Source organism: Pistacia vera, unplaced genomic scaffold (assembly GCF_008641045.1).
Source record: "Pistacia vera cultivar Batoury unplaced genomic scaffold, PisVer_v2 Contig1077, whole genome shotgun sequence".
Classification (NCBI taxonomy): domain Eukaryota; kingdom Viridiplantae; phylum Streptophyta; class Magnoliopsida; order Sapindales; family Anacardiaceae; genus Pistacia; species Pistacia vera.
Genome location: NW_022195112.1, coordinates 61776 through 133864, shown reverse-complemented (window position 1 = coordinate 133864; position 72089 = coordinate 61776). Strand labels below are relative to the sequence as shown.

The 72089-nt window shown below is 38.3% G+C and overlaps 2 pseudogenes; both read right to left on the bottom strand.

Annotated features, from left to right (window-relative positions):
- Window positions 1-14284: 14284 nt before the first annotated feature.
- On the bottom strand, window positions 14285-30910 carry LOC116133106 (annotated as a pseudogene).
- A 4925-nt stretch (window positions 30911-35835) lies between these two features.
- On the bottom strand, window positions 35836-43772 carry LOC116133099 (annotated as a pseudogene).
- Window positions 43773-72089: the final 28317 nt, after the last annotated feature.

The window sequence follows — 72089 nt, the reverse complement described above, 5'->3', positions numbered from 1 at the left end:
CTGTACTTTACTTGGATCCACTGAAATCCCTTCTTTAGATACAATATGGCCCAGAAATATCACTTGATCCAACCAGAACTCACACTTGAAAAACTTAGCATATAGCTTCTTTTCTTTCATTCGTTGTAGCACCATTCTTAAATGTTCCTCATGCTCTTCTCTCGACTTAGAATAAACTAGGATATCATCTATGAACCCCACTATGAATTGATCCAACCAATCATGAAATACCTGGTTCATCAAGTCCATAAAAGTCGTTGGGGCATTCGTTAACCCAAAAGGCATCACTACAAATTCATAATGCCCATACCTTGTACGAAAAGCGGTCTTAGCTATATCTTGCTCAACCACTCTCACTTGATGGTATCCTGATCTCAAATCAATTTTCGAGAATATTGTCGTTCCCTTTAACTGATCAAACAAATCATTTATATGAGGTAGCGGGTACCTATTCTTCACTATCACCTTATTCAACTCTCTGTAATCGATACACATCCGTAGTGACCCATCTTTCTTCTTCACAAACAAAATTGGAGCTCCCTAGGGAGAATGACTTGGTCGGATAAAACCTTTATCTAAAAGCTCTTAGAGTTGCTTCTTCCATTCCTGAAGCTCGGCTGGGGCCATTTGGTAAGGGGCTTTTGAAATCAGTGCTGTCCCTGGTGCTAATTCAATACTAAACTCTACTTCTCTATCTGGAGGTAAACCCGGTAAATCTTCCGAAAATACATCTAAAAAATCTTGGACTATTGGCACATTCTGAATCACTGGTTGTGGAACATCACTACTCTGCACCACATGAGCAATATACCCAACACACCCCTTTCTTAACATCTTTCTAGCTTTCATACTACTGATCAACATACTCAACTGATGGCCCTCTCTGAAACTAAACTTATCTCCACTATCAAGATTAAATCTTGCTTTCTTCTTCTGACAGTCAATTTCTACTCCATACTTCCCTAGGAAGTCCATACCCAAAATCACATCGAAATTAGGCATATCAAACACTATTAAATCAACTAACAACTCTCTTCCACGAATCACTACGGACTCTCCTGGAAGCATCTCATGGGTTAAAACACTAACTCCATCAGGTAACTCTATCCTAATGGGCTGGTCTACCACAACAGATGTCAAACCTAATCTTTCTATCATCCCATGAGATATAAAAGAATGAGTGGCTCCAGAATCAATTAAAGCATAAAGAGAAATTGCATGAAATAATAACTGACTAGTTACAGCTGATCGACTGGCCTCCACTTCACCCTGTGCCATGGTAAACACCCTGGCATTCGTACCTCTAGAAGCCTGTGCTATAGGTGGAGGAGGAGCTTTACAATCCTTCATTAGGTGCCCTGGCTGCCGACACCTATAGCATACATTCGGACCGAACTCTTTTAGACACTCCCCAAAATGATTCTTCCCATACTTACGGCATGGAGTGACTACCGCAGTCCTAGGCCGCTTACTCTGCCAATAGCCCCTATTTTTCTTTGGCTGGAATCTGTTTTTGTTTCTCATGTCTCTACTTCTCACAACCTCAACTCTTTCTTTCTGTGGAGCAGGGGATGGTTCATTCTGTACTATCATGGATAGCCCTTCTGAACTCAGCTTGTTCACATAAATCTCTGCTCTCAAAGCCCGCTCTAATGCTTCACTATAGGTATGAGGGGGCTCGGCTCCTGCCATAACATCACGGGCTATTTTTGGCTTCAACCCGTGAACAAACTTCTCTCTTCTCAACTTGGGAGTACTCACTATCCCGGGTGCAAACCTCGCAAGGGAGTTGAATCTAACTGAATACTCTTTCACTGTACTCAACCCTTGCTTCAGATTAATAAACTCTTGTATCTTCTCATGAACTCGATCAACCGTTCAGTCTCGACCTCAAACACTCTTCTAAAGTCTCCCCAAGTCATAGTTGTAATATCATGAGTCTCTTCCATTAATTCCCACCAGATTCGGACATCTCCCCGAAATAGAAAACTTGCATACCGGATCTTCTCCTAGCCTATCATAGGATACAAGGCTGTCACACGCTCAACGGACTTAAACCACTCCTTTGCCACTAAAGGGTCCGCTATACCTTTAAATTCTGATGGATGGTGTTGGCTCGAAAGTCCATAAATCGGCTCAATCTGATTCTGTACTGAGGGAGGTACCGGCTTTTCTCTTTCGGCACTCGTGGTCGGTACTTGTACAGGGGTTTCAACTCTTCCCTGACTCTCTACTAAAACCCATTGTATGATACCCTGAATCCTAGCTTCATCCAATGGAGGGGGCATAGGATCTGGTAGATTAGAGGATTCCCCTCTGCCCCTTGAACTCTGACCCCTTGATCGGGTTCCACGTCTCATCTACAAAATAACCATTCTCACATTAACTCAATAACATGCTATTAAGGAAAGAATTTAACTTGCAGTGGTCGGCTAAGGAACGTTGTGGTGGTGAGATTGACACACTGTCCTATCCCAAAATCATGGCTCTGATACCAAAAATGTAATGACTTCTTTCTACTATCATATTCATACAATATATTAATAAAAATACAAGAATACTTATCAAAATAGTTGGGCCCAAAAAAAATTTCTTTACTAATATATACATTCTTTATATAGTACAATATCATTTGTACAAAAAGACTCTCAAAACAGTGGACAGTGTAGCTAACTCTCCTCGCTTGCCTACGTTCATCCGACCACATCCTCACCTATGTCCTGCAAAAACATAGAAAACAACGGGGTGAGCACAAAGATACTCAGTAAGTAAATCCTCTACTCCACTATCCCCGTGTATCACTCCTCAATTCTTTCCTTACTCTTGTCACTTTCTCTTATTCAATCTCTCTTGTTCTTTCTCTGTTTCTAGTTCTCCCTGTTCTTTTCTTTCTTTCTATTTTTTCTTTCTCTCTATTCTCATCACCCATGAAGGATATCATAATAACATGCATGGATGATATGCATATGCACAAATGCAAAGCAATGCATTTTCTCTTTTCTTTTTTCTTTCTATTCTTTTCTTATTCTTTTCTCATGTTTTCTCATTCTTTCTCATTCTTATTCTTATTATTTCTTATTCTTTGTCGATCGGTCTTGGTTGATGCATGGATTCGGAACTCTTGGCCATGTGAGTGTACTCTCTCTCATGTATAGCCCTCATCCGCATGTATTCTTACAGGCTATACAAATTCTTTTTCTCATTCTCATTCTGCTCTCTCATGGCGGAGACCGTTCTCTCACGGTGGTTTACATGCGGGTAGTTCTACACTCATGAGTTCCCCATCGCACAACCTATTCTCTCTTTTAGCTTCTTTTTTATTTTTTATTTTTTATTTTTTTATTCTCTGGTGCTAATTCTTTCTTTCTCTTCATTCTAAGAGAGGTAGGATTTTTTTCTTTATCTTTGTTCTTGGAGTATTTCTTTCTCATTACTCATTTCTTTCTTTCTTTGCTGATTACACATATAAACATATGCTTATGGTTGGCTCATGCCTAAAATCTTTCTTATATGCACTCATGAAATGCAAATATGCTATGCTGTATAAAGTAAGGTTCTCTACTTCTACTTATGCTTCTCTTAGACATTTCATCAAACAATATGTGTGCATACAAAAACCCTACTCTAATTATAGTTCTACTTCCTTCTTAACCATCCAAAATTGGAGTTCAACTCCTTTAAATCATCACACATCCTACAAAGGAAACACACTTCAAATATTCCTCTCAAATTCTTCTAATTCTATCCATACTTTTACCAAATTTCATCAACACAATCCACCCTTCTCATGGTGGAAATCTCTCCATAAATCAACATTCAACTCATTCATAAATCCATCAACTCATGTCAAACATAAAAATTCAAGCATTAATCACTCTATACATCATTCAATCATGTAAAACACAACTTAGGTGGATTTACTTACCTTATACTCAAGTAAAATCCACTTAAGCTCTCTACTCTTGATGGCTTGATGCTTTCTCTTAAACCTTAAACACAAACTTAGTAAGGATCCTACTCTTACACTAATAAAAATTCACATCTAGAGTAAGGATTCTTACCTTTAAGTGCTTAGGATCAACTTGTATCAACTTCTAGTCAAAAGCTCTCCAAAAATCGTTGGAAAATTGAATGAAAGCTTGTGAGAATTGAAGGATGGTGGTGTCCTATGGTAGGTGGGATTTTTTGGTGTTCTCTTTCCTTTCTTCTTGGTGTTTATCTCCCTTTGTGGTTTTAGATAAACCCCTAGAGCGGATGGCTGTTTGTAGGCTTGTTTCTTTTGTTTCCTATTTTTGGGGCATGTCCCAAAACAGGCTAGTCGCCTTTTATTAGGCCTTTGTACATTCTTCTCTTTTTTTAATATGATTACTTACTTATCAAAAAAAAAAAAAANATATTTTGATGAATTGCTTCTGTAATATTGAAAGGGAAACCCATTTCTCCAATTTCATCATTCACTACTTTGTTTAGTGCACTAGCTAAGAAGAAGCATTATTATGAAGTGATTTCGCTTTACAAGCTGTTGAATTCAACTGGGTTATCTCTGGATTTTATATCTTTGAATATTTTGATGAATTGCTTCTGTAATATTGAAAGGGAAACCCATTTCTCCAATTTCATCATTCACTACTTTGTTTAGTGCACTAGCTAAGAAGAAGCATTATTATGAAGTGATTTCGCTTTACAAGCTGTTGAATTCAACTGGGTTGTCTCTGGATTTTATACCTTTGAATATTTTGATGAATTGCTTCTATAATATTGAAAGGGTTTCTAATGGTCATGCACTTTTTGGGGCAATTATGAAGTTGGGTTTTAGCCCAAATATCGTGACATTTACTTGTTTGATTAATGGTCTGTGTGTAGAGAGAGATTATGGAATCAATGGAATTGTTTAAGAAAATGAGTGTTGTTGGTTGTAGGGCTAATGTGATCACTTGCAACACTTTGATTGGTGGATTGTGTAAAACATAGAAAATAAGCGTTGCCATTAAGTTTCATGAAGAGATGGTTAATGGAATAAAGAATTTGGTGTTATTTGTAGGCCAGATGTTGTTACTTATAATACTATAATTGATGGTCTTTGTAAGGCTGGATTGGTTGAGAAGGCTAGACAACTATTGTTGTAACATATGATTTAGAGAGGTGTGGTTCTTGACATTTATACTTACAACATTTTAATAAACGGTTATTGCTTGGCAGATTGAATTGGTGATGCAAGGGAGTTGTTTGATTCCATAACTAGAAAAGGGTATAAGCCTAATGTTGTTTGCTACACTACTTTAATCAATTGGTATTGCAAGAATAAAGAAGTCAATGAAGCTCTTATTCTTTATCGAGAGATAATTTTAGAAGGAATTAGGCCTAATGTGATTACATATAATGGTAGAGTAGATGCCCTAGAGCCAATCAATTATTGTAGAATTGACTTTTTGTAATAATGTTCATTAATCAATAAAAAGGCATTTTATTCTATATCGCGTAAATCATTATTATTGCAATATGTATTGATATATGTCCATATAATGGTAGAACCATGATGATGGTATCAAATGTTTCAAATCTTGATAGTGAGAACTCTATGAGCACATATGGTGGCCATTCTAGAAACGTCTGTAGCCCTAGTATTATTCTGAAGTAAGGACATAGATAATACGGTAAGACTATCATAGTGTTGAACGACCTCGTTAAAAGGCAGTGACTGATCTGACTTGTCATGGTTGTTTGGTGACAACCTGGTGTAACACATGGGTGCTTGCTGTAGGCGAATAAACCGCAACAAGTTCATTGGACTAACCCACCAGAGGATTCCATATGGATGGTAACCCTAGTGTCTATGGAACAAATCCTCTAACGAATGGTGGTATGTGTGATCCTTAGATTTGAGATCACCGGAGCGCCTTGTGCATCGATTGGTGCAGTTTGACACTAGCCTAACGCAGTTCTATTCAGAGCTGTCAATACGGTGGTGATTGGTTGCATCAAGGAGTGTATCAAGTCTTTGGTGGATTGATAGAGGATTCATCACTCCCGGGTACAGGAGAAGTTATCTCACGGCGCAATTTAGTAGATGGCAATGACACTAAAACTTTGGCCACAATGGGATTGAGTTGTTGCTCTGTCCAGTTTATGATACAGGTCGTTGGTCCAGAAACTGAATACATAATATCGAGAGTAACCGGAAGTTGACACTATTTCTATGCCTTCGTCTCGTCAAGATATAGTATGATGAAAAGATCAAATTGTACGGTAACCATATCGTTGACAGGTAGCTACTTTGCTGAATCCGAATCTATCGGGTGGCCATGATGTCTTGCTAGGGGCCAATCTTGGTCTGTGTATTAGTGAGACTATTAATTGGTGTTAATCGTGATACTATACACTGCCGTTATGGTGAGGAGCCTATGGGTCACGCACATAGAAGATAATTTAAGACTCAGAAAGAAAGAAGGGTGTTTTCGTCTTTTTGGGCGAAAGGGTATTTTGGTAATTTCACATTGCAATTAAATTTGCTGAGGTCGTAGCCTTTATTTAATTTGTTAGAAAAATTAAATAAGTGAAATTACGTTTAAATGTGTGTTCGCACATATTTAATTAAATCATCATTATTGTTAAATGTTAATTAAATATTAAATTGATTTTAATTGAGATAATGATGAAATAAATTAAAATATCTAATTGGGAGTGTTTGGCAACATGGGGTGTTTGGGTTGGAGCCGAAGCCTATTCCATATGGGAATAAGGCTACTTAGTTTGCCTATAAAAGAAAAGTGTGTGTGTGTGATTTGAATATAATTCTTCTAATTGAAAGGAAAACACACAGCAGCCTATACACACTCTCCCACGCCACTTTCACTGTTTGATTGAAAAATAAATATCTCTCTTTCCTTCTTCTTGATTTCTTAAGACCAAGGAGGATCTAGCAAATCCCTCCTTGGTTCCTTGCGATTGTCTTCGTGTGGACTTCGTGGGTTCGATCCTGCACTTGGATCGGTAGCAAACACATTCAGAGATAATATTAGAGGAGCCTCCAACGTGGGTATGAATTTGAACTTTAGATTTATTTTCTGCAGATTCTTGTTATATACAAAATCTATAATTCCTGTGCCCTGATTTTGGGTTCTAAGGAATGATCCGTTGTTGCAAAAAATTTTGTTTTTTGCTACGCAACCGGGTCGTTTCCTAACATATACCATTGTTAACTGGCTTTTTTCTTATAGCTAAGGTAAAAGATGCATGGAATTTAGTTGGTGAGATGCAACTTAATGATGTTTTTCCTAATTCTAGGACATATAGCATTTTCATTGATGGGCTTTGCAAGAACGGATGTGTTTTGGAAGCATTGGAAATGTTTAATGCCCTATTAAATAATAAGATTGCAGTTAGCATTAAAGGTTTGAATTCCCTTATTGATGGATTATGTAAAACAGAGAGATTAGGAACTGAATTTTCCATTGATAAGGGAAATCTTTCAGGTTTGCATAGGTATATTGTTCATTTTTCTTTGTTAAAATTGTTCTTATTCAATGTCAAGAACTTGAAGCTTCTCAGGACATTTGCAGATGCTCTATTCATGGTGAATTTTGGATGAAGAAAATGTGGACCTTGTAGCTAGTCTACTCTTTTAGGGTCTAGGCATAGATCTCTTACGAGTGTGTATCAAGTGCTTCTACCCTTAGACTCTGAAGAAAAGTCTATTAATTTACTTCATTTAGTGTGCTATTATAGTACCATTATGACCACTTTATGTAAAAATTACAGTGCATAACTCTCGGTACTCCAAGATGGCTTTTGCTAATTGCTAGATTGTTACCTTTGTTAATTGTTTTCTCATGGAATAGGGTCCTTTGCTAAAATATTTCTCAGTCAGCATTGGAGTTGCATGCATGGAAGATATCTTTATGGATCTGTGAATTTATAAATCGGCATGTCATTTTCAACTGGTACATCGTTGTTGTGTAATGGTTGTCTTCAATATTTGTGTTTATAAACAATTAGCTTGATGTCTCTTTAGTGTACCACCGAAATTGCAGGCTCTGTATGATTGGATGTTTTATATATACTTGAATACTTAACTGTGCAGTTTCCTCCTTTCAACACGCATAAGATTACTTATCTCAGCAGATGAAGAATACAGATGGTTTGTTGCATTTGTATGCTTATTGGGCTCGTTTGGAGCTAAATTTGGCTGCAGCTCTGGGTGTTTGGGAGAGCCTGGTTAAGATCTGGTTTGGCCCATTCATCCTTTTCTCTTTCTTATCCTGTATAGTTCAATATGATATATTTATGATTCATCTTTGTATTTTTTTCGTATCACTTGCTTTTTATCTATGTAGCAGGTCAATGTTGGAAGCCTGGCAAGGTTATATAGCTAAATGAAGCTATTGGGACATTTAAGTGAAGCTAGGTCCATCCTGGGGATGCTACAGTAAAAGATTTAGTGGGATAACTTCAGAGGTATAATTCTTTTACGTTACTTGCTTTCTATTATACTAGATTGATTTATGGACAAAATTTGAATTTGAATGTTTCTAAACTGGTTTTTTCCAAATTTTTTTTTTTTGAAAATTGTTGCTTTTAGTAGTATACGATGCAACTTTATTTAATCAATTGATAATTTTCATCTGCAATGCGAACATTTCTTTCTTTATTCGCTTTTTGCAACTGATGGAAGTTGAAACCAAACAAATGACTTAAGTCAAGGTTGTTAAATGTTGTTTATCAAGTAGGGCAATTTATGGAGATCTTTTGAACTCTTAATATAGAATAATGCTTTGTAGCTGAGAATATTTTTAGAGAGTAGCCTTGCAATAGGTTAACCTCTTACTCGGGCACCAGAATCACAATGGTTTAATATGTCATTTTGAATATTTTTTCCAAATCATACGTAAATGATATATGTTAGTATATGTAGGGGTCATGCTAGTCGAAAATCCATGACGTTTATTTTTTTAACTTTAAACTTTGGAGTTATTGATACTCTGATGAAATTATGGCATATATGAAGCAATCACATTTAAATCATAGGTAGTGGAGTATTTTTTGAAACCCAATAGGCTGATATAAGGGTAGACTAGGACACCCTAGCTTTCCTTATTTACGAAAATTGTACCCATTGTTATTCAGAAATAAAAGTTTATTTTCTTTTAAGTGTGAAACTTGTCAACTTGCAAAATACACCAAGTCTATTTATCTAGCTCATAAATATAAGAGTTCTAGGCTTTTTTAATAATTCATAATGATATTTGGGGGTCATCTAGAGTCACAAATATTGTAGGGTCTAAGTGGTTCATTACGTTTATTGATGATCACACTAGAGTATGTTGGGTATACTTGATGAAAAACAAGTTTGAAGCAAGTCAGTTGTTCAAAAAGACTGCCTAGACAGTTGTTTGTTAATCTAGTTTCCAAGCTGGGAATGATAAATATCTATTCACCGCCTTGAGGGGGAGTGTAGGACTTCTAGATTAGAATATGATCAATTTAAAAGTTATCTAAGTCTTATCTAGTTTAAGAGATTGAAATAAAAAGATTATTAGGATTTGCTTTCTCCTGATTTCATGTTTAAATCTCTCTATACAAGATTTGGGCCAGTTTGGTTTGTAATTCAAAAATAATTTTGAAAAACTAAGTTACAATTAAAAATTTTAAAGTTTTATCTCTAAATTTTAAATGTTTGAAAATATATTTTGTATTTTAAATCTGTTTATGAGATTTGGGCCAGTTTGGTTTGTGATTCAAAAATAATTTTAAAAAACTAAGATACAATTAAAAATTTTAAAAAGCTTTATCTCAATATTTTAAATATTTGAAAAATATATCTAGTATTAAAAATTGTTTTTAAAGTTAAAAAGTATATAAAAACTAAGAAATGATATTTTTCTTGTTTTCTAATTTTACACTAATTTTTAGGATTATATGCAAAAACATTTCAACTTATTTTAATAAAAACTATTTTCATAAAATTCCTTATATTCCTTGTTTTCGAAAATAAAACACTATTTAAAATTTATAACAAATAGGCTCTTATTTAGATTATAAACTTTTATATGTATTTATGTTATATTTATGATTGTGCTTGTGGCTATTCAGCTCATGAGATTGTGTTAAATTTTAAGTATGGTTGTTGAACGCTTAACTATCAATTTAAGCTATTAAGTCAAATTGTTACATAACATTATTAAAGATGTTACTTAATTATGATACATCTGCTTGGTATTTATTTAATGTATGCAATCCTTGCCTTTTTAACTCAATGTGTAAAAATGCTTGTCTTTGTTCCCTTTCTTAGATTACACCTTGCTTGGAAGAGCTACAACTATTTAGGTTACAACAGGAAGCCAAATCTGTTCCTGAGCTAATAGATCAGAAAGAGAAGTCGCAGAAGAGAAGTGTTAGTGGAAAGAGTAAAATAGATTCAAACATGACTGACGAACAGTCTCCAGCTAAGCGGCAGAAAAATACTACCCAAAACCAAACAAAGTGCATGGGAAAGAAAAGGGACGAGTACAGAACTTAGCTGAAGAAAATAAAGTAGAAGAAGCAAAACCCAAGTTTGAAGAGCATCCAAATGACTAGCACATCAAAGACTCCACCATTGGAAGAGCCAAAGTATACACTGACGAGTGTACTGCATTTTTATCAAACCTTAACTTCAGGGCAAGTAAAGATTCTCTCACACTTCAGAGAGAGATTTCGTTTTATTCTTTTTTAACGCTGGACAAGAAAATACAGAGAGATAATTCTGATGGTTTTAAATTTTTTTCAGGCAACTTCTGAAGATCTGAAAAAATTCTTTAGCGATGTTGGTGGGGTTGAATCTGTTTGAATTCTGTAGGACAAGTTCACCAAAAAGTCAAGGGTATGACTCTCTTTCTCTCACTCATTATTTGTCAATGTTCTTTGTGCTTTATGCTTGTAATCACTGCTTCATACTAGGATACTCATAGAAATACATCAAGTACATATATTTATATTAGCAAAAGTAAATGGGCCCAAAATTTTATTTTAATACATTTAATCATTCTGTATACAAAGTAAGGCATAATAAGTAAAAGTTATCAAAAATAGTGGACAGTGTAGCTATTACTTCTCGCTTGCCGACGCCCATCCAACCGCATCCTCACCTAGATCCTACAATCACAAAGAAAAACAACGGGGTGAGCATAAAATAATGCTCAGTAAGTAGATCCTTTACTCATCTAACCCCATGACTCTTTCTCTTAATTCTTTCCTTACACTCTTCTCATATAATTTATTTTCTCTTTCTATTTCTCTTTCACATAGCTATTTTCTATCAACTTTCTATTGTATGTCACGGCCTCATCTTACCGGAGGCACGGCTGAGTGGAGATCACAAAGCACCCACCCACTCTTCGTGACTTCTACTCTTTTTCTCTTCCTCTATTCTTTCTTATATTTTCTCATTCTTTCTCACTGGAATGTCACGGCCTCATCTTATCAGAGGCACAGTCGGGTGGAGTTCACAAGCACCAACCCACTCTTCGTGACTTCGGTGGAGTTCACTAAGCACCAACCCATTCTTCATAACTTCCGGGTGGAGTTCACAAGCACCAACCCATCTTAGATTTTTCTCATTCTCTTTACTTTTAGAGTAGCCCATTCACAAAGTTCTCTAGTCTTTCTCAAACTACTTCTCAATGCACAATTAATGCATAAGATGGTTCATGCTTAAAGTTTCTTACATAATGCACTTATGAAATGCACAAATGCAATATTGCATCAAAACAGTTATTCTGCGCAGTCACACTCGAGGCATAACTTAAGTTATACACCTGTATTGCTACATTTGGGTCTCGTTTTAAAGCTTAGAGATAGGGCTACAACTTTTATTTTTGGTCTAAACCAGTTCAATCCGTAAGATCCCAAAAATTACTCAGAAAGTCACGGCTGTGACAGGGCAGTTTGGTAACGTTTTCACTTAGGCATTTCATCAAACATTAATTGTGCTAACAAAAAACCCTAATTCATTATCATTCTATTTAGTTCTCAAACCATCCAAAATAGAGAAAAACTCTCTTGTAGCATCACATACCTACTGGCACACATCCACAAAAATTTCTCCAATTCTTCCAATTCAACCCATCAAATCATCACTATACTTCTCATATTCAAATATATCCAATAACAAGCATAATTCATCATCAATCTCACCTCAATTTCTCAATAATCACAACATATGCATATTTAAAAGAAATCTCTACTCACTTGAATTCTTAAATTTTAGCTTGAGTTGGATTTTGAGTGGAATTTACTTACCTTGTGCTTGAATAGTCTCTCCTACGCTCTCTATTTTTGTTGGATTCCAATCTTCCTTAACCCTAAGCATAACTTCATAAAACCCAACCTTTACACAAATAAATCATAATAAGAGCTTGAATCCTACCTTTTAATCCTAGAATCAAAACCTATGAAAAACCACTTAAAAGCCCTCAAAATCCGGGAGGATTGAATGACAATTTGAGAGAATTGGGGGAGGAGTGTGGCGGTGGAGAAGAAGAATGAAGGGTTTCAAACCCTTAACACTTTAATTTATACCCACACTTTCCCATTTTGCCCTTGCTCTTTCTTAGAAATCCATCTATGTCCCTTAGCAATTTACAATAATGCCCTCTTTTTTTGCATTCTCTTGATTCTAGCTCTTTTCACTCCCCACAATTTCAACTAATTTTGAGTGAAAAGACCATTTACCCCTAATGAAAGTTTAAGGTTTTCTTTACATTTTCTAACTTTAACAAAAATTCAACTAAGGCCAACCAAAATTAACAATATATCAACCCAAATAAAAGCAAAACAATAAACATTCAGAATACACCATAACTTAGCTACGTACCTCAATTGGGCGTTACATACATGCTTCAAATGAAAAAGGGTAAGCTATCCACTGGACCTTCCATGTGCACATAATCTTATTCAAATCCTTATTTAACATTGCCTGACCTTTAAACTTCAACAATGTATGCATAATGTGACTGTACCACATAAATTAGCCCTAAGAAACTACCTTTATTGAACTGGGAGATCAACATGGATGATCCTTTAGGGAGATTGAAACTGCTAAATGCAGTATATTTTCTTTGATCAAATTTCTCAAGGGTGCTCACTGAAACTTCAATTGATTTCTTCCTTTCATGCTGTCAATAAAACATTAGTTCTTACGCTTTTGGTTTTAAGATGAATTTCCTTTCCAGAGACGATTATGTAGCCTCAATAAACCCGCAAAGGGTTGAATTCCATAATTATGGTAAAATTGCATAATTTTCTAAGATAAAGAGTCTAACTGTCTAAGAGCATATTTTTTTCATTTGATAGCAAGTGATATGCTTAGGAGACTCAACCATAGTCCGCACAAAGATTTACCCATATTCCAGCTACCTTTAATTGTAGAGCATCTATCTGGGACTGTTGCTTACTAATTTATAATATCCTTAGATCGATTTTTGAAGGGCGTAGCATATATGGATTTTGCCGATAATGCACACCTTGCTGCGACTGTAGGAAAGAACAAGCAAATGTTTCTTAGAGAAGAGTAAGCATTGCAAGATCAAATCCGAAGCAAAGAGAGAGGATTGCTGGTCATGGGGCCTCTAAGAACATGGTAGGCTAAGTGGAATTATGTTTTATCTTTGTTATTACTTGTGTTTTGTTTGTGTGTAGTGCAGTCTATAAACGTTTGCATGTTTGTGTTTCCCACTTCTACCTTTTATTTTTACTCCTTTGGGTTAAATGGCAACGCAAAGTAGTAATCAAACTTTCAAAGGGTCTAAAGCGCCACACTGTGCTGCAATAAAACATAGTAATAGCATTCAGTTGAAGGGGAGGAACACATTTGCAATGCCAAGGAACGTCAGACCACTTGTGTCCCCCCGACAAATCCAATAGCGCGAGTGGAAGATGAGAAGCCGAAGTCAAAAAATGAGTCAGAGAAATGATCCTTAAGAGTAAGGTTTTGTCCTGGGGTTATATTGTTACTAGAATAACACGGTAATTGACAAACTCTCTTTCTTATAAAAAACTAAGGTATTACACATGCACCCAGCAAAGCTCTCCATGCATAGCATTTGGTTCATATTCCATCTCTGTATTAACTTAGCTGCTTGATCCTTCCTAACCCTCCAAGAAGATCAATTACACAGCCATAATGCTCCTTTTCTGGTTCAATCCCATAAAGCTTTTTCATACTTGGAGTAATACACCCATCTTCTACAAGCCTTACATGGCTACAAGCAAATAGAACACCAGAATTTAATATAATTTGGTTCTAAACCTAGGCTTTCATCAACTCAAACAATTTTAGTGCCTTTCGGCTGCACCTGTTCTGTGCCAACCCAGCAATCATGGTGCTCCAAGAAATCACATCCCTCTCTACCATTCTATCAAAAATAGACTTTGCATTTTCCAGCTTCCACACTTGCAATACATATCCAAAAGCGCATTGTTAAGTATCAAATCTTGGTCATACTTCATACATGACTGGACTTGTGTCCCCAATTCTAACATCGCTACCCTAGTCAACGCCCTCAAAACACTCGTTAGCGTGGCCCAACCCTCTTCTTCTCTGAAAAGATTCAAAGCCTCATCACCATCACTATTCTGAGCAAACCCTCCAATGATTGAGTTCCAACAACCAAATCTCTGGTCACCATCTCATTAAAAACATAGTGCATTCTTCAACTCACCCTATTTGGTATAAACATCAATCAAGCGCTCCTAACGAACACATCAGAATCCAAACCAACTTTAATTATTCCACAATGAAGCTGCCTAAGATTGAGTAAACTGTTGTTTTCACCGGAGAACATTAAAGAGATAAAATAGAGCACCTCAAACGTTTCAGCAAAAAGCAAGGTTTTTTATTGAAAAGCCAATATATAACACTTAACCGACTCTCTGCTAATTACATCAACTATAGTAGATGTTTACAGCTTTCAAATTCAAATTTTACCACAATATTACAGTTCAAATTACTCATAATAACTTTACTTAATCCCTTAAGTAACTAACACACCAATTAACACAAAACACTCCCATGCACGTTGAGTTACTGCTGACTGTAACCTTCTGCACTTCCAAAAACACAACCTTGGACTTGAGTAATTGATGCATTTCCAGCAAGGCATCACTACATCAACACTCCCCTTGTACATTTGCTAGAAACACCAAGTTTGAGTCTAGTCCCTCAAACTTGGCTTTAGGCAAGTCATGATATCTGCAATCTGATCCACACCCCGACAGTGCATCAAAGTCACTTCCCCATCATTTTCAGCCTCCCTTACTACATGAAATTTAATCTTAATATGTTTGGTCCTGCCATGGAGAACTGGATTCTTTGCCTTTGCCATTGCTGATTGATTATCACACAATATTGGTGTTGGCCTATCTTGATCCTGCTTCAAATCAGACAGAATTTTTCAAACCAAGCACTTGGTTCACTGCTGGCGGCAAAAATATACTTTGCCTCTGTATGTACTGAGCCATCAGGTCTTGCTTCTCTCGCAACCAACTAATGGCTCTTTCATTGATGTAAAACATATACCTGAGGTACTTTTCATGTCGTCTAAAGAACCTCCCCAGTCACTGTCTGTGTTCCCTGCAAAATCATTTTTTCTGCCCTTTTAAACCAAATGCCAAGGTTTGAAGTTCCTTTCACATACCTTAACACCCTCTTTGCCGCCCTATAATGTGATTTACTTAGACAGCTCATAAATCTAGAAGGTAGCTCGCTGCAAACATCAGGTCTGGACGTGTAGCTGTTAAGTACAGCAAGCATCCTACCAACCTCTAAACATACTCTCATCCACTATTTTCTCACCATCATTCTTGCTCAGCTTCAGGTTAGAGATTAAGGGTGTATCTGTAGGTTTGCAATTCTCCATCCCAAACTTTATGAGAATTTCATTTGCATACTTTTCCTGATACACAAATATTCCGCTTTTGAATTGAAAAATCTACACCAAGGAAATATGACATCTCCCCCAAATCTGATCTCAAATCAGATTGCATGGATTGTTTGAATCTTAATTGGTCCAGATTACTCCCTGTCATCAACAGGTCATCCATATACAATGACACAACAATTAAATCACCCTCACTTCTTTACATAAAGGGTATGTTCGTTTGGACTTCTTACATAGCTAGGCTGTTAAGTTAATTGATTATCGGCCATATTAGGCCCTAGGTGCCTATTTGACCAAACAATGCCTTCTCCAACATGTACACCTTGCTTTCTTCACCCTTCACTTGGTAGCCTTTGGGTTGGTCCACAAAAATCTCCTTTCCAAGCAGCCATTTAGGAAGGCAGATTGACATCAAGTTGGAAAATTTTCCAACCAAATTGGGTTGCCATGGCTATGATCATCCTTTAGTGTCATGTCTTGCTACCGGAGCAAATGTGTCAGTGTAATCCACCCCTTGCTCCTATGCAAATCCTTTTGCCATGTAGCCTTGTGTTTGTGGTTGTACCTTAGGATTGATCTTCAATTTATAAATCCTTTTCCCTGAATTATTCTTCTGTTTCAGGTCTTTTAACTAATCTCCATGTGTTGTTCTTCTCAATCATAGAAATCTCCTCTTGCAGCATCTTCCAAGCATCTAATCTAGCAGCTTCACAATGTTTTAGGTTTTAACACAGCCACATTGCACCTTGCATAAACATCAGTCAAGGTCCTAGTTCCATGAACTGCTGGTTCTTCATTTCTTCAGTTTCAGTTCATCTAGAGCAACTTCAGTTGGTTGTTGTGTGTTCAGTCAGCAATAATCTTCTTAATCTCTTAACTCCAAACCGCATTCTCATCAATCTCACATCCCTAGTTATCACAATTCTTTTGTCTCTGGAATGTACACTCTGAATCCTTTTGATTGGTTGCTATAACTAATGAAATACCAACTTAGCTTTATTATCTAACTTGGTCCTCTTCACTGCTGGACTCACATAGCACACACTTCCAAACACTTCAAATAGCCAACTGTTGTTTAGTTCCTGTCTATGCCTCAGCTAGTGTTTGCCCTTGAATGCTTTGGTTGCAGCCTATTCAGGAGGTAAACTCCTGTATTTACAGCCTCGGCCCAGAATTCTTAGGGAGTTGTTTTTCTACCAACATACATCTAGCCATCTCCATGATGTCTTATTTCTTCTTTCACTTACTCCATTTTGTTGTGAGTGTATGGAGCAATGAATTGATGCCTAATACCAGCTTCTAAACATAGTGAACTGATTCCTTTGAAGTGTACTCAGTTCTGTTGTCACTTCTAAAGGATTTAATCTTTGTTCCACTTCATTTTCTACCAATATTTTGAATTTTCTAAACACTGTAGGCCCTCATCTTTCTCTGTAAAAATACATTCCATGTCATCTGTGTATAATCATCTATAAAGTAGATAAATACCTGCTCTCCACTCAAGGTTCTATTTGCATAGGACCACAAACATCTAGAATCAGTTGAAGCTTCATTGTTGCTCTATAGGTCTGTCCGAAGGAGACGCAGGTCTACTCAATTTTCCAATTTGGCATGCACTGCACAATGTGCTTTTCTCCTCAATTTCTGGCAGGTCCACGAACCATTTTTACATTCTTCAACTCTTTGAGGCCATTATAGTGATAATGGCCGAGCTTTTGTGCCAAGTTTTCGACTCCTAGTCTAGTTAACAGGGCAGAATCATTGGTGGTTTTCCCACTCAACCAGAAGCTTTCCCATACTCTTTCCCTCATCATTCGGCCTCTTTAGGATCTAGTATGTTACATGCTTGGTTTTCAAAGCGTAAGGAATAACCCCTTTCTAACATTTGTCCCACACTCAATAGATTTGGCTAATTCAGAACATACACACATAGAGATTATTTTTGTACCTGACCAAGTTTGGACAGCAACATCCCCCATGCCTTTGACCTCCATGAATTCACAATTCCCATCTTGACTCTGGAGCTATACAATCTGTCCAAGCTACAAAATTTTGCAGGTCTGTAGCCATGTGATTGTGTGCCACTATCAATTGACCTGTTGAAGTAGTGCCCTAGAGCCAATCAATTATTGTAAATTGACTCTTTGTAATAATGTTCATTAATCAATAAAAGGCATTTTATTCTATATCGCGTAAATCATTATTATGCAATATGTATTGAATATGTCCTTAGAATGGTAGAACCGTGACGAGGGTATCAAGTGTTTCAATACTTGATAGTGAGAACCCTATGAGCACATATGGTGGCCATTCTAGAAACGTCTGTAGCCCCAGTATTATTCTGAAGTAAAGGCACAGATAATACGTAAGGCTATCATAGTGTGAACGACCCTTCGAAAGACAGTGATTGATCTCACTTGTCAAGGTTGTTTGGTGACAACCTGGTGCAACACAGGGTGCTTGCTGTAGGGATTACCCCGAGCAAGTTCATTGACTGACCCACCAGAGATTCCATATGGATGGTAACCCCAGTGTCTATGGAACAAATCCTCTAACGAATGGTGGTGCATGTGATCCTTAGACTTGAGATCACCAAGCGCCTTGTGCACCGTTGTTAGTTTGACACTAGCCTAACGCAGTTCTTTTCAGAGCTGTCAATACGGCGGTGATTGGCTGTATCAAGGAGTGTATCAAGACTATGGTGGATTGAAAGGATTCAACTCCTAGGTATGAGAAAGTTATCTCACCACGCAATTCAGTAATGGATGACACTAAAACTGTGGCCACAGTGGATTGTTGTTGTCTATCTCAGTTTATAATACAGGTCATTGTCCAGAAACTGAATATAATATCGAGAGTAACAGAAGGTTGACACTATTTCTAGCTTTGTCTCGTCGAGATAACGTATGATGAAAGGATCGAATTGCTGGTAACCATACGTTGACAGGAGCTACTTTGTTGAATCAATCTATCGGGTGACCATGATGCCTTACTAGGGGCCAATCTTGGTCTGTGTATGGTGAGACAATTAATTGGTGTTAATCGCGATACTATACACTGCCGATATGTGAGGAGCCTATGGGTCACACACATAAAGATAATTTAAGATCCAAGAAGAAAGAAGGGCGTTTTCGTCTTTAAGGCGAAAGGGTATTTGGGTAATTTCACATTGTATTAAATTGTTGAGGTCGTAGCCTTTATTTATTTGTTAGAAAAATTAAAATTGAATTACGTTTAAATGTTGTGTTCACATATTTAAATATATTATCATTATTGTTATTTAATATATATTTAAATTTTATAATTGATTTTAATTGAGATAATGATGAAATAAAATAATCAATTGGGATTGTTTGGCAACATGAGTGTTTGGGGTTGAGCCCAAGCCTATTCTATAGGGAATAGGGCACACTTAATTACTTAAAAGGAAAAATGTGTTAATTAAATAGAATATGACTTTTCTTTGAAAACATGCAGCCCCTCTTTGATAATATACTCCACGGCAGTAACATTTTGTGCCTAAAAATCAATTCAATTGATTTTCTTTTTCTTCTGAATCTTGAAGCCAATAAGGATCTAGCAAATCCCTCTTTGGTTCTTTTGGAGATTGTCTTCGTGTGGACTACGTGGGTTCGATCCTACACTTGGATCGGTAGCAAAACATTTGTCGACAAATTGTGAGGAGCCCCAACGTGCATTTGTTTCTCTTAACTCATGTTTAATATTTCTGCAGTTTTTATTATGATAAAATTGTAAAACTTATACCCTTGATCTTGGTTCCTGTAAACGATCCCTGAGTTATATTATTTTGTTTCCGCTGTGTATACGGACCGTTTACTAACATAACAAAGCTTACTTGCTGGTTTGTGCAGTGTAACATTGGCCACAAAAGTTGTTCTGCCTTTTGACATTGTAATGATCCTCCCCTACTTTTGGTTGCTGTATTGGCTGGTTTACTTTGTCTTACAAACCCTTTCAATATGCCGAATTGCTTACAACTCATGTATTGTATACCAGGCTGAACCAGCATCTTCTCTCTCGATGCCCCTTCTTTTTACAATGGGTTAGGCTGGAAATTCTTTCACTCCACAGGTCTTTCCCACTGGTTATTACTCTTCTCTTTCCCTTTTCTATCTCCTCATACTTCCTTGTTTGTGCTTGTGCAGGTTTACCTTTGAAGCTGCAACCTGCACCCTCACTAGTGTCTTCTTGCCTCAAGAGCCTTCTTTGCTCTTGAGCTTGGAGAGCATGGACAAGCTCAGTCAATGTGATCTGAGTCATGTCTTTAGAGTCCCTAAAGAAGAGATTTTGGACTCAAATCTCTTCGAGAGACTCACCAAAACCTTTTCCACAACCCTACGATCTGTCACTCCACTCCCATCCCTGTATTTTGTTGACAACATTCATTAGTCTATCAACATAATCCTTCCATTGTTTCATTCCTGCATTCTTTGCATCTCAAATTCTCTCCTTAGATTAGAACCTGCATATTCCTTTTGTAGTGCTCCCATGTACTTCTCTCTCATTTATCCCATGCTTCCTTGGGGTTTTCGTATGCCATGATTCTTGTAAAAACAAGATCAATCACAAGCATGTATGTGAGAGAGAGCTCTCGGAGCTTTGGATGATTCTTCCTCATGCAGCCTCTTTTGGTTCAACGTAGGATTCTGTCCAAGAGAAGGTGGCTGCCGATTTTCTTCCACATACTGCCACAATCCGTCCATGAAGAAAGGCTTTCATCTTTACTGCCCAGATGTGGTAATGTTCTCCATTGAATACCGAGTGAGCCATCAGGCAGATTGAGTTGTCATGCCCCTATTTTTCTTGTCTATCGTAAGAAGGAAGAAGAACAACTGCAGGTCAATCATTTTGAGATGGAGGGTATTTTGGAGGTGTGATCGAAGGTTTACAGTGCTAATTTTTTGGTTTTTGTGGAAGCTCTGATACCATTTATTGGTTTTGCCGAAGAACATTAAGAGAGATAAAACAGAGCACCTCAAATGTTTCAGCAAAAACAAGGTTTTTTATTGAAGAAAGTCAATATGTACACTTACAACTCTCTGAAGTCAATATGTAACACTTACACCTCTGCTAATACATCAACTACAGCAGACTTTACGCTTTAAAATTTAAATTTAACCACAACTATTACAGTTCAAATTACTCCAAATAAACTTTCTTAAATACCCTTAAGTAAAACAACCAATTACACAAAAACACTCCAATGCATGTTGAGTTACTACTAAGAGCCTTAGCTCTCTCCGAAAACATAACCTTGCATACTTGAGTAATTGATGCATTCCAGCAAGGCATCACTACATCAACATAAACAACACACAGATCCCAAAATGGAAAAGTAGGTGTACATATTTGGTCTAACACCTTCTCTGAGCATCAAAATAAAGAACTCAAACACCTTGTCATTCATCTTAGCATTACAATAAGCCCATATCATTATGTGAATAATGTTTTAGCAGTCCTCCAAGAGATTAAACTTCACGTACATATTAATCAAATGTTGATTAAAAACGTTTTGGGTTCATACCCTTTTGAGAAGACTGGTTGTGAACTAGTTTACCTTCTCAACAGCGCCACGGGCCAAGACACTTGATGACTCAGAGTAGGTGATGGAATCAGCATGAAGGCTGGATTTGCATGACATCCATAGGTTTGATGGCTTTTAGGAGGTCTCTTTGGTAGCAGAATCTGGTGAAATCATCAATCAAAGCTATGGGTTGAGCGCTTTACTAGAAAGAATCATTCGGTGTGGAAGTATAACATCTAGAAAGTGAAGTTCTTATGCATTTCAGCTTTGAAATGCCTTTCATGGCATTTCCTAGTTAAAGAACTGAATCTTTTCTTTTGTCGATATAATTGAAACTTGGAACAACTGAACTGTCCATTTATGTTCAACAGAAACTCGTGGAGTTTTTTAAAACGACATCTGAAGTTTGAATTTAATTAAAAGGCTATGAGTTTTAAAGTGTTAACTAAATAGCCATATTGATTAAGGGTAATTAAACTTGTTAGTGTTAATTAGGATTAATGAATATTATGAATCTTTTAAAATTATACTATATTCTCAAAAACCCAAAATTCTTGCAAACAAACCCAACACATTCTTCTTCTCCCGCCATTAACCACTCTACCTTGGTTGCGGTTCCTTCTTAGCTTTGTCTACCCTCTCTTCTTCTCTCATTCCTCTATATCTCTTGTTCCTCCGCCATTAACACTTTCTTCTTCCTCCACCATTAACATTTCTCCCACCAAGATCCCCTCTCTCTCTTCTTGGCATTTCATCTAAGTATGTTATCTCTCCTCTTTACATTTTATATTTAGATTTACAAAGATTTAATAATAGAGGGGTTTGGGTTGATTTGATTTAGTTGTTTAGGTTGTTGGGTTGTGTTTGATGTAATGCAAGTTGAAAGGAGTGAAATTTGTTAAATTTATTCTGGGTATGTTTTCTGGTATGATGGATCGATTGTAAGTGGTGATGACTGAAAATGTATTCTGTAGGATGGTCGCTTAAGCGATCGGTGTATCGCTTAAGCAATCTGGTAGGTCTAGTAATGCAGTAGATAGATCGCTTAAGCAACCAGGTAGTGGCATAAGATTGCTTAAGTGATCTTTAAAAGTCTGGAATATAGGAGCAGATTGCTTAGCGATTAGCAATATGGCATAAGATCGCTTAAGCGATATAGCAGAACTATAAGCGACTATGCAGTTCTTTTTTAAAATATTTGAACCCTTAGTACAACATTTAAGAATATTTTTTTCTTGCATTATAGGCAGTTGGCTATTATTACACATGGGACAAGTTGTTTTGGGTTGAATATTTTGGTGAGTGGTGGAGGAAAGAAATAGCTGGAAGTGGATTGAGGAGCAAACAAGTTATACTGATTGCGTGTGAGCACAGAGGTTAGTTTGATGAGTTGATTGATAATAATTAGAAGAGGTAATTTGAGTTACTCGCGTGGTGATATAGTTTGTGAAGTATGTTTTAAGCAGAGTTCTTGAACATTATAAGGTACCTTTCGCTATATTAAAGTCGGATGAAAGTGTGAAGTTATATATGATATATGTGTCAATGGTTCGAGGCCGATTTTAAGGGTTTTTTTTTTGTAGAAAAACCGTTGGAAGTTGGTTCAAAGGAAGGGGATAAACGAGTAGGTGGAGATTTGCCTGGTTTTAATTTGAACTACGAGGCCATTGATTTGTTAGTTGAAAAATCAAGAGTAACGGTGAATTGGGTGGTGAGAAGGACATGGTAGAAGAGGTTGGTGATAGGGCCAAAATGAAAATGTTAGGAGGAGGACCTGTAGATGTTCCCACATATGTAGAGTTCCTTTAAATACAGATTATGAAGAAGACGTAGATTAGAGGTAGTAGTGAATCAGCTCATGTTTTTATGGATGGACGGAGTTGCGCATAGGGTATTTATTTGACAACAAAGAGAAGTGATGAGGAAGCTAAACTTGTTCCGTGAGAGGTAATTTTGAGTTCATCACCAAAAAGTCAAATTCATTGGTTGTGGACGGTTGCATGTCATGACCGAAAGTGCAAGTGACGGGTTTTTGTAGAAGGTTGGCAGAGTCAGAAAAATTTATTCTAGAGCATATACTCGTGAGCAAACTATGGTTTGGACTATTTCAGGTAAGCATCGACAAGCGTCCGCTGATGTTATTGGACAATTTGTGAAAAGTCGGTTTGTTGAAAGGAAAGTCCATCTCCTAAAGACATTCAGAGACTGTGCGCATAGAGTGGGATGTGCTGTTAGTTACTGGAAATGTTGGAAAGGGAGACAACATACACAAGATTTTGTGAGGGGCATGCCGAGCACGGTCGCAATATTAGAAGCGTACCGTTATATGCTTGAGTTGACAAACCAAGCTAGCAAGACGGCTTTGAAGTGGATAGAAATATGATGTTTTAAATATTTTTTTGTTGCTTACGGTTCTGCTATAAGGGGTTTGTAACATGAGAAAGGTTTACTTTTGATGGTTGCTTTCTAACAGGAAAGTATGAGGTACATTATTGGTGGCCACAGCACAAACAGCGAGAATCACACATATCCTGTTGCATGGTGTATGGTTGACTTTGAGAATGACGATTCGTGGACTTGGTTTTTTCGCAATTACATACGATATGTCCTTGACAGTGACGATGGTGCATAATATCCGTAGGCCACAACTCTATAAGAAGGGGATTGCCACTATTTACCGTCAAGCACATCACGATTCTGTATGAGGCACCTTGGTGAGAACATAAAACAAAAGTTTAAATGTTCTGACCTCCTTCAGACATCTACATGGCAACAAAAGCTTATCAGGTTGATAAGTTGAGGATCACTTCTAGCAAATCCGAATCAAGGATATAGTTTGCTAAGTATCTTAAGCATGATGTTGGTTTTGAGCGATGGGATTAGAGCTTCTTTCCTGGAAGAAGGTTTGTGTCATGACCACGAATATAGCGAGTCCATAATTCGAAGTTGTTAATAGAAAGAGAGTTTCCAATAGTTGTACTTTTTTGAGCAATCCAGAGGACATTGTCACGGTGGTTTCATGAGTATCGTACGAGTCAGTTATTTTACTACAGCCCTTGTTCCGTCAGCTGAAAAATTATTGCGAGAACGTATAACTGTCAAATGCACTGTTTGCCTATCCTCTTAACGCTCAAGAGTTCACTATGCCACACTATGGTCCGGATGCCCTAGTTAACCTTGTTAGTAAAACTTGCAGCTGTAAAGTGCTTGACATTCAATTTACCTTGTCCTCATGCACTAGCAGCATTAAACACCAACGAAGCCGGATTTTGGTTCAAGAATTTACATGGAACTTTGCTCCCCTCTCTATAGGCAGATCACTACATGCTAGCTTATTCAGAAACATATCTAGTGCCTCCGAAGAGTAGTGGGTATGGCCGCTAGAGTTGGCTGACATTATCTCCATCCGCCATTCAAGAAGACAATAAAGGGAGAAAAAGAGTTAAGCATATTTCCATCAGCCCGTCTGAAGTTCCCCAGAAGATGAATAAGTGCTCAATTTGCAAGCAACCTGGCCACGAGAAGCAGTTGCCATAAGAATCACATGCAGATCAGAAATTAGGTTCAAAGAAGTTGAAATTCAAGAGTTGCGAAGGCCAACCGTGATGAGTTATTGTTTTCAATTATTGATTTTTTAAATTTTATTGTTACCTTTATTAATCATTTTATATTTCTTGTTACATGGCCTAAATATTGTTGGTGATTTAGCTTGGAATAGTTGTCAATTGAGGAGAAAGTATGGAATTAATACATGTTGGTAATTTTAGTTTGTCAAAATTCAGGAGAAAAGCTGGAAAATATATTTTGCCCATGATCGCTTAAGCACTAAGTATATCGCTTAGAGACAAAGGGTTTTCAAACAAGATCGCTTAAGCAATACATCACGGATCACTTACGATCGTGCACCTGGGCAATATGATTCTGCCTAGTGACGATCGCTTAATCGACCAACGAAAAATTTTAAAATTTACAATAAATACCCACCTACCCACTTCCCATATCAGCACCACCACCTGAATCCTACCGAGAAAGGCATTATGGCGCATAGCGGTCGGATCAGCAGATTAGGCGTCGATATGGCCTTTTCTAGCCAGATCGACCACAGGATATGGCCGGAAAGGCAGATCACACCACACAATCTGTCGTCATGCAAAGTCCACATTGGCCATCTGTGACGCCAATATATGGCCGTCGTTTTCGTCAACGATGCCAAGATTGGCCGTCGTTGACCATCAATGATGCCTAAGATTTGGTCGTCGTTGACCAATCACTGGCCATTTCTTTAAAAGTCGATGACGGCCAGATATGGTCTTTTCGACCAGATCCACAGTGATCTGGCCGAAAAATGTCACATTTTTGAATTACCCACCGGCTATTCGGTCGTTTTTAGCCATTGTGTAGCCTAAAATCTAGGAAGTTGGGTGGGTGGGGGTGTTTTTGTTAATTTTAGGCGGTATTACTGAAATTAATTCGTTAAATCTAAAATTTATTAAAAATACTAATATTTCCTAATAATTAACAAAAGAAATATTTTTGGGAATAGGTTTGTATATTTAAAGATATTCAACCAAACGCACCTTTATGTTCTGACAAAGAAGAAGAACATATTTCACTAGAGTTCCAGGGTTACCTTTGAATATAATAACGGTCATGGTCCACTAAACGTATCGAACCCTATATGTTGAGCATAGACGTAAACATTCTACACCTTTATATGTTTCATACTGACATAAAGCTATATGTTTAATTAAATTAATAATGGTCATAGTCCATTGAACAATCATAAACCCTATATTGTAGCATAGACGTAAACATTCTACACCTTACATGCTTCATACTGACGTAAAAGAACTATATGTTTAATATAATAATAATAACTCATAGTCCACTGAATGAATCGTAAACCCTATATGTTAGCATAGACGTAACATTCTACACCTTATATTTTCATACTGACAAAAAGAACTATATATTCTAAATATATAACGGTCATATTCTACTGAACGAATCGAAACCCTATCTGTTAGCATAGCGTTAATTGCTTAACCAAGGCTCTGAAATACCTAAATATATCCGAATACATAGTCACTTAACGATCCTCTGTATTACATAGTCAATTAAGAGATCCGTCTGTATGCTTAGCGATTCTTGCTTTTTACTCTGGTTAATTAGCAATCCGTCTGTATCGCTTAAGCGATTCTTTGCTTTACTCTTGTTCCTTAAGCAATCGGTAATTGCTTAAGCAATCTAGCCCGGGCAGATGCCCGATCGAAAATCGCTTAAGCTATCCATTTGTATCGCTTAAGCATTTTCGTAAAAACTCTTGATCACTTAACGATTTGAGATTGATTAAGCGATCTTGGCCAAGGCAGAATAATCTACTCAGATCTATGATCGCTTAATTGATCCATTTGTATCGCTTAAGTGATTTTTTTAAAGACTCTTGGTCACTTAAGCGATCTCAGATAGCTTAAGCCAACTTGTCTGAGGCAGAATGAATATCTGCCCAGATCTATGATCGCTTAAGCAATTCTTCCTAAACGAGTCTTTGTCGCTTAGCGATTTGGGATAGCTTAAGCGATCTGGCCAAGGCAATGAACATCTGCCCAGATGGGTAATCGCTTAAGGATCTTATGTATCGCTTAAGCGATGCTTCGTATACTCTTGGTATCATATCTGGAAAAGTCTGTGTCGTTTAAGAGATAATGCGTCGTCATATACGTAATTGTTGGTACCATGGCCATTCTTTAAGTTATAATTCGAATGACTGTGATTGGAAACATTTGTACATCCATCATTTCCCTCCCAATCCGAAAATAATTTGTATCGCAAATTAAGTAAGTATTTATATCAATCTAATTCATCACAATCAAAATATGAGACATCAATGTAACCTGTTTATCGAGACACAAATAAAAAATAGGCATGGGAATGCGGCAAATATCGAAATATGGACAAGCTAATCGTTACCCCCACTGTGGTGAATCAAATAACATACCAGTACATCACATGTTGTAGTGTGATACACAAAATGAAACAAACACTAAAAAACCATTATCCAACTTGGGTGAAGCAAATGATCACACCATACAGAAAAATTCAAACTGCTAATGAGATATCTTATAGGCCAAAAAAATTTCCAATTCTTTACAATGTTTCTGCAAGCACAAGGCTTTGGCTGCCGCAAGAAAGCCACAGCACAAGAATTCCTATACAACTGCCTTTAATTTACTTTTGATGCCAAAGAGTTTAATGTCAATAACACCTTTTGCACAATCCCTTTATTGCAGATGCCTCCTTCCTGCCAACCAACCTTTGAGAAGTTTCCTCTCATTGTTTCCAGGAACCTGCAAATTATCCGCCACACCCTGTAGACACATCAATTTTTGTAATAAATAAAAAACATGTAAAAAATTACAGAGTGGGTAGTGAAAAGTTCACATCAGTCTGTGTCTTTCGGTAAAGCTCCATATAAGCATGACACCGCAGCATCAGCACTATACCCAAGTATCACCAACATAAACTACAAAATTCAAAGTCCACTTTCATACCTTTTATTGGGTTCTGCTCACTCAAAACGGATCCATCGCCATGGAAGCAGTCGACAACACAACCCTCTCGACGTCTCCTCATTGTTTCGTCATTCAACCAATCTATTGGGGTGGTTGGTCATGTCGAACTCAATAAATTTCAGGGCTTTTGCCCCACATTCAGCACTACAATAGGAAGAAGACATTAGCATTAAAATAAACTTACAGAACAATTGTATTATGTAGTTGTTTTATAACAAAATTTACCTTGACTCATTTATTGGGCCGGTAGAGCGCTTAATTGGCCACTTTTCGGTTAGTACTTGATCACCCAAGTGCCCAAACATCCCACTGTCTCGCAATAGCGGCGGGAACAACCTGGATAGTGGCTCTAACTCGACCTCCAACTGCTTGTCTTGACAAGTAGTTAGGTTGCAATCAAGGATCTTTAGCAACCCCTCCTCTAGATGTGCAATGACTACTATCCAGTGCATCTGTTTGATGCGGATGATGCAGTACACTTTTTTAACAAAGGCCCAACTGTGGCCATATTTGGGCCGATCCCCCCACATATATTGCATAATTCTGTCATCAAAATGAAAATCATTAGGGATGCAGTCGAACTATACTAGGGCCAATCTTTTTTGCTTCGGTCCTTTTGCTACACCACTAGCAATGACATTTTTAATTAAAGTGCGATATGCCAAAACAAGCGTTTGGCCAAACGCCACATCGGTGATGGCACAGTCGGGATACAATAGATCACCATCAGTAGTCTATCGTAGCCTCATCAGTGCCAATATCTCATCGATGTGATGCATCAAATAAAAACAACAATATAAGTATGGAAAACATAGGCAAAAATAAGGAAAATTAAGTGAAAATAACTCACCGAGTCCTCAAGCCACGTGCCCATCGTCAATAACTTCTCAAACCATTCTCGGGGATAATCCCCTGTTTTACACTTTATATGGGCATTACTTCCTGATCCATTGTAATAGGCATAGAAGAGTTTTTTCTTTTCCTCTATTGGCCTGTACAAATCAACATTTGAGTCCAATTTCGTTTGCCCACTTCCTCCCCCTTCCTCCGTTTTTACATCCCCGCTTCTTTCGCCTCCCACCTCACCCTCTTCCATTATCATCGCCCCACTTCCTCCACCAACCTCCTCAACCTCCTCCATTTCTGGTTCTTCCTCCATTTGTTTTCTTAATTTTCTTCTTCTTTACCTGTGTCACTTCCATGTAAGGCGATTTCACAAACTTGCTCTTTTGGCTCTGTCTTTTCAAGCTAGTTTGCACTTCAACTGCCTTTAATTCTCCACCAACGTCCTCCTCCATTGTACTAACTTCCTCCTCCACTATACCAACTTTCTTTGCCAGCTTATCCACTTTCTCCTCCGCCCTTTTCATGCACTCTTCCATCTTGTCAAACCTTGCATAAACGGCTGTTGTAAAACTCTCAAACAGGCCGTTTATGAGGTCAACAACCACATTCTCCCAACACCGATGTCTCGGCAAAGCGGTACTTGTTGTACCAGTTTGCTGAGGCATACGAACCTCTTCCTCCCTCTTCTCCTCCTCATCCTCGAGCCTCCCGCCCATTAGAGCTTCATAATCCTCGGCATCAACCACGTTGTCAAGCAATGGCCCTGCAACTGCCGTCATATGCGTGACCCCTCTTAGGTCCTGCATCAGGCGATCTATCCGTTCATCCCTTCCATCCTCCAGTGCTTTGAAAGATGTGACATAGTCCTCTTCTGCTTCATCCCCAGTAGCAGTGAGAAAGGGACGGATGACTCCCTACAATAAGAAACAAAATCAATCAGATTGAAGCAACATTCTAAAGCAACTGCATATTCAAAAGCTTAATCCTTTAATCTTACCCCAGCCGCTTGAATCTCAATCTCTATTTGGTTGTAATCCGAATGGTTACACCTCCCGACATGCCACTGCAACATCCTAGGAAATTGCTGTTGCACATCCAAACTGTTGCTCCTCCCCCCCCTCCACCTTAGCGAAGACAGGGATGGCCTCGTACATCCAAGCCTACATTGTAAAAAAACAGTCCATATCATAATTCAAACACATATATTATAAAAAATATAACAGAAAGCTATTAATATTTACCTGCATTGCCCATGGGAAGCCGAACAAATTATTCGTGCTTGGTTTATCCTTCACAACCCATTGGGCATGCTTTAANAGTTGAAGGGGAGGAACACATTTGCAATGCCAAGGAACGTCAGACCACTTGTGTCCCCTCGACAAATCCAATAGCCGGGGAAGTGGAAGATGAGAAGCCGAAGTCAAAAAATGAGTTCAGAGAAATGATCCTTAAGAAGTAAGGTTTGTTCCTGGGGTTATATGTTAACTAGAATAACACGGTAATTGACAAACTTCTCTTTCTTATAAAAAACTAAGGTATTACCTACATGCACCCAGCAAAGCTCTCCATGTCATAGCATTTGGTTCATATTCCATCTCATGTATTAACTTAGCTGCTTGATCCAGCTTCCTAACCCTTCCAAGAAGATCAATTACACAGCCATAATGCTCCTTTTCTGGTTCAATCCCATAAAGCTTTTTCATACATTGGAAGTAATACAACCCATCTTCTACAAGCCTTACATGGCTACAAGCAAATAGAACACCAAGAATTGTAATATAATTTGGTTCTAAACCTGAGGCTTTCATCAACTCAAACAATTTTAGTGCCTTTCGGCTGCACCTGTTCTGTGCCAACCCAGCAATCATGGTGCTCCAAGAAATCACATCCCTCTCTACCATTCTATCAAAAATAGACTTTGCATTTTCCAAGCTTCCACACTTGCAATACATATCCAAAAGCGCATTGTTAAGTATCAAATCTTGGTCATACTTCAATACATGAACATGGACTTGTGTCCCCAATTCTAACATCGCTACTCTAGTACACGCCCTCAAAACACTCGTTAGCGTGGCCCAACCCTCTTCATTCTCTTGAAAAGATTCAAAGCCTCATCACCATCACTATTCTGAGCAAACCCTCCAATGATTGAGTTCCAAACAACCAAATCTCTGGTCACCATCTCATTAAAAACATAGTGCATTCTTCAACTCACCCTATTTGGTATAAACATCAATCAAAGCGCTCCTAACGAACACATCAGAATCCAAACCAACTTTAATTATTCCACAATGAAGCTGCCTAAGATTGAGTAAACTGTTGGTTTCAGCCGGAGAACATTAAGAGAGATAAAATAGAGCACCTCAAACGTTTCAGCAAAAAGCAAGGTTTTTTATTGAAGAAAGTCAATATATAACACTTAACGACTCTCTGCTAATTACATCAACTATAGTAGATGTTTACAGCTTTCAAATTCAAATTTTACCACAAATATTACAGTTCAAATTACTCATAATAAACTTTACTTAAATCCCTTAAGTAACTAAACAACCAATTACACAAAAACACTCCCATGCACGTTGAGTTACTGCTGACTGTAACCTTCTGCATCTTCCAAAAACACAACCTTGCAGACTTGAGTAATTGATGCATTTCCAGCAAGGCATCACTACATCAACACTCCCCCTTGATACATTTGCTAGAAACACCAAGTTTGAGTCTAAGTCCCTCAAACTTGGCTTTAGGCAAGTCATGATATCTGCAATCTGATCCACACCCCGACAGTGCATCAAAGTCACTTCCCCATCATTTTCAGCCTCCCTTACTACATGAAATTTAATCTTAATATGTTTGGTCCTGCCATGGAGAACTGGATTCTTTGCCTTTGCCATTGCTGATTGATTATCACACAATATTGGTGTTGGCCTATCTTGATCCTGCTTCAAATCAGACAGAATTTTTCTAAACCAAGCAACTTGGTTCACTGCTGCTGCGGCAAAAATATACTTTGCCTCTGTAGTGGACTGAGCCATCAGGTCTTGCTTCTTCGACAACCAACTAATGGCTCTTTCATTGATGTAAAACATATACCTTGAGGTACTTTTCATGTCGTCTAAAGAACCTCCCCAGTCACTGTCTGTGTATCCCTGCAAAATCAGTTTTTCTGCCCTTTTAAACCAAATGCCAAGGTTTGAAGTTCCTTTCACATACCTTAACACCCTCTTTGCCGCCCTATAATGTGATTTACTTAGACAGCTCATAAATCTAGAAAGGTAGCTCGCTGCAAACATCAGGTCTGGACGTGTAGCTGTTAAGTACAGCAAGCATCCTACCAACCTCTAAACATACTCTCATCCACTATTTTCTCACCATCATTCTTGCTCAGCTTCAGGTTAGAGATTAAGGGTGTATCTGTAGGTTTGCAATTCTCCATCCCAAACTTTATGAGAATTTCATTTGCATACTTTTCCTGATACACAAATATTCCGCTTTTGAATTGAAAAATCTACATACCAAGGAAATATGACATCTCCCCCAAATCTGTCATCTCAAATTCAGATTGCATGGATTGTTTGAACTTGCTTAATTGGTCCAGATTACTCCCTGTCATCAACAGGTCATCCATATACAATGACACAACAATTAAATCACCCTCAGCTTCTTTAACATAAAGGGTATGTTCGTTTGGACTTCTTACATAGCCTAGGCTGTTAAGTTAATTGATTATGCGGCCATATTAGGCCCTAGGTGCCTATTTTAGACCATACAATGCCTTCTCCAACATGTACACCTTGCTTTCTTCACCCTTCACTTGGTAGCCTTTGGGTTGGTCCACAAAAATCTCCTTTTCCAAGCAGCCATTTAGGAAGGCAGATTTGACATCAAGTTGGAAAATTTTCCAACCAAATTGGGTTGCCATGGCTATGATCATCCTTATAGTGTCATGTCTTGCTACCGGAGCAAATGTGTCAGTGTAATCCACCCCTTGCTACTATGCAAATCCTTTTGCCATGAGCCTAGCCTTGTGTTTGTGGATTGTACCATTAGGATTGATCTTCAATTTATAAATCCATTTTACCTGAATTATTCTTCTGTTTTCAGGTCTTTTAACTAATCTCCATGTGTTGTTCTTCTCAATCATAGAAATCTCCTCTTGCATAGCATTCTTCCAAGCATCTAATCTAGCAGCTTCAGCATATGTTTTAGGTTTTAACACAGCCACATTGCACCTTGCATAAACATCAGTCAAGGTCCTAGTTCCATGAACTGCTGGTTCTTCATCTTCTTCAGTTTCAAGTTCATCTAGAGCAACTTCAGTTGGTTGTTGTGTGTTACAGTCAGCAATAATCTTCTTAATCTCTTAACTCCAAACCGCATTCTCATCAATTCTCACATCCCTAGTTATCACAATTCTTTTTGTCTCTGGAATGTACACTCTGAATCCTTTTGATTGGTTGCTATAACTAATGAAAATACCAACTTTAGCTTTATTATCTAACTTGGTCCTCTTCACTGCTGGAACCATCACATAGCACACACTTCCAAACACTTTCAAATAGCCAACTGTTGGTTTAGTTCCTGTCTATGCCTCAGCTAGTGTTTGCCCCTTGAATGCTTTGGTTGGCAGCCTATTCAGGAGGTAAACTCCTGTATTTACAGCCTCGGCCCAGAATTTCTTAGGGAGTTGTTTTTCTACCAACATACATCTAGCCATCTCCATGATGGTCTTATTTCTTCTTTCACTTACTCCATTTTGTTGTGGAGTGTATGGAGCAATGAATTGATGCCTAATACCAGCTTCTAAACATAGTGAACTGAATTCCTTTGAAGTGTACTCAGTTCTGTTGTCACTTCTAAAGGATTTAATCTTTGTTCCAGCTTCATTTTCTACCAATAGTTTGAATTTTCTAAACACTGTAGGGACCTCACTTTTCTGCTGTAAAAAATACATTCATGTCATCTGTGTATAATCATCTATAAAGAGTATAAAATACCTGCTTCCACTCAAGGATTCTATTTGCATAGGACCACAAACATCTGAATGAATCAGTTGAAGCTTCATTGTTGCTCTATAGGTCTGATCCGAAGGAGACGCAGGTCTACTCAATTTTCCAATTTGGCATGCACTGCACAATGTGCTTTTCTCCTCAATTTCTGGCAGGTCACGAACCATGTTTACATTCTTCAACTCTTTGAGGCCATTATAGTGATAATGGCCGAGCTGTTTGTGCCAAGTTTTCGACTCCTCCAGTCTAGTTAACAGGGCAGAATCATTGGTGGTTTTCCACTCAACCAGGAAGCTTTTCCCTAGCATCTTTACCCTCATCAATTCGGCCTCTTTAGGATCTAGTATGTTACATGCTTGGTTTTCAAAGCGTAAGGAATAACCCCTTTCTAACATTTGTCCCACACTCAATAGATTTTGGCTAATTCAAGGAACATACAGCACATGAGAGATTATTTTTGTACCTGACCAAGTTTGGACAGCAACATCCCCCATGCCTTTGACCTCCATGAATTCACAATTCCCAATCTTGACTCTGGAGCTATACAATCTGTCCAAGCTAACAAAATTTTGCAGGTCTGTAGCCATGTGATTGGTGTAGCCACTATCAATTGACCTGTTGGAGTAGGTGCCCTAGAGCCAATCAATTATTGTAGAATTGACTCTTTGTAATAATGTTCATTAATCAATAAAAGGCATTTTATTCTATATCGCGTAAATCATTATTATTGCAATATGTATTGATATATGTCCTTAGAATGGTAGAAGACAACCAACTAATGGCTCTTTCATTGATGTAAAAACATACCTTGAGTACTTTTCATGTCGTCTAAAGAACCTCCCCTCACTGTCTGTGTATCCCTGAAATCATTTTTCTGCCCTTTTAAACCAAATGCCAAGGTTTGAAGTTCCTTTCACATACCTTACACCCTCTTTGCCGCCCTATAATGTGATTACTTAGACAGCATAAATATCTAGAAATTCTTTGATCAAATTTCTCAAGGGTGCTCACTGAAACTTCAATTTGATTTCTTCCTTTCATGCTGTCAATAAAACATTTAGTTCTTACGCTTTTGGTTTTAAGATGAATTTCCTTTCCAGAGACGATTATGTAGCCTCAAATAAACCTGCAAAAGGGTTGAATTCCATAATTATGGTAAAATTGCATAATTTTCTAAGTATAAAGAGTCTAACTGTCTAAGAGCATATTTTTTTCATTTTGATAGCAAGTGATATGCTTAGGAGACTCAACCATAGTCCCACACAGATTTACCCATATTCCAGCTTACCTTTAATTGTAGAGCATCTGTTTGGGACTGTTGCTTACTAATTTATAATATCCTCGGATCGATTTTTGAAGGGCGTAGCATATGTGGATTTTGCCGATAATGCACACCTTGCTGCAACTGTAGGAAAGAACAAGCAAATGTTTCTTGGGAAGAAGATAAGCATTGCAAAATCAAATCCGAAGCAAAAGAGAGAGGATTCTGCTGGTCATGGGGCCTCTGGAGAACATGGTAGGCTAAGTGGAATTATGTTTTATCTTTGTTATTACTTGTGTGTGTTTGTTTGTGTGTAGTGCAATCTATAGACGTTTGCATGTTTGTGTTTCCCACTTCTACCTTTTATTTTCTTACTCCTTTGGGTTAAATGGCAACGCAAAGTAGTAATCATACTTTCAAGGGGTCTAAAGCGGCACACTATGCTGCTAATAAACATAGTAATAGCATTCAGTTGAAGGGGAGGAACACATTTGCAATGCCAAGGAACGTCAGACCACTTGTGTCCCCTCGACAAATCCAATAGCCGGGGAAGTGGAAGATGAGAAGCCGAAGTCAAAAAATGAGTTCAGAGAAATGATCCTTAAGAAGTAAGGTTTGTTCCTGGGGTTATATGTTAACTAGAATAACACAATAATTGACAAACTTCTCTTTCTTATAAAAAACTAAGGTATTACCTACATGCACCCAACAAAGCTCTCCATGTCACAGCATTTGGTTCATATTCCATCTCATGTATTAACTTAGCTGCTTGATCCAGCTTCCCAGCCCGTCCAAGAAGATCAATTACACAACCATAATGCTCATTTTCTGGTTCAATCCCATAAAGCTTTTTCATACATTGGAAGTAATACAACCCATCTTCTACAAGCCCTGCATGGCTACAAGCAAATAGAACACCAAGAATTGTAATATAATTTGGTTCTAAACCTGAGGCTTTCATCAACTCAAACAATTTCAGTGCCTTTCGGCTACACCTGTTCTGTGCCAACCCAGCAATCATGGTGCTCCAAGAAATCACATCCCTCTTTACCATTCTATCAAAAATAGACTTTGCATTTTCCAAGCTTCCACACTTGCAATACATATCCAAAAGCGCATTGTTAAGTATCAAATCTTGGTCATACTTCAATACATGAACATGGACTTGTGTCCCCAATTCTAACAGCACTACTCCAGTACACGCCCCCAAAACACTCGTTAGTGTGGCCCAACCCTCTTCATTCTCTTGAAAAGATTCAAAGCCTCATCACCATCACTATTATGAGCAAACCCTCTAATGATTGAGTTCCAAACAACCAAATCTCTGGTCACCATCTTATTAAAAACACAGTGCATTCTTCAACTCACCCCATTTGGTATAAACATCAATCAAAGCGCTCCTAACGAACACATTAGAATCCAAACCAACTTTAATTATTCCACAATGAAGCTGCCTAAGATTGAGTAAACTGTTGGTTTCAGCCGGAGAACATTAAGAGAGATAAAATAGAGCACCTCAAACGTTTCAGCAAAAAGCAAGGTTTTTTATTGAAGAAAGTCAATATATAACACTTAACAACTCTCTGCTAATTACATCAACTATAGTAGATGTTTACAGCTTTCAAATTCAAATTTTACCACAAATATTACAGTTCAAATTACTCATAATAAACTTTACTTAAATCCCTTAAGTAACTAAACAACCAATTACACAAAAACACTCCCACGCACGTTGCGTTACTGCTGACTGTAACCCTCTGCATCTTCCAAAAACACAACCTTGCAGACTTGAGTAATTGATGCATTTCTAGCAAGGCATCACTACATCAACACTCCTCCTTGATGCATTTGCTAGAAACACCAAGTTTGAGTCTAAGTCCCTCAAACTTGGCTTTAGGCAAACTCTTAGTCATGATATCTGCAATCTGATCCACACCCCGACAATGCATCAAAGTCACTTCCCCATCATTTTCAGCCTCCTTTACTGCATGAAATTTAATCTTAATATGTTTGGTCCTGCCATGGAGAACTGGATTCTTTGCCTTTGCCACTGCTGATTGATTATCACACAATATTGGTGTTGGCCTATCTTGATCCTGCTTCAAATCAGACAAAATTTTTCTAAACCAAGCAACTTGGTTCACTGCTGCTGCGGCAAAAATGTACTTTGCCTCTGTAGTGGTCTGAGCCATCAGGTCTTGCTTCTTCGACAACCAACTAATGGCTCTTTCATTGATGTAAAACACATACCTTGAGGTACTTTTCATGTCGTCTAAAGAACCTCCCCAGTCACTGTCTGTGTATCCCTGTAAAATCAGTTTTTCTGCCCTCTTAAACCAAATGCCAAGGTTTGAAGTTCCTTTCACATACCTTAACACCCTCTTTGCCGCCCTATAATGTGATTCACTTAGACAGCTCATAAATCTAGAGAGGTAGCTCGCTGCAAACATCAGGTCTGGACGTGTAGCTGTTAAGTATAGCAAGCATCCTACCAACCTCTAAACATACTCTCATCTACTGTTTTCTCACCATCATTCTTGCTCAGCTTCAGGTTAGAGACTAAGGGTGTATCTGCAGGTTTGCAATTCTCCATCCCAAACTTTATGAGAATTTCATTTGCATACTTTTCCTGATACACAAATATTCCACTTTTGGATTGAAAAATCTACATACCAAGGAAATATGACATCTCCCCCAAATCTGTCATCTCAAATTCAGATTGCATGGATTGTTTGAACTTGCCAAACTGGTCTAGATTACTCCTTGTCATCAACAGGTCATCCATATACAACGACACAACAATTAAATCACCCTCAGCTTCTTTAACATAAAGGGTATGTTCGTTTGGACTTCTTACATAGCCTAGGCTATTAAGGTAATTGTTTATACGGCCATACTAGGCCCTAGGTGCCTATTTTAGACCATACAATGCCTTCTCCAACATGTACACCTTGCTTTCTTCACCCTTCACTTGGTAGCCTTTGGGTTGGTCCACAAAAATCTCCTCTTCCAAGCAGCCATTTAGGAAGGCAGATTTGACATCAAGTTGGAAAATTTTCCAACCAAATTGGGTTGCCATGGCTATGATCATCCTTATAGTGTCATGTCTTGCTACCGGAGCAAATGTGTCAGTGTAATCCACCCCTTGCTGCTGTGCAAATCCTTTTGCCACGAGTCTAGCCTTGTGTTTGTGGATTGTACCATTAGGATTGATCTTCAATTTATAAATCCATTTTACCTGAATTATTCTTCTGTTTTCAGGTCTTTTAACTAACCTCCATGTGTTGTTCTTCTCAATCATAGAAATCTCCTCTTGCATAGCATTCTTCCAAGCATCTGATCTAGCAGCTTCAGCATATGTTTTAGGTTTTAACACATCCACATTGCACCTTGCATAAACATCAGCCAAGGTCCTAGTTCCACGAACTGCTGGTTCTTCATCTTCTTTAGTTTCAAGTTCATCTAGAGCAACTTCAGTTGGTTGTTGTGTGTTACAGTTAGCAACAATCTTCTTACTCTCCCAACTCCAAACCGCATTTGCATCAATTCTCACATCCCTAGTTATCACAATTCTTTTTGTCTCCGGAATGTACACTCTGAATCCTTTTGATTGGTTGCTACAACTAATGAAAATACCAACTTCAGCTTTATTATCTAACTTGGTCCTCTTCACTGTTGGAACCATCACATAGCACACACTTCCAAACACTCTCAAATAGCGAACTGCTAGTTTAGTTCCTGTCTATGCCTCAGCTAGTGTTTGCTCTGAATGCTTTGGTTGGCAGCCTATTCAGGAGGTAAACTCCTGTATTTACAGCCTCGGCCTAGAATTTCTTAGGGAGTTGTTTCTCTACCAACATACATCTAGCCATCTCCATGATGGTCTTATTTCTTCTTTCACTTACTCCATTTTGCTGTGGAGTGTATGGAGCAATGAATTGATGCCTAATACCAGCTTCTAAACATAGTGAACTAAATTCCTTTGAAGTGTACTCAGTTCCGTTGTCACTTCTAAAGGATTTAATCTTTGTTCCAGCTTCATTTTCTACCAATAGTTTGAATTTTCTAAACACTGTAGGGACCTCACTTTTCTACTATAAAAAATGCACCCATGTCATCCGTGTATAATCATCTATAAAGAGTATGAAATACCTGCTTCCACTCAAGGATTCTATTTGCATAGGACCACAAACATCTGAATGAATCAGTTGAAGCTTCATTATTGCTCTACAGGTCTGATCCGAAGGAGACGCAGGTCTACTCAATTTTCCAATTTGGCATGCACTGCATAATGTGCTTTTCTCCTCAATTTCTGGCAGGTCACGAACCATGTTTACATTCTTCAACTCTCTGAGGCCATTATAGTGATAATGGACAAGCTGTTTGTGCCAAGTTTTCGACTCCTCCAGTCTAGTTAGCAGGGTGGAATCATTAGTGGTTTTCCACTCAACCAGGAAGCTTTTCCCTAGCATCTTTACCCTCATCAATTCGGCCTCTTTAGGATCTAGTATGGTACATGCTTGGTTTTCAAAGTGTAAGGAATAACCCCTTTCTAACATTTGTCCCACACTCAATAGATTTTGCCTAATTCTAGGAACATACAACACATGAGAGATTATTTTTGTACCTGACCAAGTTTGGACAGCAACATCCCCCATGCTTTTGACCTCTATGAATTCACAATTCCCAATCTTGACTCTGGAGCTATACGATCTGTCCAAGCTAACAAAATTTTGCAGGTCTGTAGCCATGTGATTGGTGCAGCCACTATCAATTAACCTGTTAGAGTAGGTGCCCTAGAGCCAATCAATTATTGTAGAATTGACTCTTTGTAATAATGTTCATTAATCAATAAAAGGCATTTTATTCTATATCACGTAAATCATTATTATATCAATATGTATTGATATATGTCCTTAGAATGGTAGAACCGTGACAAGGGTATCAAGTGTTTCAAATCTTGATAGTGAGAACCCTATGAGCACATATGGTGGCCATTCTAGAAACGTCTGTAGCCCTAGTATTATTCTGAAGTAAAGGCATAGATATGTTGACGACCCTGTCGAAAGACAGTGACTGATCTCACTTGTCGGTTGTTTGGTGACAACCTAGTGCAACACATGGGTGTTTGCTGTAGGGATTACCAGCAGCAAGTTCACTGGACTACCCACCAGAAGATTCCAATGATGGTAACCCCTGTCTATGACCAAATCCTCTAACGAATGGTGGTGCAGTGATCCTTAGACTTGAGATCACCATAACCTTGAGATCACCAGAGCGCCTTGTGCACCGATTCGTGTAGTTTGACACTAGCCTAACGCAGTTCTTTTCAGAGCTGTCAATACGGCGGTGATTGGCTGTATCAAGGAGTGTATCAAGACTATGGTGGATTGACAGAGGATTCACACTCCTAGGTATGGGAGAAAGTTATCTCACAGCGCAATTCAGTATATGGTAATGACACTAAAACTGTGGCCACAGTGGGATTGAGTTGTTGATCTATCTAGTTTATAATACAGGTCATTGGTCCAGAAACTGAATAAATAATATCGAGAGTAACAGAAGGTTGACACTATTTCTATGCCTTTGTCTCGTCGAGATAACGTATGATGAAAGGATCGAATTGCATGGTAACCATATCGTTGACAGGCAGCTACTTTGTTGAATCTGAATCTATCGGGTGACCATGATGCCTTACTAGGGGCCAATCTTGGTCTGTGTATTAGTGAGACAATTAATTGGTGTTAATCGCGATACTATACACTGCCGATATGATGAGGAGCCTATGGGTCACACACATAAAAGATAATTTAAGATCCAAGAAGAAAGAAGGGCGTTTTCGTCTTTTAAGGCGAAAGGGTATTTTGGTAATTTCACAGTGTAATTAAATTTGTTGAGGTCGTAGCCTTTATTTATTTGTTAGAAAAATTAAATAAGTGAAATTACGTTTAAATGTGTGTTCGCACATATTTAAATATATTATCATTATTGTTTAATATTAATATATATTTAAATATTTATTAATTGATTTTAATTGAGATAATGATGGAAAATAAAATAAATCAAATTGGGAGTGTTTGGCAACATGAGGTGTTTGGGTTGGAGCCCAAGCCTATTCTATATGGGAATAGGGCAACTTAATTAACTATAAAAGGAAAAATGTGTTAATTAAATAGAATATGACTTTTCTTTGAAAACATAGCAGCCCCTCTTTGATAATATACTCCCACGGCAGTAACATTTTGGTGCCTAAAAATCAATTCAATTGATTTTCTTTTCTTCTGAATCTTGAAGCCAATGAGGATCTAGCAAATCCCTCTTTGGTTCTTTTTGAGATTGTCTTCGTGTGGACTACGTGGGTTCGATCCTACACTTGGATCGGTAGCAAAACATTTGTCGACAAATTTGGAGGAGCCTCCAATGTGCATTTGTTTCTCTTAACTCATGTTTAATATTTCTGCAGATTTTTATTATGATAAAATTGTAAAACTTATACCCTTGATCTTGGCTCATGTAAACGATCCCTGAGTTATATTATTTTTGTTTCCGCTGTGTATACGGGACCGTTTACTAACATAACCAAGCATTATTGCTGGTTTGTGCAGTGTAAAACTGGCCACAAAAAGTTGTTCTGCCTTTTGACATTGTTAATGATCCTCCCCTACTTTTGGTTGCTGTATTGGCTGGTTTACTTTGTTCTTACAAACCCTTTTAATATGCCCGAATTGCTTACAACTCATGTATTGTATACCAGGCCTGAACCAGCATCTTCTCTCTGGATGCCCCTTCTTTTTACTATAGGTGTAGGCTGGAAATTCTTTCACTCAACCAGGTCTTTCCCACTGGTTATTACTCTTCTCTTTCCCTTTTCTATCTCCATCATACTTCCTTGTTTGTGCTTGTGCAGGTTTACCTTTGAAGCTTGCAACCAATGCACCCTCACTAGTGTCTTCTTGCCTCAAGAGCCTTCTTTGCTCTTGAGCTTGGAGAGCATGGACAAGCTCAGTCAATGTGATCTGAGTCATGTCTTTAGAGTCCTCTAAAGAAGAGATTTTGGACTCAAATCTCTTCGAGAGACTCACCAAAACTTTTTCCACAACCCTACGATCTGTCAACTCCACTCCCATAAGCCTGATTTTGTTGACAACATTCATTAGTCTATCAACATAATCCTTCACTTTTTCAGTTTCCTGCATTCTTTGCATCTCAAATTCTCTCCTTAGATTAAGAACCTGCATATTCCTTGTTGTAGTGCTCCCCATGTACTCCTCTCTCAATTTATCCCATGCTTCCTTGGGGTTTTCGTATGCCATGATTCTTGTAAAAACAAGATCAATCACAGCAGCATGTATGTGAGAGAGAGATCTCGGAGCTTTGGATGATTCTTCCTCATGCAGCCTCATTTGGTTCAACGTAGGATTCTGTCCAAGAGGAGGTGGTTGTCAGTTTTCTTCCACATATTGCCACAATCCCTGTCCACGAAGAAAGGCTTTCATCTTTACTGCCCAGATGTGGTAATGTTCTCCATTGAATACTGGTGGAGCCATCAAGGCAGATTGAGTTGTCATGCCCCTATTTTTCTTGTCTATCGTAAGAAGGAAGAAGAACAACTGCAGGTCAATCATTTTGAGATGGAGGGTATTTTGGAGGTGTGATCGAAGGTTTACAGTGCTAAGTTTTTGGTTTTTGTGGAAGCTCTGATACCATTTATTGGTTTTAGCCGAAGAACATTAAGAGAGATAAAACAGAGCACCTCAAACGTTTCAGCAAAAAGCAAGGTTTTTTATTGAAGAAAGTCAATATGTAACACTTAACAACTCTCTGAAAGTCAATATGTAACACTTAACAACTCTCTGCTAATTACATCAACTACAGCAGACGTTTACAGCTTTAAAATTTAAATTTAACCACAACTATTACAGTTCAAATTACTCCTAATAAACTTTTCTTAAATACCCTTAAGTAACTAAACAACCAATTACACAAAAACACTCCTATGCATGTTGAGTTACTGCTAAATGTAGCCTTTTGCATCTTCCAAAAACATAACCTTGCATACTTGAGTAATTGATGCATTTCCAGCAAGGCATCACTACATCAACATAAACAAACACAAGATCCCAAAATGGAAAAGTAGGTGTACATATTTGGTCTAACACCTTCTCTGAGCATCAAAATAAAGAACTCAAACACCTTGTCATTCATCTTAGCATTACAATAAGCCCATATCATTGTTGTCCAAGAAACAGTCGTTCTCTCAGGCATTTTATCGAATAATGTTTTAGCGTCCTCCAAGAGATTAAACTTCATGTACATATTAATCAAAATGTTGATTAAAAACGTTTTGGGTTCATACCCTTTTGAGAAGATGTGGTTGTGAACTAGTTTACCTTCTCAAACAGCGCCACGGGCCAAGCAACACTTGATGAGCTTAGAGTAGGTGATGGAATCAGCATGAAGGCTGTGGATTTGCATGGCATCCATAGCTTTGATGGCTTTTAGGAGGTCTCTTTGGTAGCAGAATCTGGTGAAATCATCAATCAAAGCTGATGGGTTGAGCGCTTTACTAGAAGAATCATTCGGTGTGGAAGTATAACATCTAGAAAGTGAAGTCTTCTTGCATTTCATGCTTTGAAATGCCTTTCATGGCATTTCCAGTTAAGAACTGATATTTTCTTTTCCTTTTGTCGATTATAATTGAAACTTGGAACAACTGAACTGTCCATTTATGTTTCAATAGAAAACTCGGTGGAGTTTATTAAACGACATCTGAAGTTTGAATTTAATTAAAGGCTATGAAGTTTTAAAGTGTTAATTAAATAGCCAATTATTGATTAAGGTAATTAACTTGATTAGTGCTTAATTAGGATTAATGAAGTATTATGTAATCTTTTAAAAATTATACTATATTCTCAAAAACCCAAACTCTGCAAACACCCAAACACGTTCTTCTTCTTCCGCCATTAACACATCTCTACCTTGGTTGCGGTTCCTTCTTAGCTTTGTCTACATCTTCTTCTTCCTTCTATCTCTTCTTCGTCTACATCTTCTCTTCCTCTGCCTCTACACTCTTCTTCCTCATCCTCTATATCTTCTTGTTCTCCGCCATTAACACTTTCTTCTTCCTCCACCATTAACATTTTCTCCGCCAAAGATCCCCCTCCTCCTCCCTTGGCATTCATCTAAGTATGTGTCTCCTCTTTACATTTTATATTATTTACAAAGATTTAAATAGATGGGTTTGGGTTAGTTTGATTTAGTTGTTTAGGTTGTTGGGTTGTGTTTGATTGTAATGCAAGTTGAAAGGAGTGAAATTTGTTGAAAATTTATTCTGGGTATGTTTCTGGTTAGATGGATCGATTGTAAGTGGTGATGACTAAATGTATTCTGGGTATGATGATCGCTTAAGCGATCTAGTGTATCGCTTAACCATCTGTATGTCTAGTAATGCAGTAGATAGATCTTAAGCATCAGGTATGTGGCAGATATTGCTTAAGTGATCTGGTAAAAGTCTGGAATAGGAGCAGATCACTTAAGCGATCAGTAAATGGCATAAGATCGCTTAAGCGATATAGCAGACCATATAAGTGACTGTGCAGATTCTTTTAATATTTGAACCCTTAGTATACATTTAAGAATTTTTTTTTCTTCATTACAGCAGTTGGCTATTTTTACACATGGGACAAGTTGTTTTGGGGTTGTGATATTTGGTGGTGTAGAGAAGAAGTAGCTGGAAGTGGATTGGGAAGAGCAAAGAAGTTATACCGATTGCTGTAGCACAGAGGTTAGTTTTGATGAGTTGATTGATGAATAATTAGAAGAGGTAATTTGGTTACTTGCGTAGTGATATAGTTGTGAAGTATGTTTTAAGCAGAGTTCTGAACATTATAAGTACCTCCTGCTATATTAAAGCGGATGAAGTGTAAGTTATATATGATTGATGTGGCCGATAATGGTTCGAGGCCGATTTTAGGGTTTTTTTTGTAGAAAAACCGTGAATTTGGTTCAGGAAGGGGAAACGAGAAGTAGGCGGAGATTTGCCTGGTTTTAATTTGAACACGAGGCCATTGATTTGTTAGTTGAAAAATCAAAAGTAGAACGGTGAGTGGTGGTGAGAAGGACATGGTAGAGGGTTGGTGATAGGGCCAAAATGAAAATGTTGAGGAGGAGACCTGTAGATGTTCCCACTATGTAGAGATTCCTTTAAATACAATTATGCAAAACGTAGATTAGGTTAGTGAATCAGCTCATGTTTTTATGGATGGATCGGGGTTGCGCATAGGGTATTTATTTGACAACAAAGAGGAATGGTGAGGAAGCTAAAACTTGTTGCCGTGAGGTAATTTGAGTTCATCACAAAAGTCAAATTCATTGGTTGTGACGTTGCATGTCATGACCGAAGTGCAAGTGGCGGGTTTATTGTAGAAGGTTCAGAGTCAAAAAAATTTATTCTTAGAGCATATACTCGTGAGCAACATGTGGTTTGGGACATATTTCAGGTAGCATCGACAAGCGTCCGTTTATGTAGGACAATTTGTGAAAGTCGGTTTGTTGAAAGAGAGTCCATCTCCTAAAACATTCAGAGACTTGTGCACATAGAGTTGGGATGTGCTGTTATTACTGGAATGTTGGAAAGAGACAACATACCACAGATTTTGTGAGGGGCACGCCGGAGCACGGGTACACATATTAGAACGGTACCGTTTATGCTTGAGTTGACAAACCAAGGTACAAGACGGCTTTGAAGTGGGATGAAATATGATGTTTAAATATTTTTTTTGTCTTACGTTCTGAGGTGTTAGCTGTGATGGTTGCTTTCTAACAGGAAGTATAGTACATTGTTGGTGGCCCAGCACAAACAGTGAGAATCACACATATCCTATTGCATGGTGTGTGGTTGACTCTGGAAGGACGATCGTGGACTTGGTTTTTTCAGCAATTCATACGATAGTGCTTGACAGTGACGAGTTGCATATATCCGATAGGCCACACTCTATAAAGAAGGGATTGCCACTATTTACCATCAAGCACATCACGGATTCTGTATGAGGCACCTTGGTGAAACATAAAACAAAAGTTTAAGTGTTCTGGCCTCCTTAGACATACTACATGACAACAAAAGCTTATCGGTTGATGAGTTTGAGGAGCACTTCAGCAAATCCAATCAAGGATGATAGAGTTGCTAAGTTCTTAAGCATAATGTTGTTTTGCGGGAGTAGAGCTTACTTTCTCGGAAGAAGGTTTGATGCATGACCACGATATAGCAGGTCCATAAATTCAAGTTGTTAATAAAGAGTTGTTCCAATAGTTGCACTTTTTGATGCAATCCAGAGGACTTGTCACGGTGGTTTCATGAGTATCGTACGAATCAGATAATTTTACTACAGCCCTTGTTCCGTCAGCTGAAAAATTTATGTGAGAACATGGAACTGTCAAATGCACTGTTGCCTATCCCTTAATGCTCAAGGTTCACTATGCACAGCTATGGTCCGATGCCCTAGTTAACCTGTTAGTAAAACTTGCAGCTGTAAAGTGCTTGACATTCAACGTTTACCTGTCCTCATGCACTAGACATTGAAACACCAACGAAGCCGGATTTTGGTTCAAGAATTTACATGGACTTTGGTCCCCTCTCTATAGGCAATCACTACATGCTACTTTTCAGAAACAATATATCCGTGCCTCCAGAAGAGCAGTGGGTAGTGCCGCAGAGTTGGCTGACATTATCATCCATCCGCCATTCAAGAAGACTAAAGGGGAGAAAAAGAGTTAAGCATATTCCATCAGCCTCTGAAGTTCCCCGGAAGATGAATAAGTGCTCAATTTGCAAGCAACCTGGCCACAAGAGTAGTTGCCAGAAGTAATACACTGCAGATCCAGAAAATTAGGTTCAAGAAGTGAAATTCAAGGAGTTGCGAAGGCCAACCGTTGATGAGTTATTGTTTTCAATTATTGATGTTTAAATTTTATTGTTACCTTTAATAATCATTCTTTATATTTCTTGCTACATGGCCTAAATATTGTTGTGATTTTAGCTTGGAATTAGTTGTCAAATTGAGGAGAGATATGGAATAATACATGTTGGTAATTTAGTTTGTCAAATCAAGAAAAGCTGGAAAAGTATATTTGCCAATGAGCCTTAAGCAACTAAGTATATCGCTTAAGAACAAGGGTTTTTCAATAGATCGCTTAAATAATATCACGGATCACTTAAGCGATCGTGCCCGGTGCAGATATGATTCTGCCCAGTGCATGATCGCTTAAGCGATCCCACTCGCTTAATCGACCAAGACAAAAAGACAAGAATCGCTTAGCTATATCGAATCGCTTAAGCGATCTCCCCTGGGCGATCTGATTCTGCCAATCCTGATCACTTAAGCGATCCACGATCGCTTACGAGCAATGTAAAAACAAAGAATCACTTAAGCGATACCTACGATCGCAAAATTTTAAATTTAACAAATACCCCCCCCTACCCACTTCCCAGATTCCGGCCACCACCACCGATCCTACCGGGAAGGGCATTATGACGCATAGCGGTTGGATCCAGGATTGGGGCTCGATATGGCCTTTTCTAGCCAATCGACCACGGATATGGCCGAAAAAGGCCAGATCACGGCCAATCTGGTCGTCAACGACGAAAAAGTCCACATGGCCATCTGTGACGACCAAATATATGGCGTCGTTTCGGTCAACGATGCCTAGATTTGGCCGTTGTTACCATCACAGCTGGCCATTTCTTAAAAGTCATGATGGCCAGATATGGCCTTTTCCGCCAGATCCAACTGGATCTGGCCAAAAATGTCACATTTGTGATACCGGCTATTTTCGTCGTTTTTATGCCATTATGGTAGCTGGAATCTAGGAAGTTGGGTGGTGGGGGTGTTTTTGTTAATTTTTAAACTTTTTTGGCGGTATTAATGAATTAATTCAGTTAATGGTCTAAAATTATTAAAATACTATATATTCCTAAATAATTACACAAGAAATATTTTGGGAAGATGTAATATTTATAGGAACATTCAACCAAACGCACCCTTTATGTTCTGAACAAAGAAGAAGAACATTGTTCACTAAGATCCATGGTTACCTTTGAAATATAATAACGGTCAGTTCCACTGAACGAATCATAAACCCTATATGTTGAGAATAAACGTAAACATCTCACACCTTATATGTTCATACTAACATAAGAACTATATTTAATATAATATAATAACGGTCATAGTCCACTGAACGAATCATAAACCCTATATGTTTAGCATAGACGTAAACATTCTCCCTTACATGTTTCATACTGACGTAAAAGAACTATATTTTTATATAAGTATATAAGGTCTATCCACTAATGAATCGTAACCCATATGTTTAGCATATACGTAAACATTCTACACCTTATAGGTTTCATACTGACATAAAAGCACTATATGTTTAATATAATATAATAACGGTCATAGTCTACTGAACGAATCGTAAACCCTATATGTTTAGCATAGCGTTAATTGCTTAACCATGCTCTGAAATACCATAAATAATATCCGAATACATAGGATCACTTAAGTGATCCTCTGTATTTACACATCGATTAAGAATCCGTCTGTATACTTAAGCGATTCTTTGCTTTTACTCTGGTTGATTAAGCGATCCGTCTGTATCGCTTAAGCGATTCTTGCTTTTACTCTTGGTCGCTTAGCAATCGGTAATTGCTTAAGCAATCTAGCCCGCCACGCAGATGCCCATCGAAAATCGTTAAGCTATCCATTTGTATCGCTTAAGCGATTTTCGTAAACTCTTGATCACTTAAGCAATTTGATTCGATTAACACTTGGCCAAGGCGAATGAATCTGCCCAGTTTATGTCGCTTAAGTGATCCATTTGTATCGCTTAGCAATTTTTAAAGACTCTTGGTCGCTTAAGCGATCTCAATAGCTTAGCAATCTTGCTCGGCAGAATGAATATCTGCCCAGATGTATGATCGCTAAGCAGTTCTTCCTAAACGAGTCTTTGTCGCTTAAGCGATTTGGATAGCTTAAGCGATCTGCCAAGGAGAATGATATCTACCCAGATGGGTAATCGCTTAAGCGATCTTATGTATCGCTTAAGCGATGCTTCGTAATAGACTCTTGGTATCATCTCTAAAAAGTCTGGGTCGTTTAAGAGATATATGTGTCGGTCATATACGTAATTGTTTGGTACCATGCCATTCTTTAAGTTAATTAATTTCGAAATGACTGTATTGGGAAACATTTGTAACTCACTCATTTCCCTCCCAATCCGAAAAGAATTTGTATCGCAAAATTAAGTAATTTATATCAATCTAATTCATCCCAAATCAAAAATATAAGACATCAATGTAACCTGTTTATCGAAACACAATAAAATAGGCATGGGATGCGCCATATCAAATATATGGACAGGCTAACCGTTAGCCCCAACTGTGGTGAATCAAATAATCACACTAGTACATCACACGTGTAGTGATACACAAAATGAAACAAAACACTAAAAAACCATTATCCAACTTGTGAAGCAAATGATCACACCATACATAGTAATTCAAACTGTAAGATATCTTATATGGACAAAAAAAATTCCAATTCTTTACAATGATTTTGCAAGCACAAGGCTTTTGGCTGCCGCAAGAAGAGCCACAGCACAAAATTTCCTATACACTGCCTTTAATTTCTTTTGATGGCAAAGAGTTTAATGTCAATAACACCTTTGCACAATCCCATTATTGCGAGGCCTCCTCCTGCCCCCACCTTTGAGAAGTTTCCTCTCATTGTTTGCCAAGAACCTACAAAATTATCCGCACACGCCTGTAGACACATCAATTTTTGTAAATAATAAAAACATGTAAAAAAATTACAGAGTGGGTAGGTGAGAAGTCACTCAGTCTGTGTCTTCGGTAAAGCTCCAATAACATGACACCTACAGCATCAGCACCATAACCCAAGTTCAACATCACATAAACTACAAAATTCAAAGTCCAACTTCATACCTTTTAAGTGGTTCTGCTCACTCAAAACGGATCCATCTACCCATGGAAGCAGTCGACAACCCAACCCTCCCGCAGTCTCTCATTGTTTCGTCATTCACCCATCTATTGGGTTTTGGTCATGTCGAACTTAATAAATTTCAGGGCTATGCCCCACATTCACACTACAATAGGAAGAAACATTAGCTTAATAAACTTAGAACAATTGTATTATGTAAGTTAGTTTTATACAAAATTACCTGACTCATTTAGTGGCCGTAGAGCGCTTAATTGGCCACTTTTCGGTTAGTACTTGATCACCAAGTGCCCAAACATCCCACTGTCTCGCAAAACGGCGGGCACACCTGGGTGTAGTCTCCACTCGACCTCCACAGCTTGTCTTGACAAATAGTTAGGTTGCAACAAGGATCTTTAGCAACCCCTCCTCTAGATGTGCAACGACTCCTATCCAGCATCTGTTTGATGAGGATGATGTAGTCACATTTTTAACAAAAGCCCAACCGTGGCCATATTTGGGCCGACCCCCACATATATGCATAATTCTGTCATCAAAATGAAAATCAATAGGGATGCAGTCTAAACTACTAGGGCCAATCTTTTTTGCTTCGGTCCTTTTGCTACACCACTAGCAATGACATTTTACTAAAGTGCGATATGCCAAAACAAGCGTTTGGCCAAACGCCACTCGGTGATGGCACATTGGGATATGTAACACCTACTGAAAACTTACAATGCATGCATAATAACAATAGAAAAGTTGGGCCCAAAGTTTCTTTTCATTACAACTCATGTGTCTTTTATACATAAGGAGTACTGTTTACAAAATGTATTTTAAAAGACAAAACAGGGGAAACAGTTGTAGCTATTCCTCATTGCTTGCCGACGCCCCCGCCACCGCACATCACCTAGAACCTGCATCCACAAAGGAAAATAAGGGTGAGCACAAATAATGCGTAGTAAAACTCTCTATCTGTCTGTCCCCGTATGAATAACTCTTAATTCTTTCCTTAGCTATCTCTGATCTATTTCTGTTTCTAATAACATCATGGCCTCATCTTACCGGAGGTACGGCCGGATGGCGTTTCACAAGCACCATCTCACTCTCTATGGCTATCGGGTGGAATTCACACGTACCAACCCGTTCTAGTGACTACCGAGTGAGGATCACAAAGCACCAACTCGATTATCTCTAACTATGTGGAGATCACCTAGCCGCTACCCGTTTCTCATGAATTTTTGGGTACGATCACCAAGCATTTACCCACTCTCTAGTCACTATCGGGTGATGGTCACAAAGCATCAACCCGTTTCTACTAATGTTTGATGATGCACAAAGCATCAACCTACTTATCTATCACTGACGGGTAGCGGTCACAAAGCATCTACCCATTTCACTACCATCGGTGACGATCACAAAGCATGACACATCACTCTAAGGGCTATTCGGATGATGATCCCAAGCATCAATCCGATTCCCATAACGGTCGGGTGATGATCCAAAGCATCATCCCAACTAAACTACTCTTCTAATTCATTCTATTGTACATTTTTCAATGCTCTCTACTCTTAGAGTAATTTACCCACTAAGTCTCTACTCATAGGGTAATTGCATAAACCATTTCCTTAACTTTCTTAGATCACTTTTCCATGTACAACTAGTGCCTATGATGGTTCATCTTCACCAATGCACTTATGAGATGCCAACATGCAATGTTGCAAGAATTAAGGTTCATTTCTCACACTCAAACCTCTATTAGGCTTTCATCAAACAACTCATGTGCACTACAAAACTCTATCATAGCCATGATTCTAAAACTTTTCTTAACCCCCAAATGGGGAAAAACCCCTTCACAAATTCACAAAACCTGCCATAGAAAACACTCCAAAAGGGAATACATAACCCCTTAAATTCCATCTCAACTACCTTGCCAAACCAACCTCATTCCTCAAATTTGCAGTATAAACAATCACAAAGCATAGAAATCTCTATTTAATCCTTCTACATGCTATATTCTGCACATCACATACATCATCTTCTATCAAAACCCTAATCAAGAAAATTCATAAATCTCAACTTGGGTTGGGTTTTACTTACCTTGTTAAGGAGAGACTTCACAACACTTTCCTTTCACTTTGTTAGCTTGACTTCTCCTCTAATCTTAACCAAAGAATGAAAACCCTCAACTTCAATATGGGTTAAAACTCCCAAATCACACAACTTAAGAAGAATCCTTACCTTAGGAAGCCTGGTTGCTTTTCTACCCCAAAATCCTTCAAAATCCCTTGGAAAACCTTGATCAAAAGAAAGAGAAGTGAGAAGAAAGATGAAGAGTCACATTGGAGAAGAAGAAATGAGGGTTTTCTTTGATTCTAATTCCTTTTAATGAATATTAACACACTCATTCTCCATTTTGCCCTTGTTCTACTTTGGAATTCCATCCATCCTTTGATTCATTACAAACTCACCCCTATCTCAACTATCTCCATGAAATACCTTACAATTAACTCCCCACTTTTCCTGCTAATTAGGGGTAGAAAGGTCAATTGTCCTTAAGAGAAAATATCTAAAACTCAACAACCTTTTATTCGGCCCGTCGCGCGGCGAAGAAACCTCTGTCGCCGCGGCACTTTCCAGGGAGTTCCCCTTGGTTTCAACACATCTTCGCCGCGGCGAAGCTTCTTTCTTCGCCCCGGGCGAAGAACCAGACTGAACTTCTTCTGTTTTCATCCAATTTTCAGGCAAACATTCAACACCACTCCAAAACAAATAATATACACCAACTCGATTAAGGGCAAAAGAGGAAACAATAACGTACCTCACGGGCGTACAGGAACAATAGACACCATCCATAGTCTGTCGTAGCCTCATCAGTGCCAATATCTCATTGATGTGCGCATCAAATAAAAACAACAATATAAGTATGGAACATAGGAAAAAATAGGAAATTAAGCGAAATAACTCACCGAGTCCTCAAGCCACGTGCCCATCGTCAATACTTCTCAAACCATTCCGGGATAATCCCCTGTTTTACACTTTTAGTGGCATACCCTGATCCTTGTAATAGGCATAGAAGAGTTTTTTCTTTCCTCTATTGGCCTGTACAAATCGACATTTGAGTCCAATTTTGTTTGCCCACTTCCTCCCCATCCTCCATTTTTACATCCCCGCTTCTTTCGCCTCCCACCTCACCCTCTTCCATTATCACCACCCCACTTCCTCCCCCCAACCTCCTCAACCTCTCCATTGTTGGTTCTTCCTCATTTGTTTTCTTAATTTCTTCTTCTTTACCTGTGTCACTACCATGTAAGCGATTTCACAAACTTGCTCTTGGCTCTGTCTTTCAAGCTAGTTTGCACTCAACTCCTTTATTTCTCCACCAACTTCCTCCTCTATTGTACCAACTTCCTCCTCCACTGTACCAACTTCTCTGCCAGCTTCCATTTTCTCTCCACCCTTTTCATGCACTCTTCCATCTTATCAAACCTTGCATAAACGGCTGTTGTAAAACTCTCAAACAGGCCTTATGAGGTCAACACCTCATCTCCACCCAACACCGATGTCTCGGCAAAGCGGTACTGTTGTACCGGTTTGCTGAGGTATACGAACCTCTTCCTCTCTCTTCTACTACTCCCTCACTCGGCCTCCCGCCCATTAGCTTCATAATCCTTGGCATCAACCATGTTGTCAAGCAATGGCCCTGCAATTGCCATCACATGCGTGACCCCTCTTAGGTCTACATCAGGCGGTCTATCCGTTCATCCCTTCCATCCTCCAGTGCTTGAAAGATGTGACATAGTCTCTTTCGCTTCATCCCAGTAGTAGTGAGAAAGGGACGGATGACTCCCAAAATAGAAACAGAATCAATCAGATTGAAGCAACATTCAAAGCAACTGCATATTCAAAAGCTAAATCCTTTAATCTTACCCCCGCCCTTGAATCTCAATCTCTATTTGGTTGTAACCGATGGTTACACCTCCCGACATGCACTCGCAACATCCTAGGAAATTGCTGTTGCACATCCAAACTGTTGCTCCTCCCGATGGCCTCGTACATCCAAGCCTACATTGTAAAAAAACAGTCCATATCATAATTCAAACACATATTTAGAAAAAATAATAGAAAGCTATTAATATTTACCTGCATTGCCCATGGGAAGCCGAACAAATTATTCGTGCTTGGTTTATCCTTCCCAACCCATTGGGCTGCTTAACGCCATGTCTGATTTTTTCAGGCTGTTTGGTTCGCTCAAATGATATCCGTCCCCACGGAAAGAATTAAAGAACTACAAGTCGCTGCAACAACAACCAATCTTTCTCAACAGCTTTTGTTGAGTCACCAACCATAAGATAGAATGTAAAACAATAGCAAGCACACTTTTATCTTCTCTCCATCATTAAACGGACTGTTTCTAGCCTCTCCTCTAAAACGTGTCCTGTAATAGACTTTGCCCCCTGCAAAACCTTCTTACGAAACCTTATGGCTCCCTACTCGTTCTTATTGCGTCTGCCCGCCGCTTATCTGGCACTTCCCCGTCCTAAGCCCGTCACCAGGCATACTCCATCATCTCAAACCGTAGTGTCTTCCTCCACATGAACCACATTCTTTTTTTTTTTTTTTTTTTTTTTTTTTTGCATTTTACTGAGTGTAGCAACATGTATGCACTCCCTGCCCAAAATGTATTTTTCCAATTTGTTCCGATTATAAAAACTGACGAAACAAGTCCGATGAAAATCTCTTTCACCATGCCTCATTCAGCTAAATGTCATTTATTCTCGTCAAAAACATCCCAACTCGACCTCACCGTCACCCTTGCAGGGAAGTAGGGTACTTCTCACTATAAGCTCCAACTCATACTCTCAACAGTTTACGGTCCACACAATTTGCACAATCGATATAACAAAATGTCAACAAAAAAATAAACCAAAACAACTAATAACAAAATATCAGCAACAAAAAATTACCACTGTAGCTCGCTTAAGCAATTTCGGATCGCTTAAGAGATCTTGACTCTGCCTCGTGCAAGATCGCTTAAGCGATCTGAATCACTTAAGCGACCAAGAGTAAACTGGAAGAATCTCTTAAGCGATACAAAATAGCGCTTATTATATCTGTGATTCTGCCTCGACAAGATCCCTTAAGCGATCTAAATCGCTTAATGACCAAGAGTAAACTGAATCAATCGCTTAAGTGATCATGAGTGCGATCATGAGTAAACAGATTAATCGCTTAAGCAATACAAATGATCGCTTAAGCGACAGTACAAGCAATATTCCCAAACAACGTACCCTTTCTTCGCCGGCCTCCTCCTCGCGCCTAAATCCTCATAGACTCCTCCTGGCCTGAATTCTCACCTGACTCCTCGTCTTTAGAACCGTTTGCCGATTCTTCCCTCTGATCGTGTGCCGCCGCGTCTCCTCTGCATGTGGACCACCTTCACTAACGGATGATCCACTGGAGTAGCCATTGAACTGCTTGCGCCACCGAAATCTAGGATTCAAAGTGGCGTTGGGTTTCCTCCTCATTGTGAGTGTCACACCATGGTTTTGATTGAATTTGGTGTCAAAGTTTGCAATTCGATTGAAAATGTGGACTGTATCCCAGAAATTGCACGATTCCTTTAGGGTTCAAGAAATCGATTTTAGGTTCAAGAAATCATCAAATCGCAACTGTATTCGGTTTAGGGTTCAAGAAATTATTTTAGGGTGCAAATTTGCAGGTTCGATTGGAAAAAAACACAGTCTCCCTTTGTTCAAGAAATCGCTTTTTGCCCTAATGAATTTTGATTAAGCAAGGTGAATAGGTGGGGCTTGGTTTGAGAAATTTCAAATTTTAAAAACTTCATTATTTAGATTCGGCCCACATATGTTAATCTTTTCATTTTAACCATTTTAGTGTTTATTAATCCTAACTATGCCACGTCGTCTCTCTAAATAAAAAAAAAAAAAAATGAAAAACATTTTCAAGGCCATTTCTTAAATCGAAACTTCGGATGGCCGGCAACTAAATTTTCTCCAGAAACCTCAAGTGGGTATGTATATATAATTCTTAAATTCTTTGCCTAATGAGAAGGTTTTTTTTGTTTTTTTTTTTTTAAAGCCCCAGTGTTTGGTTATTTTGTGAGTGTCCATTGGTTTTGGAAATGAACCATAACCCCTGTATGTGTGGTCTTTTTTTAGTGAGCAGCGCGGTTTAAGATATGCACCTTTAACCCGGTGTATTTGACTTTTTTGTAGCGACCACCTTTTGGTTTCGAAAATGTCATCAATTCAACCTAAAATTTATCAACAATTTCACCCCGGTTCTTGCTTCATGACCATAATGAGGTGAATGTCTTCCTTGTGTTGAGTTTTAACATTCACTTGATTTTATAGTTTCTATGTGTCTGTCTATGGGTTTTATTCATGAAAATGAAAAACCTTGTTTGGAATTGGGATCCCCTGCTTTAGTTTTGTTGGACATTGATATGAATAATTAATAGTATGTCTCTTGCTGCCATAATATTGGAAAAACTAAATTCAAACAATACTTTACTACCATAGAATGTAAATTCTACCAATCGAATCCTTGCTTGATTGTGATGGTGTGCCTTGGGGCATCTTTTGCTCTACGGTGTTTGCAAATTCAATCTCTCTCTTTTCTTTTCTTCTTGACTAGCTTTACATGCTGCTAAACATGACATAGCCAACAAACCTATTTTTTGGTGTGATAAATCTTAAGCCCAATATGCATGCCAAATGCTTGTGATCTGACAGCCTTATTTTCACCTTGTTACAGTTTCTAAACCAAGCTAAATACCTGAAAGAGATTGACATTTATGAATCCATAATTAAAGCTTATGGATCTTATGTTCATCACACAAAGGAAGAAGTCCCAAGAGATGAGTTGTAATAAGCAACCAGCACAGTGCATTCCTAATTCTCTCAAGTCGTCATGATCTCAGTTTCGGCCTCGTTGTAACAGATGGGAGTTGAGGTCAATAGATGTCCCTCTGATGTATCAATAAATAAGGAAGCAATCTGGGATGAGGATCGGTTATATGTGTTATTTGCTGAATGAAATGGTGAAGGATTTTGCTTTTGCAACAGCATGCTAGTAATTGTTTTATCATTTTTCATTCCAATCTGCATATAATATTCATTTGATGACCAAAACGTGGTAGCATCAGGAAACATGGTTCAACAAAATGTTCGCGAACAGATGGATCAGTTGAATGTATAATGTTCGTGAACATAATCGAATGAACAGCCCATGTTCAAACTCGATCGAACATATTATCGAACGAACATCGAAGTGTTTGCGAACAATGTCGAACAGTTATCGAACGAACATTGAGTTGTTCGCGAGCTGTTCTGTTCGTTTGCAGCCCTACTTAGAGCTATAAATTTTTTCTCTTCTAATTGATTCCATCTATTATTGGAAGTATAGTCTCTAATGAACTTCAAATCTGANCTTGGCATTTCATCTAAGTATGTGTATCTCCTCTTTACATTTTATATTTAGATTTACAAAGATTTAATAATAGATGGGGTTTGGGTTATGATTTTGATTTAGTTGTTTAGGTTGTTGGGTTGTGTTTGATGTAATGCAAGTTGAAAGGAGTGAAATTTGTTGAAAATTTATTCTGGGTATGTGTTCTGGGTATGATGGATCGATTGTAAGTGGTGATGACTGAAAATGTATTCTGGGTATGATGGATCGCTTAAGCGATCTGGTGTATCGCTTAAGCAATCTGGTAGGTCTAGTAATGCAGTAGATAGATCGCTTAAGCAATCAGGTATGTGGCATAAGATTGCTTAAGTGATCTTGTAAAAGTCTGGAATATAGGAGCAGATTGCTTAAGCGATTAGCAAATGGCATAAGATCGCTTAAGCGATATAGCAGAACATATAAGCGACTATGCAGATTCTTTTTAAAATATTTGAACCCTTAGTACAACATTTAAGAATATTTTTTTTCTTGCATTACAGGTAGTTGGCTATTATTATACATGGGACAAGTTGTTTTGGGTGTTGAATATTTTGGTGAGTGGGTGGAGGAAGAAAGTAGCTGGAAGTGGATTGGGAGGAGCAAACAAGTTATACTGATTGCTGTGAGCACAGAGGTTAGTTTTGATGAGTTGATTGATAAAATAATTAGAAGAGGTAATTTGAGTTACTCGCGTGGTGATATAGTTGTGAAGTATGTTTTAAGCAGAGTTCTTGAACATTATAAGGTACCTTTCGCTATATTAAAGTCGGATGAAAGTGTGAAGTTATATATGATAGATGTGGTCGATAATGGTTCGAGGCCGATTTTAAGGGGTTTTTTTTTTGTAGAAAAACCGTTGGAAGTTGGTTCAAAGGAAGGGGATAACGATGAAGTAGGTGGAGATTTGCCTGGTTTTAATTTGAACTACGAGGCCATTGATTTGTTAGTTGAAAAATCAAGAGTAGACGGTGAATTGGGTGGTGAGAAGGACATGGTAGAAGAGGTTGGTGATAGGGGCCAAAATGAAAATGTTGAGGAGGAGGACCTGTAGATGTTCCCACATATGTAGAGATTCCTTTAAATACAGATTATGCAAAAGACGTAGATGGAGGTAGTAGTGATCAGTCATGTTTTTATGGATGGATCGGAGTGCGCATAGGGTATTTATTTGACAAACAAAGAGGAAGTGGTGAGGAAGCTAAAACTTGTTGCCGTGAGAGGTAATTTTGAGTTCATCACCAAAAGTCAAATTCATTGGTTGTGAGGTTGCATGTCATGACCGAAAGTGCAAGTGGCGGGTTTATTGTAGAAGGTTGGCAGAGTCAAAAAAATTTATTCTAGAGCATATACTCGTGAGCAAACATGTGGTTTGGGACATATTCAGGTAAGCACTCGACAAGCGTTCGTTGATGTTATGGACAATTTGTGAAAAGTCGGTTTGTGAAAGGAAAGGTCCATCTCCTAAATACATTCAGAACTTGGGCACATAGAGTTGGGATGTGCTGTTAGTTACTGGAAATGTTGGAAAGGGAGACAACATACACAAGATTTTGTGAGGGGCACGCCGGAGCACGGGTACACAATATTAGAAGCGTACCGTTATATGCTTGAGTTGACAAACCAAGGTAGCAAGACGGCTTTGAAGTGGGATAGAATATGATGTTTAAATTTTTTTGTTGCTTACAGTTCTGAGGTGTAGCTGTTGATGGTTGCTTTCTAACAGGAAAGTATGGAGGTACATTGTTGGTGGCCACTGCACAAACAGTGAGAATAAACATCCTATTGCATGGTGTGTGGTTGACTCTGAGAATGACGAGGTTGGACTTGGTTTTTTCAGCAATTACATACGATAGTGCTTGACAGTGACGAGTTATGCATAATATCCGATAGGCACAACTCTATAAAGAAGGGATTGCCACTATTTACCATCAAGCACATCACGGATTTGTATGAGGCACCTTGGTGAGACATAAAAACAAAGTTTAAGTGTTCTGGCCCTTTAGACATACTACATGACAACAAAAGTTATCGGGTTGATGAGTTTGAGGAGCACTTCTAGCAAATCCAAATCAAGGATGATAGAGTTGCTAAGTTCTTAAGCATAATGTTGGTTTTGAGCGATGGAGTAGAGCTTATTTCCTGGAAGAAGGTTGATGCATGACCACGAATATAGAGAGTCCATAAATTCGAAGTTGTTAATAGAAGAGAGTGTTCCAATAGTTGCACTTTTTGATGCAACCAGAGGACATTGTCACGGTGGTTTCATGAGTATCGTACGAAGTCAGATAATTTTACTACAGCCCTTGTTCCGTCAGCTGAAAAATTATTGTGAGAACGTATGGAACTGTCAAATGCACTGTTTGCCTATCTTTAATGCTCAAGAGTTCACTATGCACAGCTATGGTCGGATGCCCTAGTTAACCTTGTTAGTAAAACTTGCAGCTGTAAAGTGCTTGCATTAACCGTTTACCTTGTCTCATGCACTAGTAGCATTGAAACACCAACGGAAGCCGGATTTTGGTTCAAGAATTTACATGGAACTTTGGTCCCCTCTCTATAGGCAGATCACTACATGCTAGCTTATTCAGAAACAAATATCCAGTGCCTCCAGAAGAGCAGTGGGGTGCCGCCGAGTTGGCTGACATTATCATCCATCCGCCATTCAAGAAGACAGTAAAGGAGAGGAGAAAAAGAGTTAAGCCTATTCCATCAGCCTCTGAAGTTCCCGGAAGATGAATAAGTGCTCAATTTGCAAGCAACCTGGCCACAAGAGAGGTAGTTGCCAGAAGTAATCACATGCAGATCCAGAAAATTAGGTTCAAAGAAGGTTGAAATTCAAGGAGTTGCGAAGGCCAACCGTTGATGAGTTATTGTTTTCAATTATTGATGTTTTAAATTTTATTGTTACCTTTAATAAATCATCTTTATATTTTTGCTACATGGCCTAAATATTGTTGGTGATTTTAGCTTGGAATAGGTTGTCAAATTGAGGAGAAAGTATGGAATTAATACATGTGGTAATTTTAGTTTGTCAAAAATCAGGAGAAAAGCTGGAAAAGTATATATGCCAATGATCGCTTAAGCAACTAAGTATATCGCTTAAGAGACAAAGGGTTTTTCAAATAGGATCGCTTAAATAATATCACGGATCACTTAGCGATCGTGCGCCTGGGCAGATATGATTCTGCCCGTGCATGACGCTTAAGCGATCCACAATCGCTAATCGACAAGACAAAAAGACAAGAATCGCTTAAGCGATATCTCGAATCGCTTAAGCGATCATGCACCTGGGCAATCTGATTTGCCAATCACATGATCAATAAGCGATCCACGATCGCTTAATCGAGCAAGTGAAAAACAAAAAGAATCATAAGCGATACCTACGATCGCAAAATTTTAAAATTTAACAAATACACCCCCACCTACCCAACTTCCCAGATTCCGGCCCCCCCACCTGAATCCTACCGGGAAAGGGCATTATGACGCACTAGCGGTTGGATCAGGCAGATTGGGCGTCGATATGGCCTTTTCTAGCCAGATCGACCAGGATATGGCCGAAAAAGGCCAGATCACGGCCAAATCTGGTCGTCAACGGACGAAAAAGTCCACATTTGGCCATCTGTGACGACCAAATATATGGCTGTCGTTTTCGGTCAACGATGCCTAAGATTTGGCGTTGTGACCATCAACGCTGGCCATTTCTTTAAAAGTCGATGATGGCCAGATATGGCCTTTTCCGGCCAGATCCACAGTGGATCTGGCCAAAAAATGTCACATTTGTGAATTACCGGCTATTTTCGATCGTTTTAGCCATAATGGTAGCTGGAATCTAGGAAGTTGGGGGGTGGTGGGGGTGGTTTTGTAATTTTAACTTTTTTAGGCGGTATTAATGAAATTAATTCAGTTAATGGGTCTAAAATTTATTTAAAAATACTAATATTTCCTAAATAATTAACAAAGAAATATTTTGGGAATAGGATTTGTAATATTTATAGGAACATTCAACCAAACGCACCCTTTATGTTCTGAAAAAGAAGAAGAACTATGTTCACTAAGATTCCATGGTTACCTTTGAAATATAATAACGGTCATGGTCCACTGAACGAAATTAAACCCTATATGTTGAGAATAACGTAAAACTCTACACCTATATGTTTCATACTAAAATAAAAGAACTATATGTTTAATATAAATATAATAACGGTCCTAGTCCACTGACAGAATCATAAACCCTATATGTTTAGCATAGACGTAAACATCTACACCTTACATGTCATACTGACGTAAGAACTATTGTTTAATATAAGTATAATAGGTCATAGTCCACTGAATGAATCGTAAACCTATATGTTTAGCATATACGTAAACATCTACACCTTATATGTTTCATCTGACATAAAGCACTAATGTTTAAATAAATATAATAACGGTCCTAGTCTACTGAACGAATCGTAAACCCTATATGTTTAGCATAGCGTTAATGCTTAACCGATGTCTGAAATCATAAATAATATCGAATACATAGGATCACTTAGTGATCTCTGTATTACACAGTCGATTAAGAGATCCGTCTGTATAGCTTAAGCGTTCTTTGCTTTTACTCTGGTTGATTAAGCGATCGTCTGTATCGCTTAAGCGATCTTGCTTTTACTCTTGGTCGCTTAAGCAATCGGTAATTGCTTAAGCAATCTAGCCCACGGCAGATGCCCAGATCGAAAATCGCTTAAGCTATCCATTTGTATCGCTTAAGCGATTTTCGTAAAGACTCTTGATCACTTAAGCAATTTGAGATCGATTAAGCTATCTGGCCAAGGCAGATGAATCTGCCCAGTTCTATGATCGCTAAGTGATCATTTGTATCGCTTAAGCAATTTTTAAGACTCTTGGTCGCTTAGCGATCTCAGATAGCTTAAGCAATCTTGTCCGAGGCAGAATGATATCTGCCCAGATGTATGATCGCTTAAGCAGTTCTTCCTAAACGAGTCTTGGCGCTTAAGCGATTTGGGATAGCTTAAGCGATCTGGCCAAGGCGAGACATGAAATCTACCAGATGGGTAATCGCTAAGCGATCTATGTATCGCTTAAGCGATGCTTCGTAATAAGCTCTTGGTATCTATATAGAAAGTCTTGGTCGTTTAAGAGATATATGTGGTCGGTATCATATCTATTGTTGTGTACCATGCCATTCTTTAAGTTAATTAATTCGAAATGACTGTGATGGGAAACATTTTGTAAATCACTCATTTCCCTCCCAAATCCGAAAAGAATTTGTATCGCAAATTAAGTAATATATCAATCTAATTCATACACAATCAAAAATTAAGAGACATCATAGTAACTGTTATCGAAACACAAAATAAAAATAAAGAGCATGGGATGCGGCAATATTCGAATATATGGACAAGCTAACCGTTAGCCCCAACTGTGGTGAATCAAATAATCACACTAGTACATCACACGTTGTAGTGATACACACAAATGAAACAAAACACTAAAAAACCATTATCCAACTTGGGTGAAGCAATGATCACACCATACATAGTAAATTCAAACTGTTAATGAGATCTATATTGGACAAAAAAAAAATTCCAATTCTTTACAATGATTTTGCAAGCACAAGGTTTTGGTGCCGCAAGAAGAAGCCACAGCACAAGAATTTTATACACTGCTTTAATTTACTTTTTGATGGCAAGAGTGTTTAATGTCAATAAACACCTTGCACAATCCCATATGCAGATGCCTCCTCCTGCCAACCAGCCTTTGAGAAGTTTCCTCTCATTGTTTGCCAAGAACCTACAAATTATCCGGCACACGCGCTGTAGACACATCAATTTTGTAAATAAATAAAAAACATGTAAAAAAATTACAGAGTGGGGAGGTGAGAAGTTCACTCAGTCTGTGTCTTTCGGTAAAGCTCCATATAAGCATGAACTACAGCACAGACCCATAACCCAAGTATCAACATCAATAAACTACAAAATTCAAAGTCCAACTTTATACCTTAATTGGGTTCTGCTCACTCACAAACGGATCCATCTACCCATGGAAGCAGTCGACAAAACCAACCTCCGACAGTCTTCATTGTTTCGTCATTCAACCCATCTATTGGGGTGTGGTCATGTCGAACTAATAAATTTCAGGGCATATGCCCCACATTCAGCACTACAATAGGAAGAAGACATTAGCATTAAAATAAACTTATAGAACAATTGTATTATGTAAGTTAGTTTTATACAAAATTTACCTGACTCATTTATTGGGCCAGGTAGAGCGCTTAATTGGCACTTTTTGGTTAGTACTTGATCACCCAAGTGCCCAAAACACACTGTCTCGCAAAAGCGGCGGGAACAACTGGATAGTGGCTCAAATCGACCTCCAACAGCTTGTCTTGACAAATAGTTAGGTTGCAATCAAGGATCTTTAGCAACCCCTCCTCTAGTGTGCAACGACTACTATCCAATGCATCTGTTGATGAGGATGATGTAGTACACTTTTTTAACAAAAGCCCAACCGTGGCCATATTTGGGCCGATCCCCCCCACATATATTGCATAATTCTGTCATCAAAATGAAAATCAATAGGATGCAGTCTAACTATACTAGGGCCAAATTTTTGCTTGGTCCTTTGCTAACCACTAGCAATGACATTTTTAACTAAAGTCGATATGCCAAAACAAGCGTTGGCCAAACGCCACATCGGTGATGGCACAGTTGGGATATGTAACACCTACTGAAAACGTACAATGCATGCATAATAACAATAGAAAGTTGGGCCCAAATTTTTCTTTTCATTACAACTCATGGTTTTTTATACATAAGGAGTATGTTTACAAAAAGTATTTTAAAAGACAAACAGGGAAACAGTGTAGCTATTCCTCATTGCTTGCCGACGCCCCTCCCGACCGCAACATCACCTAGAACCTGCATCCAAAAGGAAAATAACGGGGTGAGCAAAATAATGCTCAGTAAGTAAAACTCTCTATCTGTCTGTCCGTCCCATGAATAACTCTTAATTCTTTCTTATGCTATCTCTGATTCTATTTCTGTTCTAATAACATCATGGCCTCATCTACCGGAGGTACGCCGGATGGCGTCACACAGCACATCTCACTCTCTATGGCTATCGGGTGGAATTACACACAGTACCAACCCGTTCTTAGGACTAACGAGTGAGGATCACAAAGCACCAACTCGATTACTTAACTATCGGGTGGAGATCACCTAGAGCCTACCCGTTTTCAGAATTTTTGGGTAACGATCACCAAGCATTTACCCATCTCTAGTCACTATCGGGGGATGGTCACAAAGCATCAAACGTTTTACAAGTGTTGGATGAGATCACAAAGCATCAACCTACTTATCTATCACTGACGGGTAGCGGTCCAAACATACTACCATTCTACTACTCATCGGGTGACGTCACAAAGCACGACCCATCACTCTAAGGGCTATTCGGATGATGATCACCAAGCATCAATCCGATTCCCATAACGGTTGGGTGATGATCACAAAGCATCATCCCAACTATACTACTTTTAATATTCTATTGTAGCATTTTTCAATGCTCTTACTCTTAGAGTAATTTTACCACTAAGCTCTCTACTCATAGGGTAATTGTCATAAACCATTTCTTATACTTTCTAGATCACTTTTCCATGTACACACTGTGCTATGGAGGTTCATCTTACAAGCAATATGAGATGCCACATGCAATGTTGCAAGAATTAAGTTCATTCCACCACTCAAACCTCTATTAGGCATTCATCAAACAAACTCATGTGCACTACAAAACTCTATCATAGCCATGATTCAAAACTTTTTAACCATCCAAAATGGGGAAAAACCCCTTCACAAAGTCACAAAACGCCTATAGAAAACACTTCCAAAAAGGGAATACATAATACCCCTTAAATTCCATCTCAACTACCTTGCCAAAACCAACAACTCATTCCTCAAATTTGCAAGGTATAAACAATCACAAAGCATAGAAATCTCTATTTTTATCCTTCATACATGCTATATTACATGCACATCACATACATACATCATTTCTATCAAAACCCTAATCAAGAAAATTCATAAATCTCAACTTGGTTGGGTTACTTACCTTGTTAAGGAGAGCTTCACAAACTTTCCTTCACTGTTTAGCTTGAACTTCCTCAATCTTAACCAAAAGAATGAAAACCCTCAAACTTCAATATGGGTTAAAACTCCCAAACACACAACTTAAGAAGAAATCCACCTTAGGAAGCCTTAGGTTGCTTTTCTACCCCAAAATCTTCAAAAATCCCTTGGAAAACCTTGATCAAAAGAAAAGAGAAGTTGAGAGGAGAAGAATGAAGAGCACATTTGAGAAGAAGAAATGAGGGGTTTCTTTGATTCTAATTCCTTTTAATGAAATATTAACACACTCATTCCCATTTTGCCTTGTTCTACTTTGGGAATTCATCCATATCCTTTGATTCATTACAAACTCACCCCTATCTCAACTATTCTCATGAAATATCCTTCAATAACTCCCCACTTTTCCTGCTAATTAGGGGAGAGAAGGTCAAATTGTCTTAAGGAAGAAAATATCTAAAACTCAATCAACCTTTATTCGGCCCGTCGCCGCGGCGAAGAAACCTCTGTCGCCGCGGCGAAACTTTCCAGGGAGTTCCCTTGGTTTCAACACATCTTCGCCGCGGCGAAGCTTCTTCTTCGCCCGGCGAAGAACAGGCAGACTGAACTTCTTTGTTTCATCAATTTTCAGGGCAAACATTCAACAAACACTCAAACAAATATAATAAACAAAACCAACTCGATTAAGGGCAAAGAGGAAACAATAACAAGTACCTCAAGCGGGGCGTACAGGAACAATAGATCACCATCCATAGTCTGTCGTAGCCTATCAGTGCCAATATCTCATTGATGTGCTGCATCAAATAAAAACAACAATATAAGTATGGAAAACAAGGAAAAAATAAGGAAAATTAAGCGAAAATAACTCACCGAGTCCTCAAGCCACGTGCCCATGTCAAACTCAAACCATTCCGGGGATAATCCCTGTTTTACACTATATGGGCATCTACTCCATCCATTGTAATAGGCATAGAAGAGTTTTTTCTTTTCTCTATTGGCCTGTACAAATCGACATTGAGTCCAATTTTGTTGCCCACTTCCTCCCACTTCCTCCATTTTTACATCCCCGCTTCTTTGCCTCCCACTCACCCTTCCATTATCACCACCCCACTTCCTCCACCAACCTCCTCAACCTCCGCCATTGTTGGTTCTTCCCCATTTTTTTCTAATTTTCTTCTTCTTACCGTGTCACTACCATGTAAGGCGATTCACAAACTTGTCTTTGGCTCTGTCTTTCAAGCTAGTTGCACTTCAACTGCCTTAATTCTCCACCAACTTCCTCTCTATTGACCAACTTCCTCCTCCACTGTACAACTTCTTGCCAGCTTATCCCTTTCCTCCACCCTTTTCATGCACTCTTCCACTTATCAAACCTTGCATAAACGGTGTTGTAAAACTCTCAAACAGGCCATTTATGAGGTCAACAACCTCATTCTACAACACCGATGTCTCGGCAAAGCGGTACTTGTTGTACCGGTTTGCTGAGGTATACGAAACTCTTTCCTCTCTTTCTATCTCATCTCGAGCCCTCCGCCCATTAGAGCTTCATAATCCTTGGCATCAACCATGTTGTCAAGCAATGGGCCTGCAATTGCCATCAATGCGTGACCCCTCTTAGGTCTTACATCAGGGGTCTATCCGTTCATCCCTTCCATCTCCAGTGCTTTGAAAGATGTGACTAGTTCTCTTTCGCTTCATCCCAGTAGTGTGAGAAAAGGGACGGATGACTCCCTACAATAAGAAAACAGAATCAATCAGATTGAAGCAACATTCTAAAGCAACTGCATATTCAAAAGCTAAATCCTTAATCTTACCCCAGCCGCTTGAATCTCAATCTCTATTTGGTTGTAATCCGAATGGTTACACCTCCCGACATGCACTGCAAAATCCTAGGAAATTGCTGTTGCACATCCAAACTGTTGCTCCTCCCGATGGGCCTCGTACATCCAAGCCTACATTGTAAAAAAACAGTCCATCATAATTCAAACACATATATTAGAAAAAAAATAATAGAAAGCTATTAATATTTACCTGCATTGCCCATGGGAAGCCGAACAAATTATTCGTGCTTGGTTTATCCTTCCCAACCCATTGGGCATGCTTTAACGCCAGTCTGATTTTTTCAGTGTTGATGGTTCGCAAATGATATCGTCCCCACGGAAAAGAATTAAAGAACTACAAGTCGCTTGCAAACAACAACCAATCTTTCTCAACAGCTTTTGTTGAGTCACAAACCAATAAGATAGAATGTAAAAACAATAGCAAGCACATTTTATCTCTCTCCCTCATTAAACCAGGACTGGTCTAGCCTCCTCTAAAAAGGTCCTGTAATAGACTTTGCCCCTGCACAAACCCTCTTACGAAACCTTAGGCTCCCGTAACGTTCTTATGCGTCGCTCCGCCTTATCTGGCACTTCCCCGATCCTAAGCCCGTCACCAAAGCATACTCCATCATCTCAAACCGTAGTGGCTTTCGTCCACCATGAACCACATTCTTTTTTTTTTTTTTTTTTTTTTTTTGCATTTACTGAGTGTAGCAACATGTAATGCACTCTGCCCCCCAAAATGTATTTTCCAATTTGTTCGATTATTAAAACTGACCGAAACAAAAGTCCGATGAAAATCTCTTTCACCATGCCTCATTCAGCTAAAATGTCATTTATTCTGTCAAAAACATCCCAACTCGACCTCACCGTCACCCTTGCAGGGAAGTAGGGTACTTTCACCTATAAGCTCCAATCATACTTCAACAGTTTACGGTCCACACATTGCACAATCGATATAAACAAAATGTCAACAACAAAAATAAACCAAAACAACTAATAAACAAAATATCAGCAACAAAAAATTACCACTGTAGTCGCTTAAGCAATTTCGGATCGCCTAAGAGATCTTGACTCTGCCTCGTGCAAGATCGCTTAAGCGATCTGAAAACACTTAGCGACCAAGAGTAAACTGGAAGAACTCTTAAGCGATACAAAAAGAGCGTATTATATCGTAGTATTCTGCCTCGACAAGATCCCTTAAGCGATCTGAAATCGCTTAAGTGACCAAGAGTAAACTGAATCAATCGCTTAAGTGATCATGAGTGCGATCATGAGTAAAAAGATAATCGCTTAAGCAATACAAATGATCGCTTAAGCGCAGTCAAGCAATATTCCCAAAACAACGTACCCTCTTCGCGGTCCTCCGTCGCCTAAATCCTCATAGACTCCTCCTGGCTGAATCTTACCTGACTCTCGTCTTTAGAAAGTTTGCCGATTCTCCCTCTGATCTTGTGCCGCGGCGTCTCCTTGCATGTGGACCACCTTCACTAATCGGATGATCACCGGCGTAGCCATTGAACTGCTTGCGCCACCGAATCTAGGATTCAAAGTGGCGTTGGGTTTCTCCTCATTGTGAGTGTCAGCCATGGTTTGGATTGAATTTGGTGTCAAAGTTTGCAATTTCGATTGAAAATGTGGACTTATCACCAGAAATGCACAGATTCCGTTTAGGGTTCAAGAAACGATTTAGGGTTCAAGAAATCAATCGAAAGCAACTGTATTCGGTTTAGGGTTCAAGAAATTGATTTTAGGGTGCAAATTTGCAGGTTCGATTGGAAAAAATCACAGTCTCCCTTTGTTCCAGAAATCGCTTTTTGCCCTAATGATTTTGATTAAGCAAGGTGAATAGGTGGGGCTTGGTTTGAGAAATTTTCAATTTTAAAAACTTTCATTTTAGATTGGACAATATGTTTTAATCTTTTCATTTTAACCCATTTTACGTGTTTAATTAATCCTAACTATGCCACGGTTCTTCTCTAAATAAAAAAAAAAAAAAATGAAAAAACATTTTCAAGGCCATTTCTTAAATCGAAACTTCGGATGGCCGGCAACTAAATTTCTCCAGAAAACTCAAAGTGGGTATGTATATATAATTCTAAATCCATTGCCTAATGAGAAGGGTTTTTTTTAAAGCCCCATGTGTTGGTTATTTTTGTGAGTGTCCTTGGTTTGGAAATGAGACCATAACCCCGTATGTTTGGTCTTTTTTTAGTGAGCAGCCGTGGTTTAAGATATCACCTTAACCCCGTGTTTGACTTTTTTTGTAGCGACCACTCTTTGGTTTGAAAATGTCATCAATCAAACAACTTTATCAACAATTTCACCCCGGTTTGCTTCATGACCATAATGAGGTGATGTCTATCCATTGTTTGGTTTTAACATTCAGTTGATTTATAGTTTCTATGTGTTGTCTATGGGTTTTATTCATGAAAATGAAAAACCTTGTTTGGAATTGGGATCCCCTGCTTGAGTTTTGTTGACACTGATATGATTAATAGTATGTCTCTTTGCCATAATATTGGAAAAACTAAATTCAAGAATACTTTACTACCATAGAATGTAAATTCTACCAATCGTCCTTGCTTGATTGTGATGGTGTGCCTTGGGGCATTTTGCTCTTCGGGTTTGCAAATTCAATCTCTCTCTTTTTTTTCTTCTTGACTAGCTTTACGTGTGCTAAACATGACATAGCCAAAAACCTATTTTTTGGGTGTGATAAATCTTAAGCCAATATGCATGCCAAATGCTTGTGATCGACGGCTTGATTTTCACCTTGTTGAGTTTCTAAACCAAGCTAAAAACCTGAAAGAGATTGACATTTAGAATCCATAATAAAGCTTATGGATCTTAGTTCATCACACAAAGGAAGAAGTCCCAAGAGATGAGTTGTAAAAGCAACCAGCACAGTGCATTCCTAATTCTCTCAAGTCGTTCATGATCTCAGTTTCGGCCTTGTGTAACAGATGGGAGTTGAGGATAGATGTCCCTCTGATGTATCAATAAATAAGAAGCAATTGATAGAGAGTCAATGCATAATGGTGAATTTTGGCTCTGAATGTTTCATTTTCATTCCAATCTGCAATAATATTCATTGATGACAAACATGGTAGCATCAGGAACATGGTTCAACATGTTCGAACGAGGGATAGTTGAATATAATGTTCGGAACAATCGAATGAAAGCCCATGTTCAACTCGACGAACATATATCGATGAACATCAAAGTGTTTGCAAACAAGTGCGAACAGGTTATTGAACGAACATCGAGTGTTGCAACTGTTTGGTTCTTTGCAGCCCTACTTAAGCTATAATTTTTTTCTCTTCTAATTGATTCATCTAATTGGAAGTATAGTCTCTATGAACTTCAAATCGACTTCTTGCCTCGTGGCCACCTTAATAATAGTCTCTAATAAACAACATAAAAACTGATCTTATAAATGAAAAAGTTTTAACTAGAAGGGATAGACCTAATGTTTGGCTAATACTTTAACTAGATGTATTGCAAGAATAAAGAAGTCAACAAGTTTTAATTTTATCAAGAGAAGATTTTAGAAGGAATTAGGCCTAATGTGATTAAAATGACAATTTGTTAACTTGCATTCATTGATGGACTTTGCAAGAATGGATGTGTTTGAAGAAGTGGAAATGTTCACTACTTTAGTAAATAATATCGATTTTGGTATATTTAAAGTTTGAGAACAAAATAGAAAAAAAAAAAATTTATAATATTGTAAATTAAATACAAAGTTCAATAGCATGATTTATTTAAACTTATAATTTATTATTAAAAAAGGTAAAATTGAATACTTATATAAATTGGTTTTTGATAACTGGATATTTTGGATTTAGTAGGAAACCACCTCAAAACGAAAAACACCTGAACGTGATTTACTTTTTAACCTTCAATTGTAAATCATAAAGTGGTTTGAATAGGAAAATCATTGACATAAGTTTGCAATTTTGAAAACCTAAGGTGTTTGTGAAATTTGTCAAAACATTTCTCTTTAATGCATTTGCCTTTTGCAATGACCTACTTCGGAAAAAAGACCCACAAAAAACCTTCAATATACATGGGTTTGAGATTCAGATCCATTTCGTTCGTCTTCGATCTCTCAAAAACCATCTTCGAAAGTTAATGTTTTATTTTTGTTAGCTACTACACAACCTCACATCTTCAAGCTCCAAAAATGAGTTGTTATTCTTTACAAAAACCCTTGAACGATCCTCACTTGCTAAATATCCTCGAAGAAAAATTGTCGATCGGTAGCGTTTACTCTAAAGCATTGACTTTTTTTATACATGATTAATTCGAAACCCTTTCTCCAATTTCATCATTCACTTTGTTGTGGCACAGCTAAGAAGAAGCATTATTATGAAGTGATTTCGCTATATAAGTGTTGAATCCTGGGTTGTCTCCAGATTTTTTCTTTATTTTTTGATGAATTGCTCTTAATATGAAAAAGGTTTTGATGGTTATGCGGTTGTGTTTTGGGGCATTTTGAAGTTGGGTTAGCCCAAATACTGACATTTACGT